This window comes from Microcebus murinus, chromosome 11 (genome assembly GCF_040939455.1).
Source record: "Microcebus murinus isolate Inina chromosome 11, M.murinus_Inina_mat1.0, whole genome shotgun sequence".
NCBI lineage: Eukaryota > Metazoa > Chordata > Mammalia > Primates > Cheirogaleidae > Microcebus > Microcebus murinus.
In genome coordinates, this window is record NC_134114.1 from 62,182,004 (window position 1) to 62,254,092 (window position 72,089).

General features: G+C 33.0%; 1 pseudogene; it reads left to right on the forward strand.

Annotated features, from left to right (window-relative positions):
- Positions 1-41,263: 41,263 nt before the first annotated feature.
- On the forward strand, positions 41,264-42,433 carry LOC105882201 (E3 ubiquitin-protein ligase ZNRF1 pseudogene; annotated as a pseudogene).
- The last annotated feature ends 29,656 nt before the right edge of the window (positions 42,434-72,089 follow it).

The window sequence follows — 72,089 nt, forward strand, 5'->3', positions numbered from 1 at the left end:
AACTATGTCACAAAAATTAATTATAAACCTAATGAGTATTTGCATTTTGATAGAAGATAATGTCCTAATAAAACAGAACAGTATAAAATATTAAAATTCCAGACACTAAGGCATATTATTATGGTATATATTTTTGAGCAAGAGGCTTTTAATCTGGTTGATTTTGTAGAAGCAAACATTGCTTAATTGTGCTTAACTAAGTATCTGCAAAAATAGAGGGGCTTTAAAAAAAATGCTTAAAAGGTATTGAGGCCATTTATAGATTTACTATGCATTTACAGCTCCACAATGCTTGTACAGACCGCCTAAATAATGATTTAACTTCAGTGATAGACGTGATCATTTGCATACAATTATTTCTTCTAAAACCCCTAGTATTTAGTTCACTTGGCACTAACTGCCAGGACTAATTTTTACTATCAGAATTCCTTTCTGTACAGATGTCCTAGAAAGTAAAATGCAGGGTGTTTTTTTGTTTGTTTGTTTTACTTATGTACAATTTTTCTGAAGTAGGCATTAACCCGTTTTCCCTCTTCTTTTTATTTTTATCAAGTGGCAGCTGGTATAGGACAAAGAAGGCAAAACTACACTTTATGTGCCACCATTATATTCCCTCTGAAATATATGAAATCATAATAATCCAGTCTAGCATTTTTACTCTGTGGATATAATCTCAGACTTCTTCCCAACCCAATCATTTAAGGACCATCTAAAATTCAATTGGAAATGACATAAAAGTTGAAACGCTCTCATTCCAAATGCCTGGTAATATTAGGCAAGATATTTAACACTTAGATTCTTGATTTCCTGATAAATATAATAGGAAAATAGTGTAATGTTTAAATAGTTGTGGTGGGTAGAAAAATCTCTTAATTCCTCCTGCTTTTAGAGAATTTATAGCAATTTTCTGAGAACAGACAAGGATTGACAAAAAAATTGCGATTGTCATAAAATCTTAAAAAAATTTTCATTTAAAATGACACAATCATTTCAGAGTTGTTTTTTTTTTTCAACATATACCCTCATCTATGAAGACACAGTGATGATAGCTAAAGTATAAGAGAGAAAATCAACTAAAGAGAACTAGGTAAGTAAAAATCCAAGCTCCACAGATTACAAAAAGGAAACAAACATGCAAAGAAAAGTTTTGAATATGGGTGAAACAGTTGATGCTAGCTTCAGGTGCTGAATTCAATAGTGACAGACACAAATATGTCTCCTTCAGCCTAACCAGTTAAGGGGGCTGGCCACTCTGCCTGCATCCAGGGGTTAGGCTGCACCTCCTTTTTTTTTTGAAGAAGTAAACTAAAAATGTGTTATCATTATCCTTCATTTGCCTATGACTTTATGGGATACTTAGAGTCAAAGATATGGGCAGACAAAGACCAAGAATTTTGGTTTTGGCTTCATTTTTAAATATATATTTTATTTTACTTTTTTAGTTCTTTCAATATCTGGTCAAGTAACTGACTCAACAAGATCACCAGTGTCACAGTAGGGCTCCACTCTACTGTTATAAAATTTGGTTATAATCTAGATACATAGGCTGACTAAAGCACTAAGCCAGAAAAATTAAGCACACAAAAAGATATATATTCAAATAGTAAAAATAAATTAAAAATTATAAAATAAAAACATGAAAAACATAAATCTAAAAAGGGAAGCAGATAAAAGCAAAACTAGAAATTCTGGAAATTAAAACAATGTAGTGTTCTGCATTTTCCAAAGATAACTGGGACAGTAGCCTCTATCTCACATATTCTCTTACAATCAAGAGTGGGGGTGTATTTTCCCCAACTCTTGAATCTCAGATGTGCCCATGACTGCCTTTATCAATAGAATACATTAGAAGAGACTTATGCCAGTTACTTCTGGGAAGCTTCTGCATCCTGCTTCCTGGAATTCTGAGGAACTAAGAAGTCCAGGTTGTAACATATATAAGGGAGTGGATCAAGATGGCCCAATAGAAACCCCCAGTGGTCATCCTTCTGCACAAACACTAAATTCAACAACTATCCATGCGAGCCAGCACCTTCAGAAGAACCAAAAATCAGATGAATGATCATACTACCTGTTTTTAATATTATAGCAAGGAAAGAGCCACTAAAGAGGGCAGAAAAGACAATCTTGCATTGCCTACAGCACCCCACTCTTCAGTTCCCTGGCAGTGCCGCACCAACGTGCCAAGTAAAGAAAGAATCTGTGTGCCTGGGGAAAGGAGAGTAAAGTGACTGTGGGACTTTGCATTGAAACTCGGGGCCATGCTGGCACAGGGGAACACAGCACAGGGCAGAATTCTACTGGTGTCCACGGAGAAGAGCATTTACATCAGCCTGGATGGAGGGAAATCCTCCATCCCCAAATTCAAGTTCCAGCTGGCCCCACCACCAGCTAACCAAAAGTAACCTGGGGCCTGGACTAAGTTTGTGGGCAGGCAGGCCACCAAGATTGCAGTCCTTGGACAATTACTGCAGCCATGCTGGCTCAGAGCCAGTGGACTTGGGTGCACATGACCCAGTGGAGACAACAGCAGTAGGGGCCAAGCCAGTGCCTGTGTTATCTTCTATTCCCAACTTCAGGCAGTGCAGCTCAAGGAATCCTCTTCCACTTGGGAAAAGGAAAGGGAAAATTTCAGAGGACTTTGTTTTGCAAGTTGGGTACCAGCTCACCTTTAGTAAAATGAAATCCCAAGTAGATTCCTAAAGCTCCTAAGTCCAGATCATAGTTCCTGGATGGCATTTCTGGACTCACCCTGGGCCAGAAGGAATCACTCTGCCCTGGAGGGAAGGACCTATTCTTGGCAAGAATCACCACCTGCTGAACAAAGTGACCATGAGCTTTGAATAGACATCATAAATCTGCTCATGTTTAATTGTATAACACAGAATAGTGGTCACTATTTAGTCATACTATCAGTATACTTTTCTATAATTTTTTAGTAAGTTTCCCTGTAACATTTTATGGTGATTTTGTCAGACCCTCAGGGCAAGATTGCACAAACAAGGCAACAAAGTTCCTGGCTGTGGCAGAGGTTTTCCAATTTCTGATAAACAATTCGGTCAACGCACAGTTCACTGAAGAAAGAGAAGATATTGTTTCATAAAAGTTTTGGTGCCTCACATTGGTATGATTTCCAGATGTATTAATTACATATCACAATGTGTCTCTTGACAATGAATGCATTAAACTGAATAGAAAAGTTACAGCCAGCTGGTTTTCTGTCAGGTTAAATAAGTTACGTTCCTTGTATTTCCAGCTATTTACTTTTATTGCTATCAAGCTTCAATACCTCCACGATTAGGAAGGATAGTCGATATTATACTGCATGGTAAACCTCAGGGATTTATGCAAATTACACTGTTCTATTAATTTATTTTTGATGACTAATACATTAATTTTAATAGGAATATCTTCTTAATATGCTTATTGTTTAGAAATAATTGATGTCACACAATGGTGAAAAACTGTTTTAGTTACAAAAATCACATTTTATGCTTTTTTTTAGTATTGCTTTTCATTTCATTTGATTTCCATTTGCTATTATTTGTCACTGAGGCATGAAGATTTCCTATTTTCCTCAAAATGTTACTATCTTTACATTATCCACATGGTAATTATCCTGCCCAATTGTTTTTTATTTTTTTAATTGGAAGATTTCATTAAAATAGAAAGATTTCTTATCTTCCTCAAAATGTTACCATCTTTACATTATCCACATGGTAATTATCCTACCCAATATATTTTTTATTTTTCTTTAATTGGAAAATTTCATTAAAATACAGTAATATTTACATCTAATTCCCTGTTACTTAATTCAATTATCTTTATGAAGAGTACTTAAGTAGAGGATACCTTGATTAACTTTAAAATAATGTCAGACAGAAATCCAAAAATGAGTAGGCCATGGATCCTCCTCTTAAAAAACTTCTTAAAGCTTGATATTAAACTAAACTGAAAATAACATAGTATCATTTTTTCCCGTTGCAATGAGATGAGTATTATAGCATAGAGCCAAGAAGTAGCGGGCACACATTAGTAAGTCCGCATCAATCATTTTGCTCTCTAAGACAGCTGGAGTAGAAAAAAAGGAAATTGCCGGCACTTGCTTGCATTTTAATGTTCCTGTGCAAAACTACTGAAGGTTTTGGAATCAATTTATAGGTACAGAAGAGTAAAAAGTCATAGTTTCTACAATTTGACAAATAGTTTGTACAATTGAGAAATATTGTTTAGTTAGTGCCACTGTGATATTATTATTTCACCAATGTACTATAATATGAAGATATTAATTTACTGATGGAGAAATAAGCAGCAGATTGGTCCATTAAGATTTTTTATCTTTTATTTTTTTCTTGCTTTCTCTTTTGAAATTTTCCTATTCAAAAGATAAATTATCTTTTCTGTCTTATGATATCTATAGAATTGAATATTATATAAAAGGTCATCTTAAATCTTGATGTTTTATTATTGTTTTATAAATATTTCCAGAGTGCCATTCTTATTTTCAAATAATGCCTAATACATAAACTGTTTTAAAGGTTGTGACTTGAACATCATTCATTATTATTGCTCTAACATTATTATTAATATATTTTCTGGATATTGTATTTATTAAGATTCAAGATGTAAATTATTAGCTAGACCCCAAGAGAGTTGTTCTTCACTGCCATAGATTCAGCTGCCTATTCATTAAGAATAATATTCATGTCTATGAGATTGAAAACATTTCTTTTTAAATTTTAAAAAGGAAGCTTGATGCTACTTCAGTAAGAATATCTTATCCCTTTAATAAAGGAAAATTTAATTTGCATATATAATACAAATCTAGTTCATTAAACTACATGAAATTCTTTAACAAGCCAACAATTATGTATGATCAAAGAGGTTTCTGGTTAATACAAGATTAAATGTCAAATGCTTTTCACATAAAATAAAGCAATTAAAATAAGTTCAATGTTACTGAAATTTACCACCATACCTAAAAACATACGTGACTTGATTTCTTAATGTTGGATAATTTGTATTCAATTGATTTATCTTGTAAAATAAAACAAACTATTACTTTTATAATTTGGGGTACATGAGCAATTGAATAGACTTTAAGGGGAAAAGTTATTTGAAAAATTGTGATAAAGTTTCATTATAAGCATTGATTACAACATGTAGATTTTATAGAAACATAGGTGAAGGAGAATAACACAATGACACTAAAAAATACAAAGTGGAAATTTCCCAGATTACTTAGCATCAGTAGAAAGCATTCATGTTTAGACTATAGCATGTTGGGTATATCATGAGTGTTGCATGGGAGGAACTTCACTGTCCTTTTGTTCTTCTTTTATTAAGAGAATAAATGTGACACAGACCTTATTAGCGGGTACAAATAGTGTGTTTGGGGGTGCCAAAAGTCTGAACTTAGAAATCATCAAGTGTTCTGTGTAAAGGCAGCTGTGTCCAGCATCTGAAATCTTAGAAGTTCTAGGGGAATTTGGACTACCTTCTGCTGTGAATACAACAGTTTGAGTTCTCTTGGAAACATGAGTTTGAGTGAAGACTTTACCAGGGATTTCACACAAAAACTTTACTCCCAATAGCTCATTGTTAGGCAAAACAGAAGTAGCAATTTAGGACATTTCGCTTATCCCTGCAAAGATGAAGAGCAACATATAAAGATTACAGCAAATAAAAATTTTACTTTAATAACAAGTTATAAGTGCAAATCTGAGCAATTGCATTTGTTGGTTTAATATGTGATTCACTTTAAATTGCCTGTTGAATTAAATTATGGATCATTTTCTTGCTTTTATATAAAATATGTCCTGTAAATCAGTGGTCCCCAATCTTTTTGATATCAGGGATTGGTTTCATGGAAGACAATTTTTCAACAGACCGGGAGAGTGTTGGGGATAGTTCCTGGATGATTCAAGTGCATTACATTTATGGTGCAGTCGAACCTCTCTCCTAATGATAATCTGTATTTGCAGCTGCTCCCCAGTGCTAGCATCACCACCTCAGCTGCACCTCAGATGCATTAGATTCGCATTAGATTCTCATGCCTGATGAGAATCACATCAGGCATTAGATTCTCATAAGAAGTTTATAACGGTAGATCCCTCACATGCACAATTTACAGTAGAGTTCAAGCTCCTATGAGAATCTAATGCCACCAAGGATCTGACAGGAGGCGGAGCTTATGCAGTGATGCAAGCGATGGAAAGTGGCTGTAAATACGGATGAAGCTTCGCTCTTTTGCCTGCAGATCACCTTCTGCTATGCGGCTCAGCTTGTAACAGGACAGTACCTGGTCCATGGCCTGGGGCTTATAAATGTACAGTATCACAATTTAAATGTGTTGCTCTAAATATTTTAATTTTTATATGCAATCAGTTTTGATATTTTTTTAAATGTTTCAGAATGAGTTTTCTTTCCTAATAATTTCAGCAAAGTAAACTCTGTATAATGATTCAGCATGAAATTGAAAAGGTAAATGGAAACACAACAAAAAATAGTTTCCTAGTATGTTTCCTTGTATGAGTTTGATGATCAATTAGTCCATCTTTAATTCTTTTAGCAGCAAAAGGCATATTTTAATTTTCCCCATGTTCCAAAGCTGTACTTTCAGTTCTTTTGTATTATTGTCACAAATATTTTTAACCGTAAAGCCTTTCATTTATATAGATAGATTTTTAATTTGCTGAATGGTCTCTTATTAGCTGTGTTTTGAAAGTGAAAAAAAATGCTGTTTTTTTGGCCTGTTTTGTAAAAAATACATCTTACAAAATTTATCCTTGCTGTTTTCCAGATTTCTTTTAATCTAGTTGACAGTTTCTCTAAATGCTTTGTTCCAACTTTTATGATCAGAGCTACAACTTCTAGAAGGTTTTGACTAAAAAAGAAAATATGAATGAATACTGAAACATACTTATGTAAGACTTACTGAGAAATTTGGTTTTTTGTATTATTTGTTTCAAGTATATTGTTTAGACTTTCATTGTTACTATATAAGGTTCTATGAATTATTATGATACATGAGGAGAAAGGAATAAAATATTGATTTCAAAGCATAGCAAACATTTGGAAATTCTATCCCAATATGTACTGTTAGCTAGCTCGTTGGCAGTAAGTAAATTAATATTTAAGGCCAAATTTTCAAAGTCCACTCAAAGGAAGTTCATCTTTTCCAACCACGCTACCTTTTTATTATAAGCATAACTAAGATGTACACATATAATTCTGCATAGGAGTTCCACGTGCTCCAAAACTATCAAGTCTGTCTACATAGAAACCAAAAAATGTTAACCACAATTGGATTAGGTTTAATTTTTCATGTGATGCACTTCAAAGGCAATTTAATTGCAAACATAAAAATAGTAGCCACTCTCACATGCTATAAATTGTTTTCACTTACAGAGTATGAACAGGAAAAATAAGATATTACTTTTTTCACAGGTATATTGATTCTCAAGGAAGTATTTTCAAACTTTGGAATGTCTATATCTATCTACCTACTTCTATATCTATACATCTCTCTATTTATCATATTTATCATTTATCTATCTTCCCTTTGTTCTTTACCTATCCACCCTTCTGAATCAGAGTGGTATAAATGTTCTTAAATTTATCACCATAGCTTTTTTTTTTTCTTTCTTTCTTTTTTTTTTCTCACAAATGCTTGAAAGAAAAATGATTAGCTACCCAGAGTTTGGGTATATTGGGAAAAGGGCTGCTATTTTTATATTTGTATCATATAGGATATAATGAGAGGACTACAATCAGGAAATGGGAATAGAGAGAAAGAGGAAAGAGCTAATGTTTATCAGTGAAGACACTTAAAATTGCCTCTTTGTTCATGGAGGACCCAGTGAGAAGGCTGACATTTGTGAATTCACATGGAGTAAAATAGCATGGATATACGTAAGATCAGATCTTAAGAGTGTCAAAATAAAACAAACAATTTTAGATATATTGAACAGGCTTGCAATTTTTTCACTTGGTCATTCAATGCAGATTTTTGCCTAGGTTTCTAGGCAAAGGAATCCCAGGTAGTAGCTTTTTATACTTATTTTATATTAATTTATCTTGGCATCCTTCCTTCTATCCAAAAAATAATCTAAAATAAAAAATTATTAAAGAAGAAAATAGATATCACTGTATCACTCTCTACACCATAGTTTGACCAACTATATCCCCCAGGCTACATTCAGCCCTCTATCTGTTTTAGCAAATAAAGTTTTATGGGAACACAGCAATTACCCATTTGTTTACTATTTTTCTTGCTGCTTTCCAGCCACAGAGACCATCTGTCCTACAAAGTCTAAAATATTTACTATCTGGCTCGTTACAGAAAGTAAATTGCTGACCTCTGGCTTACATGACAAAACTTATGTTTCGTAAGATTGACTTTGAAAATTGGTAAATTAATTAAGAAGAATTTTATAATGAATCAAATAATTTCATCTATTTTTATTTTTAATAGAACTTTTATCATTTTAATGCCACAGCTTCTGAAATGCTAAAGACCCCTCAAATGAGATCAACTAATGGTTATCAAAGATTTACCAAGTAAAAATAGGCTTTTTTAGGCTATATATAGTATTTTTCAAGTTTTACCAGTTTAGACAGGAAAAGAACATAAAATAAAATTCCACATTTTTTTCTATCCTTCATAATCCTGTAATTCTTTAGCCATATAATTTCACGGTGATCATTTAATTAATAAAGTAAATATTTTGTGCTTCATTCATATTTATAAAAAATTAAATTCTTTTTTTACAAATTGATTTTTTGGTCAGAAGTCTGTTTATCTTAGGCATTCATTTTATTTTTTGAGATATACTTCTCTTGGACTTATTTTTTTTATTATAATGGCTCCAAAAGATTATAAAAGTTTTGCTTTTATCAATGTTATTTCTTCCTTCTGTACTTTTTTAGTTAATGAAATTTAAGGTTTATTTCTTTATTTTTTCTTTTACATTATTGAATTGGTTTTAATTATTCTTGAAAATAGGCTTCTTTGATGGATTGCATATTGATGTTTAGGTTCTAATTAATCTTTGCAGTTTGTAGTTCTTCTTTGAATACATTAAATTATTTGATAGTGTATTTGAAATTATTATGATGACAGTTAAACTTTTGCTATTTCTCTTCCCTAATAGTGAGTTTTATTTGAAGATTTTATGAGTACCTACATACATTATTCTTACATATTATTATTATATATCCTATTTTTAAATGTTTATGATTTCTCATTACTTATCTCTGATTCCCCTGTAATTACTAGGTTGGTACTTCTGTCTTTATTATCATCTAATTTTTGCAGATCTAAAATTTTTATATTTGTGATTGTCTATGCTAATTCAAAATGTTATATATGTCTCTTGAATTTTACTGAAAACAGAATTAGATATTTTCTAAATAATATCATGATTTTTACATCTATTCTTCAATTTTCAAGATGACTATCTACTAAAATGTAGTATATTTTTGAAGCCTATTTTCACAGTCCTCAAATTTTACAGATGAAAAGTTGTTATGTAGGTTCTATGCTCACATTGTGCAGAGAAAAATATCTAAGTTTACATCAAAGAAAAAAAGCACAAATCAAGCCCCTAGTACTTGATTTGGAATTCCTACAGCCTAAGGGGAAGCAGGCAGGAACCAATCAGCGCAAAACTGAGGTATATTTGGACTGCAGTGGATAGAAATGAATTGTTACAAGGAAACACGCTCCATTCACTCTTTAGAGTGCCCAGAACTTCAGTGACAAAATCAACTGTTCTTGACTTTACCATACACATTATGAAGGTGAAAATCTTTAAGTTTAAAGTAAGAATACAAATTTTCCTGGTTCATAATGTAAAATATAATGTAAATGTATAATGTAAAATATAATGTAAAAAGGATTGAGGTTGAGATATTTCCTGATATCTCTCAAAGCTTCCAGCCCTAGTTGGGTTGTGGCGGTGGTATCTGTAAAGAATGTAATTTTAGTTTGCCTTGCTTCTCTCTTTTGTCTACTCATGGAGAGCAGACATCTAGGTGTGATTCCTAAGTCTTATTTTAGTTTTTCAAAAAAATTACTTTAATTGGATATTGAAAAATTCCTCAAAATGCTTTCACTATGAAAAACTACTATTTCCATTGTTGAGGTAGCTCTTTATTTATTCACATTCCACTGTGGTTTCAATGAAATTCTGTAGTGCAAAGCCTCACTATTTAGTCACACTTCCATGACTTGTGGTTCCATTTTGAGAAATTGGTCAGAGAAAATTTTTCCTAGACACAAATTAATTGTCATAGATTAAACTCTACATATTTAATAGCAAAATAATCCCTGATGAATGCATGCTACTTTACTCATAAAATCAACACACTAAAGAAAGTCTATCCATCACCCCTGAATAATGAAACAAAAGTAATGATATTGTAAGTTATTTTATTTTCCCCATGGAAAGATTATTTTTCTCTACTATCAATCACTTGCTTGACAGATCATTGCTCTATTTAATGAATATTTACAAATTTTAACATATTTATGCATAAATACAGTATTTGTTGGGTGTTCCTATTTTTTTAAATTGCATCAAATATTACCACAGTTGTTTTTTAAAGAAATATATTGCTTCAAACTTTTACCAAAGTGTACAATAGATAAGACATAAGATTAGTTAAAATTAACATGATTTCAACACAACTTACATACAGCAGCACAACAAGCTTTGGGCACACGTTAAATTCTCTGATTCTCATTCTACATAGTTAGTTGTAGGAATTAACTAAACCAATATATTACAGGTACCTATTATAATTCTTGGTATTTCACTAAATATAACTTTCTTCTCTCTTTACCTCTTTTGTGTTGAAATTTTTTCTATATAAGGTAACTAAGCCCTGGAAACTAAAGATGTTATTTAATACTTTGGAGAAATATACTATTAATTATGTACTTCATTGTTCATATTTTGTAATTTTTTCATTTCTATTAAGATTTCTTTGGAAAAAAGTTTGTATCCAATGCATTTCTATTAAAATATATCTGTTTATCTTGAATTTCAGTATATTTTTATTTGCTTTGAAAAAGAATATTTTTATTTTTTATAATAATGTTATTTTTAATGTAAGAAAACCAAAAGACAGTTTATAATCATTTAATAGATGTTTAACCACCCCTGAGCCTGTCAATTTTGTGGTCCACTTCTGAGCAATAATCACTGTCTGCTCTCCTCAGTCCAGCTCTCAACTCTTCCGCCTGGATGGCCTGACAAGCTTTGCCTCTAGTCGGAGATCTTGAAGACTGTGGAATTATGTATCTACAATGTGATTTCAAATTGCCATGCTTGATATCCACAACAGCATGTGCAATTATTCATAAAATGTCAATGATATAGTTAAAAATTTCATAATAGAAGATAACTAATTTCCAGCTATAGCAAAGAATTTTCAAACTCTCTGATTTTCTAGGGTCATTTAGAAAAGTAAAAGTATCAATTATGCTGAACCTTAATTATTTTCTATTTCTTTTCCAAAGCCATCAACTAGTCTTTTGTTTGTCAGTTTATTTTTTCTTTGTAAAGTTTCTTTTGTGTGTGTGTGTGTATGTGGGAGGATTAGAAGGTCAATGTGTAGTAAGATTCACTGGCGACAGATAATATTAATGAAAAGTAGAAGGATATTATATTACTGAACATTTTTTAAAGTTGCCTTCTTTGTTTTAGAATATCAGAACTGAGATTTCCCTTTAGTGAAAGAGAAGTTTTCAAGGCTCTGAATTATTTTTCATTTTCATAAAAGGTCACTTTATTAACATTGTTATTAATGAGCATTAATTTAATCATTTTAAAGTTTACATGCAGTAAATTCTACATAAAATGTTAATAGTAATGTCTTTGGAGCATACTTCAAATATACTTTACAAAGCACTTATTCTGAGGTCTAATGATGCTACTTATTAGTTGGGACAAATTAGAAGTCAGCTTGTCAGTGTTCGTGGATATTCTCTGCCACATAAGGACACAAGAGGAATAATTTAGTCAAGTGTGACATTGGCATTATTAAAAGTGTCAAGTTGTGTCACAGAGGAATTGCTGAAGCAGTATTCTCCAGAAAATCCAAGAAATATCTAAAACAAAATTTAGGAGGAGAAAAAAATGTTCCATTGAAATTGACAGCAATAAATACTAAAATTAAGGCCTCAGGAGAGCCAGAGAAGAAAGTAGACAAAGAAAAATTAAAGGAAGATTAAATGAATAAAGGACAAAATCAGATGAAATAAGAAGCAAATGTATAACTACAGATAAATTCATTGGTTTATATGTTCTGGAAAATTGCATCTATAAAGAAGGATGAGGGGAAATCAGTTAACATATTTTTAAGAAGAAAGCCAATACATATCAAATGAAAGTAGGTTATCCAGATACCATACTCAGTTGCACCATGTTTTTCAAAGTCCCAATAAAAATGGTTCATGGTGAATTACTGTACTCAACAAGAACTACAAAATAGCAACAACATTAAAATAACAAGTTAATTGTGACCAGGTCTGTTACACACGTATATACAGAAGAAAAAAATAGCATTTATCTGATTTCTATGGTAGCTATAAAAGTAGAATGGAATTATGGCCTTAAAAGTAAACAACTTCTTGCTCTGAAATTTCTAAAAGTATAGGACTGCTCATTTCAAACTTATTCAGCAATGACTCATCATGAATAAAATGTTGAGAAATATGATGGAGGACACAATAAACAATACAAATGTAATGCTTTCTTGAGTCCATATTGAAATATGCAATCTGAGTTGACTCCTTGCTCAATCTAGCTATAAAGTCAGAGTTATAGCGTACATTTAGATAACAAGACACATTTTCTCTTTCTTTTCAAAATACCACTTACATGTGAACAGAAAATGCAATTTCTTTTCTACAGCTTATTTGTCCTTCATTTTGAACACACAACCACTAGTTGTTGGGGAGATGGGAGCAACAACCAAAAACTAAATTTCTGAAACTAAAGATGAATTATTGTATTATATTCTATTACATAATGCAATGTATGTATAATATGTGTTACATATACATTTATTACTCTCAGCCCCAAATCTACTTTTCATTGACTTCTCTGTACAACTGATGCTGGACTCTGAAATAGTTCTTTGCCAGCTGGCATGATGTTAAGCTTTGACATTAAAGGGCACTACAAGGTCTCTAGGGCAGGAAGGGGCTTCTCTTCCTTGTTTTAGTATGTTCCTCCTTCCAGGCTTCTGCAGTATGCAAGACCATTCCAGAACCTGGCTGTTGCAGCATGGGTGGCTGCTTCTCCATGAATAGCCTCTTGTAGTACATACAATTTCTAATACATATGCACCTTCTCCAGCACATGGCTTCTAGGGCATGAGCACATTTCTAGCAAGTTCTGCCTAATGGCACCTCAGCAGCTTTTCCACATGCAGTAAACCACAGCTTCAATCTCTCTGATGACAGTTAGATCTCAGCCCTTAAGGAGAGATCCTCTACCTTGGGTATTCTATCTCAGCCCTATGGAGCATGACAACACTTTATACCTTCTATCCCTAATATTACTTAGCATTCTCTAGACTTCTACTTAGCCAGTATTACATTCTATTCTATTACTTATTATATTTAATACTTCATATTACATTTTCCTGTTCAAATTATCCAGTATTTTCTTCTCCTGACTGAACCACAACTGATTTTGAAAAAGTACCAAGAGTGGTCCAAGGAAATAGACCCTCAGTGATGAGATTTGGGGATTGGTTTGTTTGTGCCATTGAGAATAGCTTTTCTTCGCTTGAAAACTCAGTGATAACTTCACCTGGGGCAGATTACTCTACAGGGGATGCTCATTCTCCATAAAAACCACTTTCCATTCTTTTACCATAAGCTCATAACTGTGGTCAAATCTCAACATTCACTGGAGATAGAGGTACACACTATGATCAAGAGAGAAAAACCTTACATGGGAAAAATAATCACAAGGCTTTGCTAAACATGTATCAACAGAAAGCTGGGGAACCTGTGTGAGAGTGGACTCTAAGGATCATACGGGAGAGGATATAACATTAAATTAGGGGGCCGGGCGCGGTGGCTCACGCCTGTAATCGTAGCTCTTGGGAGGCCGAGGCGGGCGGATTGCTCAAGGTCAGGAGTTCAAAACCAGCCTGAGCAAGAGCGAGACCCCGTCTCTACTATAAATAGAAAGAAATTAATTGGCCAACTGATATATATATAAAAAAAAAATTAGCCGGGCATGGTGGCGCATGCCTGTAGTCCCAGCTACTCGGGAGGCTGAGGCAGAAGGATCGCTGGAGCCCAGGAGTTTGAGGTTGCTGTGAGCTAGGCTGACGCCACGGCACTCACTCTAGCCTGGACAACAAAAGCGAGACTCTGTCTCAAAAAAAAAAAAACAAAACAACATTAAATTAGGTTTTATTCATTTTTATTGGTGCATGTAATTTAGCTCTTGCAGCGGGAGATGACTGGAACAGCTAGAATATCTCTGAAATTAGCAAATTAAATGAAACTTGACTTAGTGGTGGCCTATATTTAATGAGACTGAGATGCCAGAATTCCATGGTATGATATGGAAGAAGGAATCCAAAGGTTTGGGGATATAGAAAAATTATTGGATTTATCATATGTGACTTGCACACCTAGTCCACAGCTCAATTCCATATAGCCCAGGTATGACTATAATAAATTGAGATGGATTTCCTGATTTCAAAGGACATGATGAGATCTTGAAGTATCAGAGGTCAAATGGTAACACAACATCAAAGACAATTTTGGCAAATCTACTGTAAAGAGGAACAGGGATGTACTGAACCCAGTAACATCCTAAATTGTCGTAAGAGAAGTGGGTACCTTAGATGGACTAGATTTTTAAAAAGTGTGCTAAGAGCCAAAATAGAAAGTATACTGATGCTTTTATAGTTATGTGTGTGTGTGTGTGTGTGTGTGTGTGTGTGTATGTGTGTGTGTTCCACAAGTATTGGGGAAAAAGAAATAACATGCTTGGAGACATAGGGAGCTCAAACATTTCAGCAGCTAATAATAAAAAACAGCTAACGATAGTTTGCACACATATTTAGAAGGACTGAAAAGCTTAGATAGCATTCAGCACATGTATTGTAACCTAGCACTAATTCCATGTCTTTGTGATAGTCTCCTATATCTGTTATCTTCTTTCCCTATATATTATTCAAATCCCAGTGAGATAATTCAGACAGATTTTTTTCCATTCATATATAGAAGAGTATATCACTGGAGCTTATGATATAATACCTTAATTTAGCTTTTAATATAGAGTTTGATGATTTATTATCCCTAAAATATAAGGAAACTCATTTTAATACAGAAGGTATAAGATTAAGTTTAATAAACATATTTTGGAAGAACAAAATATACAAAAGAAAAATCTGATACATAGATGTAATTTTCATTATTCCAAATAGCCTCAGGCCAGTTCTCTTAATTTTTTTCCTTTTTTTTTTTTTCTTTTTCAGCATATTATGGAATGTACAAATGTTAAGGTTACATATATTGCCTCTTGGTCCCCCTCCCCCTTCGAGTAAGAGCTTCAAGCATGAAAACAATGAAAAGCTATAGTAAAAATATTAACACTTTCCTCTAGCAATAGATAGCTTTACTGTGATTGTGTGAAGCGCCTCAGAAAATCCAATTCTCCTTGTCTCAATGCATATATAGAGGTTAAAGGAGCACAGTCTTGTTTGGTACATAACCGTGGTTCTCTCTATTCTTATCATTTTCCTTTTTATCATGATGAAAAATTGTTTTCATTGTTTCACACCTGACTACAACAATATCATACATTTTATGATTATTGTAGCTTTGGGACATTGGCTATAATAATATAAGAAAGAAAAATCTAAGGCACGATAAAGTCTTTAAAAAGAATTTATGTAAGTAAAAAGCAATTCATAAATTGGGGAACACAAGACCAAAAGAGGTTTAGAGGTTCAGTGTCTCAATGACAAAATGTCAGAGGCAAGTATTTATTAGGAAAATTCAGAAGCCAACTAAAGAAATTATTTGACTAATTTGCAATTATTAATACAAAATTGTTGTTTTTTTAGGTACCTTGTTGGAAAGTCTCTAGTAAGATAATCATATGTTAGTTGGCTGCTTATGTTTGGCTGGAATTAAGTTTTAGGTCTAACATAAGTGTTTATCAGAAATGACCCAAATTAAGTTTCACCTATGCTTGCGATTTAAGCAAGATTAAGGCTATTTGTAAGGCCTTTGGTTTTGTTTGCTCAGGAATTTTTCAGGCCTGGTCTCCATCTTATTTTATTCTTTAACATTTATTAACTTTAAACTTTGGTAAGAAGAAACACTGGGTATCCACCATTTGCCCCCATCCCTTTTTCTCCCCATACTCTACTAAAGGAATACTATTTAGTGGAATTGACTCACCGTGAACATAATCTCAAACATAATCTCTCTCTCTCTCTCTCTCTCTCTCTCTCTCTCTCTCTCTCTCTCTCTCTCTCTCTCTTTCTCTCTCTCTCTCCATTTGAGTCTAGAAGAGATGTATCTTCTTCTCTGGGTTACTCCAGAATGTGATCCTTGGACTGTATACTATTCTTCTGTGTCAGATTTCCCTATTCCACACCCCATCTTTCATTTATTAATGAATAGAGCATCCATTAGCTTCTAACTCCCTACCCCTATATTCTTGAAACTTTCTTTAACACCCTACTTTATCCCTTCTACTCATCCCTTCCTTACACTCTCTCTTCTGTCAATCATTGATGTCCATTTCGATAATAAATTGGTCATTGCGTATTTGGGAAAGTCATATTCTTGTTCTCTTTGGCATATTTGATTGCCCACTCATTATGCAGTTATGCTGCTTGCCCAAGGCAGACTCTTACAGTGGAATAAAGGGAGCTCCTTCAGACGTTTTTAATTTACTCTTTTCAGGGGAAATTCATGAAAGAAATATTTCAGTAGATACATTTCCTTCAGCAAATCCAGCTATGGGAAATTAGAAAGTTGAGAATTAATATTTAAAAATTACTTTAGGAAGAGGTTTCTGACAGTGATGAACATATACCCTGCACTCTCCTACCCCCAGTAATTATCAACCTATGAATACCAACTAAATATCTGGGGTTATTTTACTCTCATTCTTAAGTACATTAGAAGTATATGACTAATTAATCAATCAAAAACAAGGCTATAGGAAATATCAACTTTTGCTATCTTTAGTTCATGAGTGTTATGAACAATATGGAAATACCTACTGTTAAGTATATCAATATGCTTCATAATCTTATATGGGAAGCATACAACTAATTAAATGCCTTTTTCTAGCTTTGTTCAAGAAGAAATATGATAGATTCAGAATATCATCCTCATAGGATAAAATTATAGCTTTTAGATAGATCCAAAAGGTTGGAACACCCAAACATTAACATCCAGCATGGTGCAATGCTATTGTTGACTGGTGGTCTGGACCCTGGCTAGTACTTTTGAGCCAAGCAAAATGCATTCAGTAAGTCCTAAAATTATAGCACCAAATTAAACATTACCAGCCAAAAGGTTTTCTGGTATTTCTGCAGGGAAGAAATTCTTTCTTCCCTCAGAACAGGTCAGAGACAACAAAGCAAGTACTATTTTACTTTATTTTTCTTGAGGAATATATTCTCAAGTTGACTCAACTCCCATAATCAACTGTAGACAGAGTGAGAAACACACAGGGAAAAGTCTTTCTTATATTTAGGCTTTTCCTTTTCTTGCCTCCAATTTTTTATTAAGACTTCCCCTTTGAAACCCCAACCCTAGTAAGTTCAAGTCATGCAATGTTTAATGTCATTGTACAACTTAATTCACTGTATCTTATCATAATTTTATTCCAAGTTTTCAGGTCATACATAATGGAGAAACCACACAAGAAAGTCTTCTTTTCTCATAAACAGCCTAGGTTAGATTTTCTATTTCATTTTCTTTCTTTGTGGATATTGTGTGTGACCTCTCTTGTACTTCTATTCTATTAAAGACCCCCTTATATTTTACATTATATATCTTATACATAATTTCCTGTACTCACCCTTTCCTATTTATATATAACCACATATATTTGTACTTTATAGACAGAATCAATCGCATACAAACCTGTGAAACCAGTAATTAACTTATGGTTTTTAAAATGTTTCCATAGGTTGTCAAATTTTATCATAAATCTTCAATTATTTTGAGAATAAACTGCCAACCATTGACATTCTTTAGCCATGATAAGCGATCTTTATGCTTCCCTTCTTTGATTTTTCAGTTGGACTGACTGAAGGTGAGTTATAAAATTTTATTTCTCATCCTGTTTGACTTTTATGACCTACCATTCTTTCATTTTCTTTACCTGTATCTCTATATTAACTATATTTTAAAAGAAGCTCCAACTAAGTGACAAGCACACTGTTCTTGATATTCCACTTACCAAACTGTCTAAAAACATTGGTGAACTTTTGAGCTTTGATAAAATCATTGCTACTTCTTATTCCATAAAATCACAGAATTACCTCTGAAGGTACAAGGAGGGACAGATTTATTGTATAAATGTTTTACAACCAGAAATTTTCTTTTAAAATAATATTTTTTATTTTATTTTTTTCTTTTGTTCTATATAGAAAAATTGTCCATAAAGATTGACTCTTATTCAGCAAAAATAATTTTATTTAAACTTCTTTCTTAGAAACAAATCACAGTGATTCTCTTATCCTCACTTGTTGACTAGTTGCCAGAAATATTTACCAAGGTTATACTATTTAGTTAATCTTTTCATTTTAATCTACTCTTTATGTTTTCATCTGCTTTGTCATGCTCTAGAAGTTTCTTCACTGATTATTTAATCAACTTAAACTCTTCTTTGTACTTTTCTGGAACTGTACAATTTGACTTCTCTGTCATTTTAATATCACTATTTCAAAGCCAAACCTTTTATACTTAATCAGCTTCCTGATTATCCATTACCTCCCATGCTAACTCATCTTTCCTAATGTTTATGCTATTCCCCCACTCAAATAAACACTTAACTTTTCAAAAGCATAACTTTGCAAATTGACCCTGATACCATGATAAATCAGATATCTTTATCTTCATGACTCTGTTTTTACTCATAAATAAAATAGTTAAATAACAATACTTACCTTTTTAATTTTGAAGAGATAGAAGTGATAACACAGACAAATGTCATGTTGTAGCAAAAGTACCTGGTCCACCATGACTGCTCAATACTAGCGAGTTATTATATTTTCATCCTAATTCCAAATTACAGTTTATCTTTGCAAAGAAAATTTTATGTCACTTATTTTATTACTTTGGGAGTATTTTCTGCCCTTCAAGTAGACTGTGAGAGTTAGTCTTAAAAAGAAAAAAAAATCTAAGTTGTTGTAAAGACTTAAGATGCTGGACGCAGTAGTTATTGTTTCTGTTCGGTTCTTTCTTTGAACATTTTTATGATAAGACACTACCTTCTTAGATGGGCCTTTTCACCTTCAAATAGTTCTATTGGTTTGAAATATTTACTTTCTTATTTTAGGACAAATCTGTCTTTCTGCAATATTTACTCAGTAGTTTACCTGCTGTTTATTAGGATTACAGAAGGAAAGAAACATAAAAGATGGTTTAAGTCCTCTTGTGTCTTTTAAACTGTGAGATAAATATCCAGATCACAAAAATGTTGTTCAACTCTCTATAAATGCTAATTAATAATCTTGTCAATCTATCTTCATAGAATTTGTGGAAAGTTAAATCTATGTGGTGTTTTTCGCATTTATGTCATTTGAGTTCATTGTTACTACATACAATGATTTGTACCAGAGAAAGGAACTATTTTTTTTGTTGTTTAAATCCCAGTATTATCATTTATGAATTTATGGTTTGTAAGAAATGAATTATAAGAACTTCTTTGGGCTTCTGTGTTTTGATAGCTGATCCTCTAGGTATACACTAAACCAAGATTGTGTGTGTGTGTTTTGAATTACAATGGGAATAATGATAATAATGACCACAGCAATAATAAAAAATAATAAGAGGTATAAAAATAAAAAAGGGAAGGAGAACATAAAGTATAAAATAATAGATAATGGCTAACATTTATAAAAGATCTATTATGTGCCAGGAACAGTATTTGGTACTATTTTGATTTTAATAAATTTTCACAATAACATCTAGATAAAAATAATTGACACTCTGTCTAAAAGAATAGGTTATAAGATTTAAAGAATTTAAATGGGTCATTAATTGTCATGTGTCTAGCAACAGGATTAAGAATTGAAACTGACTTGGGGATAAAAAGAATGACTATATATCTTAAGTCCCTTGCTAGTGAACTTAAAACTTTATTTTGCACATAATTGTCACCTGGTAACTAAGACAATATCATTATGTCTCCTTACCTTATGATTTGCTAAATATCAATGATTTAATGATAGTCCTCGATTCTATCAAATAATTTTAATGTACATATACAACATATGTATAATAGAATATACACATACAGTATATTCAAATGTATGATTGGGGTAGTTTTTCTGTCAAACACATAATTTAAATATCTAATATATTCACATTTATGATTTTTTTTCTGAAATTGTTGGCAAATGAACTTTATCATCTATAGGAACTTTCTATTTAATGAAATTATTTCAAATTTAGCACCAACTGAAATATAAATAATGACCAATTATAGATTTTGTGTGTATGTGTATGTTTCTTTTCCCCTGTGGGACAAATAACTTTCCAAAAATAGATGATATCTTCTGTGTAATTTGAATGTAGTTTCACCTCTAACACTGTTGTCTAATTAAAGAACCAGAGCTCCTTAGGAAATGGAAGATTCTAGGTCTGGGACAAGGAAGATAGAAGATGAACCTGGAACATCTTGTAGTGCCAGTATGTAAATGCTCAAAAACAAATAAACAAAAAAATATCCCATAGTAATAAGATTATGCAAAGAGACACAGTAGCTAACTGAGAGAGTTCCCAACAGGCCAAGTGAAACAATTTGAGCAACTAAATAAATAAAGCAGTAATGAATTAAAACCCTAAGTATAAAATAAAAATCCAGGAGTGAAGCCTGACAAAAATAAATGGATGATTAAGTAAAAGTGAAAGGAAGAAACACACTTAAAGTGCAGAAAAATCTCAAAAACTTTATGTAAATATTCTGCCCTCAAGGAGTGTGGCCTGCACATACTTCCTTTTATTTTATTTTTATTTATTTTATTTATTTTTTATTTTAGTGTATTATAGGGGTACAAGTGTTAAGGTTATATATATTGCCCATGCCTCCCCAACCCCAGTCAGAGCCTCAAGTGTGACCATCCCCCAAATGTTGCACATCTCACTCATTGTGTTTGTATATACCCATCCCCTCCTCCTCCCTTCCACCTGCCTGACACCCGATAAATGTTATTCCTATATGTCCACTGAGGTATTGATCCATCCATTAATACCAATTTGCTGGTGAGTACATGTGGTGCTTGTTTTTCCATTCTTGAGATACTTCACTTAGTAGAATGGGTTCCAGCTCTATCCAGGAAAATACAAGAGGTGCTATATCACCCTTGTTTCTTAAAGCTGAGTAGTACTCTATGGTATACATACAGCACATTTTATTAATCTACTCATGTATTGATGGGCACTTCGGTTGTTTCAACAACTTTGCAATTGTGAATTGTGCTGCTATAAACATTCTAGTGCAGGTGTGTTTTTCATAAAGTGACTTTTGATCTTTTGGGTAGATGCCCAGTAGTGGAATTGCTGGATCAAATGGTAGATCTACTTGTATTGCTTTAAGGTATCTCCATACTGCTTTCCACAGAGGTTGAACTGTCAAGATAGCAAACAAACAACCCACAGAATGGGAAAAAATTTTCGCAAGCTACACATCTGATAAAGGGCTGATAACTAGAATCTATTTAGAACTCAGGAAAATCAGCAAGAAAAAATCAAACAACCCTATCAAAAAATGGGCAAAGGACATGAGCAGAAACTTCTCAAAAGAAGACAGAATAACGGCCAACAAACATATGAAAAAATGCCCAACATCTCTAATCATCAGGGAAATGCAAATTAAAACCACAATGAGATATCACTTAACTCCAGTGAGAATGGCCTTTATCAAAAAGTCCCCAAACAATAAATGTTGACGTGGATGTGGAGAGATAGGAACACTCCTACATTGCTGGTGGAACTGCAAACATACTTCCTTTTAAAGTATACAAAATAGAAAGGAGGGAAAAGAATAACTTTACAGCGACAAACCTGATTGCCTCAGTCAAGCATCAGCAGTGATTAAGTATGTTGATAGCATGCTCCCTTGAGATGACGTGATGAAAACGGCATATGCCTATGCTAGCCTCCTCTAGTGAACTCGCTATAATCAGGAGACAATCATCAGACAAATCCTAATTGAGGGGAATTCTGCAAATTAACCTGGAAAATACTCATCAGGACTGTCAAGGTCATTAAGAAAAGAAAAATCTGAGAAACTTTCAGAACCAATAGGAGGCTAAGGAGACTTGACAAGTCAACGTAATGTGGAATACTGGACAGGAGCCTAACATAGAAACAGGACATCAGACAAAAATTAAGGAAATCTGAGATAATTATAATCTTCATTTAATAATAATTATAATAAATGAATCATACTGATGAGAAGGTGTTAATAATACAGGAAACCAGTTTTGGGTATATAAGCTCTTTTATCTTTTCATAATTTTTCTATTAAAAAGTTCATAAAAAATAATAATGTCACAAGAAAATACACATAAAGTCATGTCCAATATAATTGCATAGTTAGGACCCTGTATATATATAATAATAATAAAGAATTATGGTTATTATATTTATTACATATTATATTTATATCAATTTATTTTTATTTTTAAAATGACTATTAATTTCCCAGGACATAGATGCTTATTATTTGAGCTCAAATACTTAGAAATGGAACTGTTAGCAATAAAAAATTGCTTTTTGCTTGCAGCAGTTTAAAAATTTATTGAGGCAGCAAAGGCACCATGAACCCAGAAATTTTGGAAACATCTTCCCTAATTAGAAAACATGAACCACAAAAAGTGTGTTTTGGGAAACCCCAATGCCCTTACAGGGCCTTGAGGGGTTACATTATATTTAAAATAATACTAATAATGGATGCTGAGCGAACTATATGGGGGAAGGGCACACTTGTAGTCCTGGCATGGGTAAGGCTAAGGCAACATATGTAACCAAAATGTTTGTATCCCCATAATATTCTGAAATTAAAAAAAATAATACTGATATTTTCAAATATTACTTTTACTTTTTTTTTTTATTATTTCAAAATATTATGAGGGTGTCATTGTTTTTGGTTCCAAGGACCACTTTTGTAATGCTTGAGTCAGGGAGACCATTATCCTAAGGGAAGTATCTTAAGAATGGAAAAACAAACTTTTACCTTTTAAAATTATGTTGAAAAGGTTGTTTATTTTTAAATAATGCCTAGGTATTATTTGCTTTTTTAAGTCTCATTCTTGGAAGTGTACAATACAGTGCTCCAAATGCCACATGACATGAGATACCGAAAAACACTTAGTGCAGAAGCAGATATCTGAATCTTGCTATCTAGAACATTAATATTAAGCTAGACACTAAAAGGATTTGAAACAATGTAAACCAATGCTACTCTTCTCACCAATTTGATTTGTTGTGAAAAAGTATAGCTTTTAAAATATATTTATGTTAATATGTAATGGATTTATTATTGTCTTAAATGAAGTAAATAGATATCTCTAAAATTTAGTCTCTTTAAATTTCTGATCTGATAAATATATATAGATACAACTTAAATAAATTAAAGATTTTGGGGATTTTTTAATAATTTTTAAGAACGTGAAGGGCTACTGAGAGTAAAATGTTTGCGGGTCCTGCTGTAGAGGATGGCAGAGTCACTAGATCAAAGGTGCCAGAGATTCTGGCTAACAACATGCAGCAGAGATGCACTTCTTGCTATTTAACATTACTGGAGCAAGTTTTGCCTTTAAAATTTGGATCTCAGCAGGGAACAATGACTGATACCTGCAGGCCTAGAACTTTGGGAGACCAAGGCTGGACAGGGGGAATACTTGAGGCCAGGAGTTCAAGTCCAGTCTGGGTAACATAGCTCACTTTTTCTCCACAAAAGAAGAAAAAGAAAGAAAGAGAGAAAGAGAGAGAGAGAGAGAGAGAGAGAGAGAGAGAGAGAGAGAGAGAGAGAGAGAGAGAGAGAGAGAGAGGAAGGAAGGAAGGAAGGAAGGAAGGAAGGAAGGAAGGAAGGAAGGAAGGAAGGAAGGAAGGAAGGAAGGAAGGAAGGAAGGAAAGATAGATAGATTAGCCAGGCATGGTGGAATGTACCTGTAGTTCCAGCTACTCAGGAGGCTGAGCCAGGAGGATCCCTTGAGCTCAGAAGTTTGAGGCTTCAATGAGCTGTAACTGCCACTGCATTCCAGTCTGGGCAACAGAGTGGGAGGCCCTGTCTTTTACAAAAAAGGATTCCCACATGTAGCGGAAGAATAATTGTTTTTCAATATTACAAAACTGTTTCTGAATTTCCATGTCCATTCTTTTATTACATTTAACTGAGTTTAGCATTTCTCCTGGCATTGAATGTGAACGATTTTTACAGCAAGTTAAAAAAAAAAAAAAAAGATAAAAAAAAAAAAGCTTACATTCTCAAAGCATATTACTTTAATTACTTTTCATCAGGTTCTAATAAACACATTCATTCTAATAAATGCATTCATTCATTCTAATAAATGTATTTATTTCTCTACAAACAACTATTAGTTTATAATCAGTCCTGCTATCCTACTATTTTGGTGTAACTATCTTCTGCAAAGTATAGTATTCAGGAGATCCTGTCTTGATCCACTTGTTTGGCTGCAATTTCTGTTGTCTCACTAGGTCATGTGTACCCACAAAAGAAAAAAGGCTAATACTAGTTACATTTATTAGTTTCTCTAAACCTGTGGTCCTGAACCCCTGGGCTGTGGACTGGTACCAGTTCATGGATTGTTAGGAACTGGGCCACACAGCAGGAGGTGAGCAGTGGGTCAGCAAGCAAAGTTCCATCTGTATTTATAGCCCTTCCCCATCACTCACATCACTACATAAGCTCTGCCTCCTGTCGGATCAGTGGCAGAATTAGATTCTCATAGGAGCATGGCCCTTACTGTAAACTGTGCATGTGAGGGATCTAGGTTGTACACTCCTTAGGAGATTCTAATGCCTGATGATCTGAGGTGGAGCTGAGGTGGTGATGCTAGCATTGGGAGTGGCTGCAAATACAGATCATCATTAGCAGAGAGGTTTGACTGCACAATAAATGTCATATGCTTGAATCATCCCCAAATCATCCCGCCCAGCTCCAGGTCCATGGAAAAATTGTCTTCCATGAAAGTGGTCCCTGGTGCCAAAAAGGTTTGGGACTGCTGCTCTAAATTATCCACTACACCTAATAGGTTGAAACAGATAAGTCAACTAATTTCAGTCTACTGTGGACCCTGATTAAAATAGGCATAAAAGATAGAGAAGAGGAATATTTTATATCAAACACTTGAACTTGAAAATATCTTTGCAAATGAGGGGATAAAGGCTAGTCACATTAAGGAAGTTACCATCATATGCTGTGATTTCTCTATTTTTTCATTATTTTATCCATGCATTTTATTAGTAGGAGTTTTTCTAGATGAAAAGTGGTTTCCAATAACTTTTCTACTATATTTTTCCTTGGCTTATAACTACTCCTTTTCAAATTTGGATATATTTATAAAGCATTGACCTGTATCATATTTATAAAGCATTGACCTGAACCCTACAGGTGGAATATTTTTATGAACATTTCTTGAGCAAACTTTTTGAGCAGAAATAAAAATATATCTACAAGGCCTTTTGTTTGCTCTTATTCACAGTTGAATTTCAGACCATGTAAGCAATTAAATAGTAATGAGACTAAAAAAAACATGAACTTGGAATTAGGTTCTGGAAATATTTTCATTGTATTTTTTACTTTTTGAAGTTATACAGAAAAATTATCAATATCAGTTAATCTTTAGGTTTGGTGAAATATGGGTTCTCTGGTAAGGTTTATTTTAATGGAACCTACTTTGGGTTATTACAATTTCATGCACTGATGCTTGAGTCAAACATTTTAGTGAGAATTTTTTCTTTTCTTTTGAGACAAAATGAATCTCACAGATTATGATTTTTATTATGTCTCAAAATTATTTTATAGATCGTATTCCCTAGCTAAGCCATATAGAAAAAAAGTGATATTAGTTATATTATGAACCATCCAGTCTTCCATTACCAGAAAAATAGAATCACCATGGTATGCACATAAGTAAAAGAAATATGAGTAAATATACAGAAAGAGGGAAGAGCAATCTCTTACTAGAGATTGGAGTTTATGAAAATATGTGGGTACATGTAACTAGGTATAATCATTTATCCATAATGAAAAATCAATGAAAAACTTTGGTATTGAATTATAGACCTTGAATTATATCACTTCTATCCTATTTTCAGTACAAAAGAATCACATCATATGTACATTTAACCTGCAAATTTGTAACAACATGGCTGAAAGAGAAGAGATTACAATAAAGGAAAAAGGTAGAGGTAGAAGTAAAGGTAGAGATCGAAAGGAAGAGAGATAGAAGAGTAACAGAGAGATAAAAAAAAGTAAGGGGTAGTAGAATAGTTTCTGGTTCAAACAAAACCTGACCTTCATTACTTACAGGGGAAAAAGCCATAAATAAAAGGCTTATTTTTTTTTTTTCCAGAAACTGAGGTCTCAGGTTTTGGAAATTAAAGTATGATTTGTGAGATTATCAAGGGTAATATTGGATACATGTAATTTTTCTACTGGCAGTATGACTTTAGAATCCAATCCATGACTAAGAGGGAAATCTATTTTACAGAAATTATAAAAAGGGAACAGTCAAAAGCAAGCTGTGTTTGAAAAATAAAAAAGCCAGTGGAGAAAGTGTCTTATGCCCAATTCCCTATGAAATCTGTCATGGTAGATTAAAGTCCCTCCTACTTAAAGTAAAACTTTAGAAATATGGTAGAGATTTTTTTTCTGCTTCTATTTGCATTTATGGACCATTCCTTTATTACTATCAATTTTTCCAAATTGACAAACATTTTTTTCCCAAGAATCAGACAGTTCCTTCTTAAGTTCAAAAGGCTATAAGCTTCAGAAAGGATTTACCAAGAGCAGCATGAGATTCAACTCTAAATGTGATTAGAAATGATTCTTATATGTCGAGTTGACTGAATATAATCAGCTTATACCACTGAAAAATGTGTGTTCTCTTCTGTCATCCTTCTCATATCTGACAAGGTCAGTATTACCAAAGCTGCAGAGTCAAGATACCTTTTTTTTCTCTCTTTTTTGCTTGAACTACATACCAGACCACTAGGGAAAATAAAGCAAAATATTAGATTAACTTGGAAGAAGTAAATAAAACCATTTTAATATTAAAATTAAGAACTTTTCAAAAACTCAAAACTTTAAATGGGGTACATAAAAACAAAAGGAAAAATAATATCCAATAAGCAACATTTCATTTGCATAGGCATATATATTGCAGCAGCTTATACAGACCATGATGGCTTACCTTGTCTCTAAAAATTTTACATATTTCTCACTTTTAACTCTGTAATTATTGGCTTTCTCAATGATGTTATTAATACTTCTCTCTCATGTATGTGAATTCTGACTTATCTCTATAGTGTGCTGCTATATTTATACAAAATATAACACAAGGACAGAGTTATAGTAACATGTTTAAAAATAGACTATATAAAATATGCACAAATTCAATTAAAAAAATGACTCAATTCCCTTTTGTGCTTTTTATGTATTAAAGTTTTGATACATGGCCACAAAATACAGACCTGGCTTTATATAAATCATGTGGTTTTCCAGATATGAACATTTCAGTCTGAAATTCATCCACTGTAACTCATAAGTATGGTTACATACTTCTGGTTCAGAAGTAAGGCAATCATGAACACTTAATTATTTTTTCATTTCTGCATTACACTGGAGACTATGAAAAATTAGTGATGTACATTAGGAATCAGCAAAGTGAGAGATAAAGAGTGTAATAAGTATTAAGCTGCTGACTGAGTACCAAATGCAACAATTGAAATAAATTGCATATTAAGTTTCAAAAAGTGTTGGTGGAAAAAGAAGGAAAGAAAAATGAAACTAGACCTCTTTTAAGGTATAGACAGACAAATGGAAAACAACATTACCCCCACAGTGATAGAAGCAGTCGGTATGTTATATTCGCCATTAACCAAACTATCACTAAATCACTTACAATGGTTTAGTGATCCCAGATATTCTTGTCCTAAAGGAGTATGTTATTTAATACAGGCCATTTCCCCTCAGGATTCTATTAAAATAGAATATATGTAGATTTCATCTGTATAGATACATGCATGCTAATTGGTAAGTGCATAGAAGAATATAAGCATGCTTGTCAAAATTAGGTTCAATTTAAAATAAATAATTTTAAAAGAGATATATAAATGCTTGAGCTAATTGAAAATTCTAAACCTAATTGAGCCATCTCTCTATGAAACCTTATTTTCCTTGAGTACTGCACCTGTTATCGTAATTCTGGACCTTTGAAAATGTTTCTGCATAGAATAATCTTTCTCCTATTTTACCTGTTTGCTTCACCAACTCATCCTTCAGATAATAAATTCATTGTTACTTTGTCAAGCCATTCTTAGACTAGGTGAGGTCAAATTGCTACATCAATACTATAATTTCTTCTAATTATATCTTAGCTATATTTTAAAGTAATTACAATAACCCAGGTCTCTTCTTATTTGACATTCCCATGTCTATTCTTGTCATTAAGAGTCTAAGGAGAATTTCTGCACATTGAACATACATTGATACATTGAATATATATTGATACATTGTTTTATAAGCTTTATATCTTTGAGGAAAAGAGGGAAGCATTTTATAAGATTTTGTTTCCTAAACCACAATATTGTTATATATTTTCCAGCATCCTCCAAGAGATTATCCTCGGTTGTCTCCTTGACAACTCATGTAACAAAAAAATCTGAAGTAGAGTGCTCTGATCCTACTGGATCCAGCCTTTTTGTACATCTTTTGCTATTTCAAAATATATAATAGAATCACTAAGATCAGTAAGGTGCTTTGAAGATACGAGGTTAACATTAGTTTATGCAACTCTGAAACGTACACAAAAGCATAAAAAGTATTATAGTCATGGATTAAAAAATTATAAAAATTATAAGAAATCTGTTATGCAAATATATGTACATGCTGTGATTCATACCAGATAACAAAAGTAAAAACAAACTCAAGTTTTTCTTACCCTATAGGTACACTGAAATTCTGTTTTAAAATCAAGCCTCTAAGATTATTTTTATTTTTAATATTAATAGTAACATTAAAATATTTCTCAGACCTGGGCAATGAGACATCTCTGTCCTCAGCTATCTGCTTAAAAAGGCTCTGCCTCCCACAAGCACTGAAACATGAAGACAGTTTTTTTCTTTTTGTCTAAGCCAAAATGTTTTTTGTTAAACTTAACAATTGATTTGAGTATAAGTTAAACACAGGAAAGGAATGTGTGAGCTAAGCCAGGTCCTCCTGTTGAAAGAGTGTTGGCTAAGAGGGCATTAATGTAGCAGTGAGTGGGTGTGCCTGTGTGAATGTATTAGCCGCAGGGAAAGAAAGAAGCAAAGTCTTGGCCTTGGGAAATCTAGCACTTTTGTTTTAAACTGGCCACTCAAATTAGGTAAAATGTGTCACTAAATGCGTAGCTGGGTTTCTTGACTTCCTTTGACTCAGATGGTCTCAATTTGAAAGACCTTCCTAACTGCCTGGCAATCCAGAGCAGAGATTATTTGCAGAGACAGAGAAGCAGCCAGCTCAGCTCCCTGAGGATATGACCAGGTCAGCTTCCCCTCTGGTTCAGGAGAAGTGAAATCAGTTCCAGCTATGCTATCTCCAATCCCAGCTGAACCACACTGCCCCTCAGGCTCCAAGCACCAGAATTGCCTTAAGGGGAAATGTGGCTTCCAGGGGAGCCCTGGGGTACTGAGATGCATAAGGTAATTTTGGGGCAGGATCCACCATGAGGAGGAAAAGGAGTGGAGTTATAGTTATATCTTGGTTTAAAACCTTTAAATATTTAGATGTATAGTATATAGGACTCCATATATGACCCTGTACTGTTAGGAACTAGCTTGGTAGCAAGCATCATACTTTGTTACTTCCTTAATTTCACTATAAGCAACTAGACAATGAAGATTCAATAATATAAAGCTTAGAACACAATAGATAATTGATAAGTATTTGAAAATGAATTAATACATAATGACATGATGAATTAAAGCCAATAAGCAAGCAAATCAGACACAAAAAGCTTGCTGTATGCTGGATTTTTTAAAATGGCTTTAAATTAGCATGTCTGAATAGATTGGAGTAGATCAAGACGGGGTTAATATGTGTGTGTCAGTGTGTTGTGCATATAGTATATGTATATTAGAGTTATATATATAAATATATAAATTAATTGGGGAGGTTATTATATAAATGCAGTCAGACATTTTATAAGGAATAAAGATTGATGTGTACAAAGAGTTTGGATTAACATTGGAACACTCTTGCAAAGATTGATGAATAAATGCATGATGTGTATATATAGAAGATATATAGATGACTAAGTTATGAATAACTCACTTTTCTTTATGCCTCTTTATACTTTTCTATAAATTAGGCACTGGAAAAATAAATTTTAAATTTAATTTTTAGGATCTTTTAAAATATGTCAAATATCTATTTGTTAATTATTAAATCTGGAATAAAATACTGGGTAGCATATAAACAAAAACTTGAAAACATATCCCTCTTTCAATACTGAGAATAACAAAGATTATGATGATATAATGTAAATTTTAAATTAATTTGACCCTCATCTCTATTCACTTGGTCAGCCAAATCAGGATAGTGTTATTAGAGGAAAAAGTGCTATTTAATATTTGGCATTCTTTTCAATACTCAAAGATAACTCAGAATCTTGACTAAATTATATTGCTTATTAAAATAACCAGTAGTAGGAGTTTCTGAATCTTTAAAATAATTCAATAAATTCAAATAAAAAACATACTTATGAAAATTATCCATTTTGGAAAATGTAGAAAGAAAAGCTTGAAATTTGTATTACACATTAAATATTTAAAGACCACAAAATAATGAAGATGTGTGATAAACCTAACAATATGTTGCTAAAATTTTGGCCCTTTCTTAAGAAATATGACATTTGCTAAGGTTGTCAATGATGCCATTTAAATTTTTTAAAATAAAATAAAATATGAACCAAATCTCAATGTAAAAATGTCATTAAAGATTATAGTAAGATGTTATTTTACAGGGTTTTGAATTTAAAATTACTGAACTATCTCAGTACCCTCAGATACAGCACCGAGCTTGAGCTCAGATGGAAAAATAATGGATTTAGAATTATGAAAACAAACTCTCGCTGATTTCCATTTAATTGCTAACTTGGTGGACATTCTTCAGTTACTGAATTTGCTTTCTGAATCATAACTTTTATAACTACCACTCACTTCTGAAAGAATAATCCATTGAATGAAAGTATTATTAGCTCTGTTAACTCATTCTGTTTTACAATCTCATTTCTCCAAATAAAGATTAAGAAAAAATGTGTGCTGAGGATCACTTGGCAAAGGATAGCATTGTCTTTGATATTTGTTGAAGAATCATCTATCTGATTATCCAAATCTCTGTTTCACAGCAACTACAACTGATAAAAATCCAGTTTTTCACAACAGATAGAAAACAATTATCTCTCTTACACATGAGAAATATTTAATTTGAAGTGTTTCTTGTGTTATTTGATGTTGCTAATTCTATAGCTGTCATAGTATTTCTCTAATCTATTTGTACCGACCACCATGAGAAATTTAGAAGTTTGATTACATAATTATTACATACTTAAAATTGTTTTTATTTCAAAATATTGAGGGGGCAAGATTATTTTGACGCATGGCTTGAATCAGGGCTCTAAATGTGCCCGTTACCCAAATAGTGTCCTTTTTATCCAGTCAGGTGTTCTTTCCCTCCCGTGCTTGATTTCTGATGACTTTTACTTCCTTCTGTGCATTTGTGTGCCCATTGGTTAGTTCCAATTCATTAGAGAGTACATATGGTGCTTGTTTTTCCATTCTTGAGATACTTCATACATTCTCATTTTTACACTTCTCTCCTACCTTTTCTGATGAACTCCTTGCACTGACACACTCCATTATTTTGGTGAAATTATTCATTAAGCACATAATATGACAAAGATACATAACAAATACTTGAGAACTACAACTATTAATAATGTTTAATATCTGTCATCAAAGAGTATGGTTTAACAGAAGAATCAAGAAAGCTGAGTATGCTGGACCACCAAAGAGTTAACTTTTGATTCAGTGTAAATTTTATAAGTGTTGAAAGATTTTGCAGAAAAATTAGTCAGGTTGGCTTTAATGCTTGAAGGTCCTTGAACAAGGAAAAACCATAATCAGAAATGTACTTTAAGGAGTGTAATTCACATTTAAGTGAATTGTGGCTTTGTGGGGAGTGAGGAGAGAGGAGTGGAAAATAGAGAGAATGAGAATGAAGAACAAATCATTAAAGAAGTATATTCAATTGACTATAAAAATAACCATTTTTACATATAAAACTTATATGATCAATTTTTGTGTCTTTCTTTTATTATTCCACTTTTACGAGACTATAATCTTTTCCAAGGGAAGATGTCCTTTTCATATTTGCATTTCCAATACCAAGAGAAAATCTGGCTAAGAGTAAATACCTATAAAATGCTGTAAACTGGACTGAGGGAGGAGATTAAAAATAATGTCCTCTAAATGTTTAATGTAAATGAATAAAAAGGGGCAAATAATATAAATAGTCCTACCTAGATAACAAAAGGTAGAGCAAGATATGATCATTTGAAATCACATAGTGCTTGTTCAGATCCTGATTATATTTTGTAACTATATTATTTAATAGAGATTTTTATACTGTAGCAAGTTTTATAATTTTTGATGTTAAGAAATTTGTCCATATATACAAGTTGTTGAATTTATTGACATAAAGTTGTTCAATATAGCTCTTTAAAATCCTTACATGGGAAATAGATCCTATAGCAAGGCTGCATTTTTATTCCTAACATTGGCAATTCTAGGGGTTTATTTTAACCAATAATGTTTAGGTTAATCAATTTTACTCATCTTTTCAAAGAAGTATAATTTAACTCAGTTGGTCCTTTCTAATGGTTTTCTATTCTTTCATTGTTTTATCAAAATATTTGGGCATTTCTAATTATATACTTTTTAATCATTCAATATTTTATGGTCAAATAACATACCCTGTATGATTTCAGATATTTGCAATTTACCAATACTTTTTTACAAATTAGATTGTGATCCAATTTTCTATACATGTCATGTATACTTCAAAATAACATGGACTCTGCATTTGTTTTATATAGTAAAAATTATCATTTTGGTACAATTGGTTAAAAGAGCTATTTCAATCCTCCAAGAGCTTATGCCTTTTTGATGTTCATTCTTTTATCATCATAAAAATTTAATCTTTAGATCTAGTAATATTCTCTGTCTTGAAGTTTACTTTGCTGAATGCTAACAAAACACCATAATTTTTTTATGATTACTAGTTGCATCCTTCAAAATCCTTTTATTTTCAAATTGTGTCCTCATACACAGAACATTACTTACAATTAGCATACAACTGAAAAGTTATTTATTTATTTTTATCTGGCCTGAAAAACTTTTTCTGTTAAATTGAGTGCGTTTAGTACATTTACTTCAATAAATTAGTTAATATGGTTGGTTTAACTTTATTATCTTGATATTTGTTTCCTATTTTCTTGTTCCATCTTCTTTTGTTTCACCTTTTTTTTGCTTTCATTTGGATTATATCTTTATTATATATATTTATGTATTTATGTCCTTGAAAGGCATAAAATGTCACATCTAAATACTAAATACCTGCAATCAATCCTTCTAATATTCATGTTTATATTCCCAATTTGATAGTTACTCTTATCCTAAGAGACTCTGACAATTAACATTAATAGCATTTTCTTGTTTCAAATTTTCATGCTATTCCATATGACAAAATATTTTGACAACTGCAAAATAAAAAAATAAAATACACTATACCAGTAATCATAATTTTATTTATATTTATATTAATACCAAAATATCCAATTGCTTTATATATGCCAAGTAAAGCAATTTGCTTTTGTCATGCAGAAACTTAATGACAGTGTCAGGATACAAATCTAGTCAGTCTGATCCACATATATTTTAATTATATGGAGATATAAGTGGATTATTATTTTTTCTTTTAGATTTTTTAAATGAATTTATATTTTTAAACACCATCCTACATTTTAATTAGAAATTTGATGTGAATTTAGGCACTTAAATATATTCATTTTTATATAATTAAACTTTTCTTGAGTTTTTATATTAGCCACATTAAAAATTCATAACTATGTCTGCCAAATGGTTTCATAATAAATATTCTTGTTCTTATGAAAAATGTGATTCATTGCTTCTATGTACACTATTAAGTGACAAATCATGTCATCATTTAAAAATATATCATATTTTCTTAGGTACTTGACAGTATTTTTCCCAAGTACATTATACAATATCAGACGGTGGTGACAGAGTACTATTAAAACAGTATCAAATACCAAACATGAAGCAGTAATATGTCTGACTGCATATGCTATTGTATTTCTGCTCCAATTCATTACTATTACTGATAATAATAGAATTATATGTTTCTGATAGTATTCAATAACACTATGAGTACATTGAGAAATACCTGTGTTATCATAGACTGTAAATCATTTAGAAACCAAAATGTGAAGAAAGAAGAAAAATCAGTACTAAGTACGGAAAAATTATATCACTTTTTAAATTTATTTTAAAGATACAGACAAAAGTAGTCATATTTCCCCCCATTTATTCTTTCTATCCTTGTCTTGATGACCCTTCCTACTTCATATGTAGCATGTAAGGGAAGAGTATACCAGTCAAAGGGTTTTTATCTAACCTCGAAATGTTAACACTTTTAATGATGCTTCAGTAATGATATTACTATGTAGAAAATAGTAAAGGCAGGTTTAGACAGCATAAATCGAAGGATAGACAATTTTGTAATTCAGAAAATTAGTAACAATGCAAAACAACGAGAGGGAAGAATTAGTACCAAAGTAAATTATGGTTCAGTAAATGGGCAATTTGATTTAATCTTTTTATTTTTATTTTTCAAGCACTTTAAGATTAAATGGATGAAATTCATTTTAACACAAATAATTCATAATATAAAAGTGCCTAGAAAATAATATATGCTGAGTTCATAAATAAATTTTAATAATACTTCATGGATTTGAAGTTAGGAGTCTTATACTTTATTTCTATCATCACAGTTTTCCATAAATGGGCACATTTTCATTTCCACTTCACTGGCATATTATTTCCCTTATATCCCTCTTCCAAACACACATATATTTCCACTTCTCTTCAAACCTGTGGAACCAGTTTAAATATAAATTTGATCCTGATTGGAGCCACTAGCTTGCTTCAAACTCATGCTCATTATTCAGTATAAGATTATTCTGTTAGAAATGGGAAAACAATCTTCATAGAAATGGAAGATTTTACAAGTAATCAAAAATATACATTCACTATTTTAAAATAATAAAATATTTGCATTTGAAAAAAGGATATTTCCCTAGCCATAGTTCCTTCTACCTTTTATTTGTGTAAGTATTTGTCATTTCTTTAGGTCGTAGCTGATTCTTGTAGTGTACTTTTATATCAAAGGGCTTCCCCTAAACTCACTTGCTGGTCTTCAACCTCTTTTTCTCCACCACATCCCCAGAGATACTTTATGCTACTAAAATTTGCATTTTAACACCAAGTCTTTATTATCACTTTGGGCACTATCTGTAGGTTGTAATAGGTTATAAATGTTCTCCAGAGCATAACATTAATGGCAAGAGAAGTTGATAGAGCACATCACATAATACCAAGTATGTTCAACGCAGGATGGTGGATGAGTTCTTGTTGGCAGTGTGGGCTACAGATGTGTTCAAAGGCTTACTGGCTGACAATATCTAGTAATGTGTTCCGCTAATTTTCCCTGGCTGGGATTTCAAATCAGCTGTCACACAGCATGGGAATACTATGTACTAACAGGATACTCTAACAACATATATTTTGGAAACAATATTTTAAAGAAAATAGTCCTGTAACTAACTGGCTCTGGGTATCCATGTATGTGTCATACTATGTGTTGGATAATTTTGGTATATTTATACCTGGCCAAGAATTAATTGATATCTTCATGCTTTTGAGTTTAACCCAAAAATCTCTCTAGAAATAGTATATTACTATACCTAGATAGAAAATATAGCATAGTCAGTAAGAATATAGACTCAGTGTCAAACTTTATCGAGCCTGACTCCTTCACTCCTTAGCTGTGATAGCATGGGCAAGTACGGAACCTCTCTGTGTATTGTTTCCTTTTATGTAAACTCAAAATTTTCTCTTCTGAAAGCTAGGTGGAACGGGCACCCTTAATACTATGCATTTCACAAATAATTGTCAAATGCTTAAAACAGCACCTTGTGTATTCTAAGCACTAGTAACTGCTATTACAGAAGAATAAGTTTTGTACCATTATGTATTTTAAATAATGTAGTATAAAAGTGAGGAGGTGTTTGCTGTCATCTATGGCATGCACAAATCTGGAAAGCTCTTCAGTGACACATGGCGATGACTTGACACCAGTAAAATTCCTGTTTGTAATGGCATTTTTTTTTTCACAAGTTCATTAACAAACATGATGTATGGATTATTTTCACTTCAGTGCTTTTCACTAAAAATTTTTGTGTGGAATAGAATGGAAGAGCTAGGAGACACAAATCCCCAATTTGATCACCCACCTACTTAACAAGTCTAGCTCATTTATTATAAACACACATGGATGGAACTCAGAGCTACAAAAATGACAAAGAAGGATATTACACAATGCCACTTACTTGAAGCTTCTGGGCTAAATGGACCACAATTCTGATTCATGAGAGAAATTTCAAGAGAATAGCTTCTGAAGATGAAAAATATGTCAAAAGCTTCTCCACTTATGATATGTCACGCAGAGGATAAACACTCCATGGTGTATTAACTTTTTATGGCTGTAACATAGGTGTTTGTTAGTCAAACTGGGATTTAATGCCCATTAGAGGTGATAGATTAATGGTTCTGAAACATCATATCATCTGTATATTCATAGAGAAGGTAATGAAGTTAATGGCTTTCATCTATTCTATATAATGCATCTTGTGTACAAATATTCCTGAGCTCTTTCTGTACTACATTGCCTTTATTTTCTTGATTTTTAGAAGAACTATTTTGTTTTATTTTTCCTGGTTATTATTTCCAACAGCAGATTTCAAAAACATTTCCAAGCCATTACCATTTATCATAAATATTCCCCTTTCCTTTTGCCAAAATACATTTGACATGACTTGTGAAATATTTATTAAATAAAGCCTATCTATTAACCATATTAATGAACTTGCATTCTGTATTTCAACATGTATTTTTATCAAATCTAAGTTGCCATTACTTATGATTCATACAATTACTATATATATACATATATATATACATATATATATAGTTAAAAACAAAGGGAAAAAACACACCATCAATTAAAGTAAAGCAAACTGTAAAATATAATATACAGTCACATTTCTGATATATTAAATTGTGAAAATATTTGAATTGCAAAAAATAAAATATATTATTTGGTTCTTCAGGATCATGGTAAAATAATTGTCTTAGAATTACATTATTTTTGATAACAGCTAAAAAATTAATTTCAACTTGTTTGTGTAGATTCTAAAATTAGGCTAGAGTTAACGTTATTCTGCACAAAATAAACAAATGAATGTGAGTGGTGTCAGGAGTGGACTTGGAAATGGGGAAATAGTCATATTATCAAATAATTTTTAACCCACACAACTTTATAATACTAAATATTTTGAGAATACTTAGATTTATGAAGTCTGGACTAAAACTTGTAAGTCTCAAATGAAAAACCAAGACAGCAAATATATAATCACCATTATTATCTCTTTTGGACTGTAAATTATTTTAGGAAGTAATGGCATACAATGACCAGAAACTAACAAAACCTTGTCCTGAATCCTCTTAATATACCATTATCTCAAAAAAGGACTATATTTGAAATAATTTATCCTGAATCTCATATTTTTTCATGTGACTAACTGATTTCATATGCAATATTTGAGAATTCTGTGTGTATATCTATCATCTATCTGTCTATTTTTGTAAACAAGTATACGGGGTGAAAAAGAGGGAAACTTCCAAATACAATAAATATAATATTGGCACACACCTTTAATAGTAATGTGAATGTAAGGGGCCCAGTAGTTAAATGACAAATAATTGTAAGGGTGAAAGTAGAATAAGGTATCTCATGTCAGTTAGAGGTAGATGATGGGAGAGTCAGAGAAGCAAATGTGGAGGAATTTTTTGCCACTTTTTAGTACATTAAATGAAAAACTCTATTACCCTTCAAGAATAAAACTAAACCAAAATCTTTTCCTAAACCACTTAATCAAGTAGCTACCATGATTGTGCATTTCAGTTGCTATATCACTTTCTATTGGAAACTACCAGTTTAGGGACCCCCAACTCATGAAGAGCTATGAGATAGTTTGTAACAAAGCTGTTAAACTTTTACTACTAGTCTTTATTGGACCAAAGTGACTATTGGCATCATGGGATTGGCTCTGCCTAAAATAGGTATAATCAAGTCCTGCTGGTTCTGTAAGTTTTATACCAGGGGAATAAGGAAGAAAAACATAATAGCTGAGAGAAGAAGAATAAATCAGGTATATCTTAACAATATTTTTAAACTATGAGAAAAAGATAAAAGCATTGTGAGTCACCTCTGGTGCTAAAAGCTCAGCTTCTAGAGTCTGAATATACCTGCAAATTATGCCAACTTTTAAAGGTAATTACAGTGGGGGTTTTGAACCTCAAAGCCCAGTACTATACATTGTCCTGCAAACTGTGTATGAAAGTCAGCATCATTTTGTTTTTATAACACACACATTATGTTTTCATAAACTTTACTATATTTGTTGAGTTAGTAGTTGTCTGTTTTCAGTTCTTGGTGTGCTCTTGGCTGAAGAATGACCAGACACACCAAAAGCAAGACAAGTGAGAAACAACGTTTAATGAGGGTGGACAAGATAGTTTTATACTTGCAAGAGCAAGATACAGGTTCACAGAACAAGAGCAAGATACACTGGCCACAGAAGGCCGAGCACACCCCCCCCCCCACGTCATAACAAAACATAACAAAAGGGTTCTGGTAGTGGTCTAGGGTCTTGTTTTATAGTGTCTGGATCAGATCCGGCCTTCCTCATGGTTCAGAGGTCACCACTGAAGCACTTTGATGGACAGTTAACAACATGATAATTAGCCTTAGGTTACTCTAGGTCACTTTCCAGATCCTATTGCTACTGGGCTGCCTGGCCCATGGGCTGGGGAATTCCTTGCATTCTTTTGCAGATTGGCAGGGTACTCCTCCTTCTTCCCAGGTGTGGGAGTTGCTGGGGCAGGATCAAGGTGGGGGGGGCAGCACCAAGGCTGGGGCCCCCTTTGTCCTTCTTCCCCCCGTAGGGCAATTGCTTGAGGCAGCATGAAGGCAAGGCACCCACTTTTGTCCCTAGGAAAGTCAGAGGTCCCTTGCTATCTATCCAACAGATAATATAGATAAATATAGGTAATAAAACATAAGATATAAACCATGTGCTACAAGAACTTTATGCTTTCATTGGGACAGAAAAACTAAAAGCATGAAGTTTCAAAATTTTCTTAAAAATTTAAAAATACAAAATAATGTGACATATTTTGTTTAACATGTATTTATATATTTTGTAGGAGTTTAGAAAAATTAGGATCAACAGAGACTACAGCATTTAAGATAATGTTCATGAAATGAAAACATTTATGGGAAGAAACTAGACAAAGGTGAGATTTGAATGGTGGATGACTAGGCAACCTTAGAGGGAAAAGCATTCTAGGTAAGGCATGTGATGATTACTAAATGCTACAGTTTGTTAGACAATACAGAGACTCTCCTGACTAAGAGCACTAAAGATTAGGGCAAAATGAAGACAATGAGGTTATGGAATATTTTTTCTGAAAGCCAAGCAATGAAATTTTAAATTGGTAAATAATAGGAATTAAAAAGACTTTAAAATTTTATTTGTTCACTTATGTGTTATGATTTTACAAGAAACATTATTGCACGATGAAATCCATACTTTTAGGAAGGTTTACTGCTGAAAACTGGGTTTCTGTCTTATTATTAAGAGTCAGAGATATAAATGTAAAGAATTCTTTAGTGCTGAAATTGGATTTTAATCTTATTATCAAGATTATGTTTCCAATTAGCTGACTAATTTGTTGCCCTAGTAAATGAACCCTATTTGTTTTAAAAGACTTGACTGTACATTCACTCTGTCACTTCCCTTTTCCCTAGATTTTAAATATTTCCCCTGCCATTCTTATGGTGAGGCATCTACGTGATCTTAGATTTTGATGCTGTAAATTCGAGTGAAATCTTTGAGCTTTGATTGTGGAAATTAATCACCACTTTCACTTGGATCCCTTTGATAAAACTCTTTTCTCTTATATTTTTTTAATAGAGTTAATCTTTGTGTTAAGCTTTCCTTAGGAAATCAGATCTGAACCTTTCCAGCTTCAACACCTTTATAACATTTGCCCTTTCCCATCAACATAACTTGATCTGTCCCAACTTTGCCATCAGCCATGCTCACTTCTCACTATAAATCTGGTAATGGTTGATTTTTAAAGTAAAGATTAAATTATTTGTTAAATGCCAAATAATGGAGCTATCTGGGGGAGGAAAATAATTCCAGATAAAACCAAAAGATATGGCAAATTCCACTGTAAGGATAGAATTAAATTAAGCATAAACCCAGACCCAAATTGTGGTAATGTGATGATGACAGTATAAACATGTGTGTGATGATAATATTGTTTTCCTTCCCGAGGGTCTCCACCGATGACAGCACTGTGTCTCAGCTGGGAGGGGGCCCCACTGTGGGCATAGGGACTGGCGGCGGGGCCATGGGGCTGTGCAGCCGCTCAGTCAGCTCGGTGACAGGCATGGCATGGACCCCAGCACGGCTGGGGGGAGCCCTTTGGCCTCTACACCCCCACCTCCAGGGGGACTGGCTACTCCGAGAGGGCACCCTGCGGAGGAGGGTCCGCGGCCACCTCTACCCATGCCCATGGCAATGGTTACCAGGAGACGGGCAGCGGTCACCATAGAGACGGGATGCTGTACCTGGGCTCCCTAGTCTCGCTGGCGGATGCTCTACCTCTGCACATCGCACCCAGGTGGTGCAGCTCGCACAGTGGTTTCAAGTGCCCCATTTGGTCCAAGTCTGTGGCTTCTGATGAGATGGAAATGCACTTTATAACGTGTCTGAGCAAACCTCGCCTCTCCTACAACGATGACGGACGACGCGCTGACTAAAGACGCGGGCGAGCGTGTGATCTGCCTGGAGGAGCTGCTTCAGGGGGACACGGTAGCCAGGCCGCCCTGCCTGTGCATCTATCACAGAAGCTGCATGGTTTGAAGTGAACAGATCTTGTCCGCAACACCCTGCGGACGGACCCTGCTGGGCTTGCTTGCAGATTTTTCTCATAGGGACAGACAGCCCCTTGTCCCCCGAGAGGAGGCTCATCGGACACTGGGGCAGAGCTGAGCTGGGGACACCCGTGGGAACAGGGCACCCCTTCTGCACTGACTTCAGAAAATGGTTCTCCCTTCCTCCCTGAGGACACCAAATTGGATGAGAGCGAGTTTGAGAGAAGAAGGAATAAACTGCCATCCTTCCCCTCACCCTTCAGCCCAGGAGGAAAAGGGCATTTTCTTTTTCACCTTTGAAAGGCATTGTGGGTCTGTCTTTAAAGTGTTTACAAAAAAAAATAAGTTATGCAGAAAATTCCTTTATGACCTTTCCAGTCTATCTCTGTTCAACCTCCACCCCCCCAAAAGTAACCATACAATGTTCCAACTTTTTCCCCACCATAGATGTGTTCTATATCTTCTAGAATTTCATATAAATAGAACCATATAGTATGTATGTACCCTTTTGTATGAGTATTTTTGTACGCAGAATTTTTATTTTAAGATAGATTCAAGTCCTTATATGATTTAGTTGATTGATGCATATTATTGCTGAGTAGTATTCTATTAATATATAACAGCCTGTTTATCTATTCTCTTATTTATAAACACCTGAGTTATCTTGAGTGTTTATCTATAATGAATAAACCTGTCCAGAACCATTAGAGAGAGGTTATATTTGCTTCAAATGTCAATCATAATTGTAAAACTTAAAAGAAAAATCTATTGTATTTATCCATGTGTTTGCTCTGTTTGTTCATCATTCTTCCTTCCTGAATGCTGTTCCAAAAGTCATTAATTTTTCTCTTCCTTTCTGGTTGGAGAACTTCATTTAGTAGTGTTTTTAGGATAGATGTGCTAGTGACAAATTCTCTTAGTCTTCCTTCATCTGGGAATGTTTTCATTTTCAATTTATCAGAAAGGATGTTTTCACTGGATATAGAATTCTGGGCCCTTTTTTTTTTCAGCAAAAGGAAACCACTTCCTCTAGCCTCCATAATTTCTGATGAGAAATTCACTGTCATCCAAATTTCTTTCTCACTTTCTCTTGTTGCTTTTGAGATTATTTTCTTTGTTTTTAGCTTTTAGTTGTTTGACTATGTGTCAATTTATCCTGCTTATGTCTTTTGCCTAATTTGGGGATTTTTTAAGTTGGCTTCCACTGATATCACTCCATCAGGGGAAAGAGTACTTTTTATCACTAATGGCATAGAAGTATAATAAAAAATGTAAAATAATTTGATAAATATTTGACATGGTTGCTAGAGAGCCCATATATAAAACCATAATGTGAATAAGAAAAAATAAACAAATAATACAGTACAAAAACAAATGTTCTAAATTTGTGGTAATAGTTATTTAAGTAGAAGAATACAATTTTTAGTGATGGTGTCATATATGATTCAAAACATGCTGTATTTCAACTTATAAATAACATGACATTTTCTGGAAAAATAAATCACTTAAGGAGTTCAAATCTGACAGAGTGAAGTCAAAGCTTCTTTGAGTATATTAAATAAAGTTATTTCATGAAAAATGCATGGGAAAAAGCCTATGTTTAAATTAAAAGATTATTCCATATTATATGTGATTTTTAATATATGACCATAATACTATTGTATCTATATCTCCACAACTTTTATTTATTCAAATTTATCGAAAAGTTTTTGGAGTGGTATTTTCATTGGGAAAAAAAGTTGTCATTTTATAATTATGTACAATAACAAGAAATCCTGAATTTTGCTTTAAATATTTTTCTACACAGTGTATAGTCACATGCTGCTTATGACAGGTATATGTTCTGAGTAAGTGGTCTATTACCATTGTGTGAACATTATGGAGTGTACCTACACACATCTAGATGGCATAGCCTACTATACACCTGAGCTAGATGGTGCAGATTATTGCTCCTATGCCACAAACGTGTATAGCATGTTACTGCACAGAATACTGCAGGCCACTGTAGCACAATGATAAGTATTTATGCATCTAAACATCCATAAACCTAGAATAGGTACAGTGCAAATACAGCATAAAATATAAAAAATGGTATACTGTTTTAGGGCACTTAATATGCATGGAGCTTTCAAGACAAGTTGTTCTGGGTAGACTCTGTGAGTAAGTGAGTGAATGTGAAGGCTTAGGACATTACTGTAGACTTACAAACACTATAATTACACTACACTAAATTTATGGGGGAAATACATCTTTAATAATAAATTAAGCTAGCTTACTGTAACTTTTCTACTTTTTAAACTTTTAATTTTTTTTAAGTTTTTGGTTCTCTTATAATAAAACTTAAAACACAATCACATTGTACAGCTGTACAAAAATATTTTCCTTCTTTATATTATTATTCTATAACCTTTTTTCTATTTTTTGTTCATTTTTTCACTTGCAAACTTTTTTTTTTTTTTTTTTTAAATATCAGACACAACACACTTTAGCCTAGGACCATGCAGGATCAGGATAATGAAGACATCACTAGGCTACAGGAATTATTCAGCTCCATTACGTTCTTACAGGACCACTGCTGTATATGTGGTGCATCATCAACTGAAACAGTGCTATGCAGTACATGATTGTATTAATTTGTTAAATAGCTTTTGAAATTTGGTATTAAATATTAAAAGTTGTTAACTTTAAAAAAGAGCAATATGATATGATGATGGAATTGTTAAGCATCTTGTTCAAATATTTTTTAAAAATAAATTCTACTCATTTGAAAATTACTTTCAAGAGTTAATGTGTGGATATAGAGAAAAGGTAATTTTCACATATTCTTTCAATAGCACAATTTTCTCCCGAATCCTACATTCAATTCAGATATTTTTTAACACAGTTGTTTTCTGATAACTTTATTTTTTCCATGTGTCTACTATGGTTATGTCTGAAACAGTGCAGGGCAAATTCTTCAGGATTTTTATACATATGTGTAGATATATATTTCTCATGGCTATAACTAACATTAACTTCACAATATCCAAAACGTCAGCTTTCTATTTTAGGACTTCAGAAATCAATTCTTAATTTTGAACAATTTTAAGCAATGGCATATGACTGATAGGTGACAGTAGAAGCTATCATTTTTATGGGGAATACTTTGCATGAATTATCTCATTTATTTCTTACAATAACTTTAAGAAATTAACACTATTTTCATGTCACTTTTCTAGATGAGACAATTGATGTTAACAAAAGATGGAGTAACTTGCCCAATGACACACAACAATGCTAAAGGAAATCTTTTCTTCAATTTCAAATGAGGTTTAAGACAATATGTATTAGAAAGATATGAATTAAAGGGTTGCCATTTGATCATTTATTAGTATAACTAGTTTTTACTTCAATATCTTAGTTTTCATAAAGAAAGAGTACTCAGGTTTGGGTTCATGTGGACAGAGAGGAAACATATGTAAGGGAGGTAATGATCCTTAGTGATGTTGTATATACTGACTTTAAGGTCATTATCACATTTCATGAAGCAATATTTTTAATAATCAGATGTATGTGGTATAAAATCATATTGAATGGAATATACTAGCTATAAATTGCTCAATCCTCATAAAGGTAATTAATTCTTGCTAAAATTGAATTAGTTATTATCACTTCCATTTTAGAGATTAAGAAACTATAGTACAGGGCTTTTCAGTAAACTGATCAAGGCAATGCGAATAGATGGTTTTAAATTCTGAGGTACGGCTCCCTAACCCCAGAGTCTGTGCTTTCATTCATTGCATCCTACATACATTGTTATTTGCTTTAAAAAGATGGTAAAAAGTTCGGATTTTCCCTTATTTTCCCCTATTCTTTAGCTCCAAAAATGATAAATAGGAAACCTAAAAATGCCATTTTCCCCCACTGAATTCTGAAAGTCTAAATGATTCTGTAACAATAAAGTTTCAGGAACTGAAATCATTAAAGTAGGGGTTACAAAAATTATCAAAATTAAGTCTTACTTCCTTTAGAATTAGAGGTCAGAACCACACAGTCTACCACTCTGGGAATCTTTTGGTCAAGATTTACTTAAATGCAGGGTAGTATCTTAGAGCAGCTGTGAGTACAATGGGAGTATCATCTGTGCCTAATTTGACAGAAGTTTACATAGACTTTTAGCATTGAAGAAAAGAAAGTCATAGACAGGATTTGTCAGAATATATTTCTATTTGTATATTATAAATCCATTTCACATCATCTTTCAGTGCTCATAGCTAGCAAAATGTCATTTTGAATTTGGCTTTGATTTGAATGTGGATGCTGATATTCTGTATAAAAACTGGTGACAAGTGGTCACTTTATAGTAGTCAATATATTTGCTTCCAACAATTCCCTGGTGCTAGACATTAAAATAAATTTTAATTCTCAAACTATTAAACTGATTGTAGCCTTTTTATAACCCCTATTTTCTGATTAGAGGTTGAGATATGATTAATGAAGGTGGCAGTTTATTGCTTCTTTTAATAGCTGGAACTAATGATAATTTCATGTCCCCACTGCTGCTTTGACCAGTATAATGTATCAGAAATAGAAAAACTTTTAAAAGTCAGCTTTCTAAGAAATATTTTTGAGAGTATCTGAAATCTATTTTTCAAAAATATATATTATAAACACTCTTCTCTTTATGTGCATGATAGTCTGAATTATTTAATTGGTGGAAAAGGAAAATAATTTCATGTAGGCTTATAATTTTATTTTTCTCATTCACTAGTAGTATTGGTTTGGAATCCACTGGAAAAAAATGCTTCAGCTTATATTTTATATTATTCTTTCCACAGTGAGACATTTGTCCTCCTAAATATTATCATAATTATTTAAAATGGTTCTCTGCCAGCACTAGTTTTGTTCCTCTTCATTTCATAATCCTATAATTATCAAGTTTTAACCAACCGTATTGTTATGAATTTTCTGACTATGGATTGCTGTTATCACAGCATATAACGCTTTTGAAGAATACTTTTGTATATCATGTCAAGTTCTAAGATACTCTTTGGGATCTGGCATTAATTATTATTCAAGTCCCTTTTTGTTGGTATGATAGTGAGGGATCCAGAATCTGTCTCCAATGAAGACCTCAGACAGACAGTTTGATTGGACAATATATATGGCAGGGGGGCCATAGGTGACTTGTCAGGAAGCTGTCTATATACAGGTGGCACACTGCAATTTACTAGTTTATTTGGGTGGCTTCGGTATGCTAAAGGCAATTTATACAAATACCCCCTTGTTTTCCCTTTGCTCTTATGGTATACACCAATTGTTTCATCCCCTGTCATCAGCGTATCCAATGCATATTTGATGCTTGAGAGTCCATTCACTGTTGCTTCAGATCAGGTCCCAATTATTCGACTTTGCGAGGTGCTTTACTGAAGATAGAAATTAGTTTAAATTGAGAAATAATGTCAATGGTTAAAATGTGTATTATAAATTTTTCTTTTCTTAAACATTATTTTAACAGAAACCTCTAAAACATTACAAGAAATAATTTCCTAGTACGTAAATTCCAGTCACTGTAGGAAAGCCTTACAAAGAGATAAAGATTAGTAATAATAGTAAAAACATCTATTCATTTGTTAGTCTCTGCTAAGCATTTATTTGTATTGTACAATGACCTCTTGCCATTTCCCTAATCATAAAATATCACTTCTGGAAAAAAAAATAACCCCTAAAAATAAACTTCAAATATATTAGATATAGATTTCAATAGAGATTTAACTATGGTTCCTATTTATAGTTTCTGTTTGAGACTGCATCCTAAAAACCTTTTGTTTAAACTTCGAGTTTTACAAACTGGTCTATGAACTTAAACGAATTTAGGCATTATTATATTGAAAATGCAATTCTAAACTTATTGTACATTTTTTGTAGCATGCGTATGTTATGTTAAATAATCAGGTAGTTATAGAAGTTTACAACATAAGTTTTTTTAACAATGGCATGTTGACACCTCTTCACCATTGTGTCTTTAAGCTTGCATGTAACACTTGGAAATGGATTGGGTATGTTATTTATGCTGAAAAGAGAATGGACAAGGGAAACATCTATAAATACCAGCCAAGGGAAAGTAAGAAGAACGTGAAAACTCTCTGAGCAAGCCAACCATTGATCAGCAATAGACTTTTGAGTTTCCAAGCTTTGAATAGGTCAGAGAGGACTGCAGGCTTAGCGATAAAGGACAGCACACTTAGCTACACTTAGTGTGTAAGTGCAGTCTGCAATTTCTAAGATACACATTCCTACCTTTGAAGTTATAGCTTCAAAGGTAGGAATGTGGTTCTGAATTCAATAAGCACTTACCTCAAATAAAAGTATCAGGTTCAAATTGGTTTGTTTTAACATTTAATGGTGTGCCCATTTAAGAAATATTTACAGAACCCCTACTATGCAAAGGATACTTAAGGGAGAATTTAAAAAAATCAATTTCAGCCTATTTATTTTCCTGTACAGCAGGACTATAAACAAGATTATAAATAAGTTCAATTTAAGGTAGAATAGGATAAACACAAGAAAAAGAATTTTAAAAATGTCATTGGGATACAGGGAAATAAAAATATTTCAGAAGTGATGCTTTTGGGTTAAGCCTTCCAGTCAAACATTAATTGGTTGAAATTACAGGTATTTTAAGTCTACTACTTTGGACTGATCAAAGGGAAACCAATGTAAGAAACATAAAGGGAATCTGGGCAGGTATGATTAACGTGTCTGTTTCATCTCTGTTTCTGGAAAGGCCCATGGTGCCATATAGGAAGCAGGTAAAGTAGACACATGGCTCACAGAAGCAAGACTGCCCTAAGGTGCCTCAAGAAGTTCAGCAGAGCAAATACACCTGATAATGACATCATAGTGGATTGTATCAGTTTCACCTGGCACCGTAGTTATTAGTAGTAGTAGCTGCATATATTAGGCAAAATAATGGCACCCCAAAGGTGCCTATGTCCTAATCTTTAGAATTTATGAATATGTTACATTTCATAGCAAAAAGGAATTAAAGTTGCAAGTGCAATTAAGATTGCTAATTATCTGAATTTGAGATAGGGAAATCATCTTGGATTATCCAACTGGTCATACTCTAATCATGTTAAGTCCTTAAAAGTAGAAGAGAGAGCTAAAAGAGAGAGCCAGAGAAATATGATATTTAAAAGAACTCAATCTGCAATTGATGGTTTTGAAAACACAGGTTTTCAAAGCATAAGCCAAAGGGTACAGGAAGCCTCTGGAAGCTAGAAAACACAGGGAAATTAATTCTTACCTAAAGCCTTTAGGAAGAAATGAAGTCCTGCCAATATTTTACTCTTAACCATTGAAACCCATGTTGGACTTAAGACAATCGAAACTTTGAAATAATAAACTTGTGTTATTTTAAGCCATTAACTTTGTGGTAATTTATTAGTGCAGCAATTTAAAGCTGAAACACTCCACAGTTAATTTTGTAGGTGAGTATGAGCGTCTTCCAGTACGAGTGATCTAAGCATTATCAGCTATGTAGTCTTCATTTTAATAATAGAAGTTTTCCTTTTCCCCCTTCTTGATAATGATTGTATATTTAACATTTTTTGGAAACATTACATAATGACAAAAAAATCTAAATCAGTATGTATTTTATTCTTCTCTCCATCATATACCAAGCTTTGAAAGAGAGAGGCACTTATTTATTTGGTTGACAACAATGCTTAATGTGCAGATTGACTTGAAGTTTGACCCCTGTCACTAACCAAATGAAAATACCATGGTGATAGTCTACAAAATGTAAACAGATGCATTAATGATATAAAACTAAGGATTTTTAAAGACTGATATATCAGAAAAATATCACATTTACCATTGTGTAGATGCATGATATATAACAGCTTATATAGGCTTTTAAAGCAGTGGGTCCAAGGTAGAGAGATTGATTATAAGACCATTGTAGTTATTGAAGAATTGGTGGTGTACTAGATAGGGGAAACCTATTTTTAAACTTTTATTGCCTCAACTTCATTTATTGAACAATTATTCTTTGCCAGTCACTTTATATAGCTTCAGTATTCTGATATTAATTATAGCCTAACACACTAACATAGCTTCATTCATCACTGAATGTCCACATTAATCAGTTTCTTTGGGATCCACAGCTCCAATTCCTTAATTTTCTTAAAAAGAGACTACTGTGCTGTAGTCCCATAGTAAGAATTCTGCGATGTTGCATTTTGGATTCTATGGGAAGTAGATGCTGATTTTTAAGAAGATTTCTTGGGATCAGTACTGGGGTAGAAAGGAAAAGAAGGAAAAATGGATCCAAGAGAAGTTGAACTATGATACAGTACCAAAGGAGGCCTTCACTCACCTACCGGGAAGCTTTGGAGCTGGAAAAGGCTTCGGAGTTGTTTCATATTGAAGTAAAGAGATCTGGCTTCTTTACCTCTACATGGATCAATTTTTGGATGCAGGTTGCCCGCGGATGGACATGACCTTGAGAAAGACATAAGTCTTTAGCCAAGGAAGTCTCCAAGGAAGGTAGGAGCTAAGGGCCATCCTCTGGCAGCACTCCTAGCAGCTTGGAAAATAATGGTCTAATTATTTAAAGGGTAGCACATCATAGTATCTGTACTTACAGGGTAAAGCCAAAACAGAGTGGTATCAAAACATGACATTATTTAAACAATTAGCCTTGCTGGGTCTGTAAAATAAGAAGGCCAGATTTCACAATATCTGAACATCCCTTTCTGCTTTCATATTCTTTAATATTTTTGCATGATTTTTGAATTGTATTATATACAAAATATTAGCAAGATTGGAAACTCTATAACTTTATTCGAACTATGTTGTTTCGGTTTTGAAAAATTTGACTTCATCAATACAAGTAAACTTGTCAATAAAAGTAAACAAATTTGATTTTACTTTCCTCTGAACATTAAAATCACATTTCTCTAACTATAATTTAATCCGATAATCAACCAACATTTATTTAACAAAGTAAATTGTTTAATGCAAATTCCCCACAAATGATTTCAAAGATAGAATGCAGTACATTTTAAAACAATTTATTTAAGGTAGAACTTTCTCATATTTCTCAAAAAATTAACAGATTATATAAATACAATTGACACCATATCTCCTTGTATGCTCTAAATAAAACATATCTCTTTGGCTAAGTGGTGTATGAATAATCCTCAAGAAGTCCAGGAAAAATTAGAATATTCTCTGCATTTTTCTCTTCTTGCTTTCTTACTCATGTTTTACTGAAAGTGAACTTGCAGGCTTTTAATTATCCTACAGCTTGAATTCAACCGGTGATAAATAGTTATTTAATTTGCTGTCAGCTTTAACTAACCTCGACTGTGACAGAGCAATGCAGAATTATCTTAAGCAGCACTACTGAATCAGAGTAGCTACTGTCTGGAATAATGGTGCTTTTTTATTGTGCTAGAGATAACCTACACTTAAGCAAATATATGATATTTCAATATTTAACACAAATAAAGCTATGATATTTCAATACTGAATACTGTTAATTGGCCAGGAAGTTCATATTCATTAATTTATTAATTCAGTCAGTAAATAATTATTGAATTCTTTCCCTCATGGGAGGCTATTGCAATAACATGCTGGTGATTCTAAATCTTTGCTATTGTGAATAGTGTTGAAATAATTAAAAAATCACATGTAACCCATAAATATAAACAACTTATAGCTATCCATAATAACTAAAAATATTTTAAAAATTATAAAAGATGATGGTGATTTGTATTAATCTGGTGCCAGGAGGAAAGTTGTTAGATTCTGGGTTTATTTTTAAAGTAGAAGGGTAAGGATTTATAGATTAGTTATTGGTGGTATTACAGAAATAGAAACATTAAGGATGATATCAAGATTTTTGCTCTAAGCAACTTAAAATAATGTAATTGTCACTACCAAAGACGAGGAAGGTCATTAAATTAACTGGTTTGGGGAACATATCAAGAATTTAATTGATCTAAAATAGTTATTACAATACCACATAATATGGAATAATTCATTATTATTCATGCTAAAGAAATGTGAACATTAATTCTTTCAGGACATATACTTAATAGATGTCATTTAAATATATTCTAGTTGCATTTTTTAAGAATCATATGAGCAGAGAAATGTAGTTTTAAGATGGATGAATATATATTATTTACAATACTTAACCAATAAAAATGGAAAATGTTTCCAAACACAAAATTCTAATACTAAAAACCCAAAACATAACACTACTTTCTCTGACCATTTTGACATTAACTCTGTTTATAAAAATGTACCTTACTACTTCTGTATGAAATTTTAAAAATACAATAATAGAAGAGGAGAATCTAACCTTGGCTATCAAGAGAACTGTTTACATTTCTGATATTGTCATAGCCTTACACCTGAATTTTAGAATGTAGCTTATATTACTTTCGATGTGTTTTTCTTATTTCTTTGTTTACTGATAACAGTAAGAAAGAAAGAAACCTTTTTGCTTCTCTGATATCTCAGTATTTGTATAATATTCTTCAACTGTTTATGTTCTCATTTCTTGTTTATTTTCATTTTCTCTACATGTCTCATTATTTTTGATCCTGTAAGCTATTGTATTTTTATTACTCAACTTATGGGTTAATAATTCACCATGTACATTTGTCCTACTTTTCCTTAAGGAAAATACATCAAGAAAAAGATATGAAAACATTTTAAATTGGCAAAACTGAAAGATGCAATAATTACAGTATTTAGATTTACATAATTTAAAATGTATAATAATCAATTATAAGTTATTGGGAAAATTTATTAAAATTTTTCATACTAACAGGATTTTAATTATATTAGAGTTAGTGATTTTTTTTCAGGCTAACATTCTTTGAAATACATGAAATAGGAGTTAGAAATTCAAATGCTCTGAGGGTCATAGGGCAGATACAGACATCTGAGCATATGTATCTGCTGTGCTGGGTTTCTCGATTATCTGTGGATTTAATTATGTTTGTATATTGTGTGAGTGGGTGCTATCTTAATAGAAAATCTCTGCTGTACCAAGATTGGTAGGCAAATACAAGTGGAACTGTGACTGACCACACAAAAGTCAAGGATAGAGGCTGCTCCCAAATGTTTGACAAGAGTCAAATATCTTCTAGATGACCACAAAGAATCTCCTCATTTGGCTAAGATGATCTATGCATGCTGAAAATTCTTGGTAACATGCGACAAGTAATGTTGCAGCAGGAGAGTGATTACTATCAACCAACTATACATTTGCACATGAGGGGCCTGGATGAATGTAGGAGTAAAGACTTGATAAAGTAGCTTGCATCATAGGCAATCCATTAAGAGATGGTGAAGACAGAAAGAAATCTCACCCTTTTATTTAGCAAAGAGTTATAATTCATTACACACACATTTTCAAGATAAACAATAACTAGTCCTCAATAGAAATTGACAGCACCATTTGTCACACAGTATCTCTAACTTTACTTGGTAATTGGGGTGATGATGTATGTAGCTAATTAACTTTAACCAGTGGGAAAACACATTTCACATATCTTTATGACAGGAATCAGTTTTGGCAATTTGGAACAAAGCACCCAAGGAAATTAGGTTCCTACCTTCCACAGAAACTGGGAGGTAGGGGAGCTATCTTCCCGAATGCTTAGATTTCACAGAGATGTCTCCCAGACTCTTGGAAAAGACATTCCTAGGTCATAATGCTGACAAAATGGCAATCTAGTCTTTAGAAATATTTCTGTACAATTCAAAGAGAGGAGAAATATTTAGTATTATTCTAAAGTAAATGGGAACAGAAAAAGGAGGTGTGGGAGATATCTTATTTTTCAATAGGAACAATTAAGCATCTTATTTTTAATTTGTCCCTATAAGTAGAGTGAATACAATATAGATCAGAGGGAAAATTGGGAAGATACATTGGGAAGAACACAGAAATGTTCTAAGACCATTTTTGTTACTTGCAAGCATTTTCCTTAGAACAAACATTCAGTCTCTGTGGGATGCCCCTTATCACCTTTGAAGTGTGTGAGATGCACTGGATGCTATCTGAGGTTCCTTTAGACTTATTGCTCTATTTCAAAATAATAAAAATTTGTTGTGTTAATGAGGATGAGGAGTGTTGTTATTTTTCACGTCCACACTTGTTTGAACTTTATTGCTCTGCTCTTTCTAACACACAATCAATGACCTTCATTGAACAGCCGTAGAGTTCTGAATCACAAGGAAATGAAAATCACTGGGTCTCTAGTATGCACTTAACACGTATCTTCAAAAAGCTTGCCAAGCTGAGTGACCATGTTTTGAAAGGAAAGATAACTCATTTTTATATTATGAAATACTTTAAGAACAGATAACGAGCAAAGGAATCTTTTCTTATTAATATTTTTTATCTATAGGGACTAAGACTAGAGTAGTGGCCTTTCATTTACTGCCACTATCAGAATCATGGAGATTCACAAATGTTACATTCTTGGTCTATGGGCCTGTAGAATGTGTTATGATATTGTTTTTTCTTCTGTTTTTTCTATGGCAAAAGATAAGTGCTAAAATAATAAAATAGTTTCTCTCTCTCTCTTTTTAATCTGAGAAGAGTTTTCTTACACAGTTTACTTTGTAAAGAAAGCCTGGATAGCCAGTATAAGTGAAGACCTTTAATATTTCTGCTAAACAAATGCTTATAGGAGAAAAGAAAAGAATATTATTGTTTACAAGACAAATATCACTGAGGAAAAAACAAAAACTTGTTATTTGATTGCCTGGGCCCCTAGGTGATTGAATGTTTTTTCTTCTGAGCTTAATTCCCAAATGTATAGAGAGGTTCCTAAAGAAGTAATGGATATGAAACTATGTAAATAGTTAATCTGTATACTGTGAAGTGTTTCCCAGTGAGTTAGAATGTTTTGTGCATTGCTTGTGTGTCCCTGAGTGTTTGAATGCAACAGACTCTCAAGAATCAACTTCGAGGCAGAGACAGCTACTATATCCATTTAGAAATACTTTGAACAATCAAGAAAAATATTTTAAGTATGTGATCCCATTTTCATTTTTTTAATAGGAGTAAATGAGAAAAAACACAATGTTTTATTGGACTTCTAATGGAGCATAATGAAAAATTTAGCTTTTCTTCTCATTTTGCAGACCCAAGCTCTTCTGCTTTTGCATGAGATATATTGAATAAAATTGTATTAATATTATGACATTTTTCTATATAGGATACTCTTATTACATAGATTGCTATTTTTATCTGCCTTGCTTAACTCTCAGACCACAATTTGTGCCTCCCTTCCCTTATTCCACTTCAACCACCTGGGCTTCCAGGATCTTACTCCATAGGCTCCTATTTTAGGGAGACGCTTCCACCAAATAATGATCTGCAAGGAAAGCACCTTGAAGTTTTTGATCCCTTTGTTCGACTATCATATTCTTAATGGGAGTTGGTGACTAATTATTCAAATCCCTCCTCCACCACAAGAATCAATATTTTGCACTTTTATTGTGGTAAAAATATGCATATAAAAAGCATAAAATATGTCATTTTAAACATTTTTAAGAGTAAAATTCAAAGACATTCATTACTTTCACAATATTGCACAAATGCCATCACTAATTGATCAATGCTTATGTGCACATATGATAGTAATATTCATCCCATGTTGGGCAGGTGGGGAGGATGGGTATATTCACACCTCATGGGTGTGGTGCCCACTGTTTGGCAGATAGGCAGGCAGGCTTGTAGCTTTGACTTGGGTGGAGCAAAGGCAATATATGTAACTTAAGCATTTGTACCCCTGTAAAATTCTGTAATAAGAATAAATACACAGTATTCATGAAAAAAAATTCCAAAACTTTTTAATCAGCCCAGACAGAAACTCTATAAACATTAAGTTATAATTCCCCATTTCCTTCTATTTTCAGCCCTGGTAACCTCTCATCTACTTTCTGTCTCTATAAATTTGCCTACTTTAGATATTTCATATAAATATAATCATATAATATTTGTCTTTTTTGTCAAATGGGTGAGAAATGGTATCTTCTGGTTTTGTTTTGCATTTTCTTAATAACTAACTATGTTGAAGATCTTTTCATTTGCTTACTGTCCACATGTATGTATTCTTTGGATAAACACCTATTCAAGTCCTTAGCCCATTTTTAAAATTAGTCTATTCTTTGTTGTTCTTGTTAAATGGTAGGACTTCCTTATAAAATCTGGATATAAAACTCTTAGTAGATATATGATTTGCAAGTCAGTTATTGTGAATAAGTTATTAAGTATGAAATGTCTGATTTCCTTACGTACTAAGTTTGCCAGTTCCTATCTTTGACATTTCACTTTGACACTTCTTGTTTAGTTTTTATTGTGAAGGTGTGTCCTCATTCTTTCAAACATATGTTTTGGTTTGTGATTATCTTTCACATTTTTTTAAAAGCAATTTTTGTGAAACCATGAATAAGTCAAAAATCTGTGCTATTTTAAAATATGAGTTCCATCGTGGAAGTAAGGCAGCACAGACAGCTCAAAATATCAATGAAGTGTTTGGGAAGGATTTGGTTAACGAACTCACAGTACATAAATGGTCTGTGAAGTTCTGTTCTGGTGATTTTAATCTTGGAAATAAGCCATGTGGGCAACCTGAGACCAAGGTGGGTAATGAAGAGCTGAAAGCTGTAATGGAAGCGAATCCATCTCAACATACGTGTGAATTAGCAGCAAGGTTTAATGTTACTATCCCAACACTATTTGGACATTTGAAATAAATCAGCAAGGTAAAACACTGGATAGATGGGTTCTGCATAGATTAAATGAGTGTCAGAAGAGAAATTGTCTACAAGCTTGCCTTTTCTTGCTGTCACCACATAAAGGTGAACCATGTCTACATCATATTTTTACGAGTGATGAAAAATGGTTTCTTTATGACAATTGCAAGTGTTCCGCACAATGGTTGGATAAAAATGAAATGCTGAAACACAGTTCAACAAACAAAGCTAAATGGTTTCTGTTTGATGGTCCAGTGCTGGTATTATCCACTACAGCTTCATGAAACCTTGTCATTCAATTACAGCAGATGTGTACTGCAACCAATTGAACAAAATGATGAGGATGCTTGTGATTTAGCAGCTGAGATTGGTCAATAGAGACAGCCCAATCCTCTTGCAAGACAATGCTGGACCACATTTCCCACAAACAATGCTGCTCAAACTACAGAGGCTGGACTTGGAAACTCTCTGTCATCCACAGTATTCACCAGAGTTTGCACCAACTGACTACCACTTCTTCTGGGCTTTGGACCACTTCTTGCAAGGACAAATATTCAATTTTCAACAAGCTGTGGAAAACACCTTTGATGATTTCACCACCACTTGATCTCCAGGCTTCTTCCCTGCTGGCATAAACAAGATACCATTAAGATGGCAAGACTGTGTCAATAGTTCAGGTGCATACTTTGATTGATTGTACTACTTCCTGTTTGAGATATAATAAACTACACTTTTGATTCAAAATTGGACATTTCATATTTAATGACCTCTTAACTATGAAAACTAAAATGATTAAAGTTTTTCCCATTCTATGGATTATCATTCTTAATCATGTCCTTTCATAGTATATGAGTCAGATTCCTCACAAGAAACTGAATCAACATACATTTAAAAAGAGAGAGAGACAGAGAGAGAGAGAGAGAGAGAGAGAGAGAGAGAGAGAGAGATGTACTTTAAGGAATTGACTCCTGCAATTGTAGAGGTTGGCAAGTCCAAAATCTGCAAGGTTGGCTGGCAGGGTGGAGACTCAGGGAAGAGTTACAAGTCCAAACCAATTGCAATCTGTTGGCAAAATTCTCTCTTTCTCTGGAGAGGTTATTTTATTTTTTCCTATTAAAGCCTTCAATTGGTTGTATGAAGCTCACTTATATTATGGCTAGTAATCTGCTTTGTTCAAAGCCTACTTTAACCGTTAGTGTCATTTAAAAAAAAAAATCACAGAAATATCTAAAATACTATTTGACCAAATACCTGGGTATTGTCACCTAGCCAAGTTGAGACATAAAATTAACCATCAAAGATGCACACAAATTTTATGAGTGTTTTATTTCTTGTTTCTTAATGCCTTTGAGTCTGATGTATCTATTATTTTGTTAGTCATGCTTTTGATTCATATCTAAAAATTCATTGCCAAATCCAAGATCATAAATATTTATTCCTATATTTTATTCTAATAATTTCATAGTTGTAACTCTCATATTTAGATTGCTGATCTATTTTGAGTTAATTTTTGTTTGTAGTTGGAGGTAGAGGTTCAAATTCATTCTTTTGTCTGGGGAAATTCAGTTTTGCCAGCACTACTTATTAAAGAGATTAATCTTTTTTCATTGAGTTGACTTAGAACCTTTGTGAAAAATCAATTGAACATAAATATACAGGTTTTTTTCTGTACTTTTATTCTATTTTATGGGACTTTGTGTCTGCATAAAGCCAGAATCACATTGTTTTGATTATATCAGCACCATACTGTTTTAATTACTGTGGCAGCATAATAAGTTTTGAAATAGGGAATTGTGAGTCCTCCAATTTCTTTCTTCTTTCTTTTCAACAGTTTTTCTCCTCGCTTTGGTTAAATTTCTTCCTTTTATTTTATTTTTTATAGGCTGTTGTAAATGGAATTGATTTCCTTTTTTGATTTTTCATTGCTGGTATGTTAATTCTGGAATGATAAAGAATCATTTTTTAAATGTTGGAAATACCCAAGAGAAGAAAAATATGTCTGCTTTGGAAAATTCTATATTCCCTATTGTTGAGAAAAATCTGTGTGTGTTAGCTGCACTGTATGGAGTCTTTCTAAATTGGATGGGTATTGAATTTGATAGCTAACAAATTCCCAAGTGACTTTCCCAAATGAAAAACTATTTATTGTATATTTTTCTTGTCCTTCTGCCTCCTTTCTCTATTGCTTCTAAATTTAAAATTCTTGATGTTCCTAAAGGCTTGAAAAAGTCAGATCTAATCGATAGCTAATTTTATAAACATGTAAGACCTTCACCTTTTCATTTTAATTTTTTTTGTAATCTGGGTTCCAAATATGAGTCTGTGTCTGTGTGTGTAGTGTGTGTGGGTGTAAGAGAGAGAGAGAGAGAGAGAGAGATTAAGAAAGAGATTAAAGTTGAGATTTACATTCAGACTGAAATTGAAGGAGAGTAATAGAAAGTTTTAAAACAATTGCAGAGAGAGTGACTTTGTGTTATCGATTAAGGGAAATGAAATGAGGATGGTTTATTGCCAAAATACTGGAATTTATTCAAATATAGAAATTTACCTATTCCTGTTGCTCAAATATGATATAATGATTAGACAGAAACTGAAACAACACAGAATATTTTTTTTTCTTTTCTTTTTTTTTTTATTTCGGCATATTATGGGGGTACAGATTTTAAGGTTTCAATAAATGCCCATTTCCCCCCCTCCCCCCCAAAAGTCTGAGTCTCCATCATGACCATCCCCTAGATGGTGCACATCTCACTCATTATGTATGTATATACCCGCCCCCCTCCCCCCTCCCACCTGCCCAATACCCTATTACTGTAGTACCTATGTGTCCACTTAGGTGCTACTCAGTTAATACCAGTTTGCTGGAGAATATATCTGGTGCTTGTTTTTCCATTCTTGGGATACTTCACTTAGTAGTATGGGTTCCAGCTCTAACCAGGAAAATACAAGATGTGCTATATCACCATTGTTTCTTAGAGCTGAATAGTACTCCATGGTATACATATACCACATTTTATTAATCCATTCTTGGATTGATGGGCACTTGGGCTGTTTCCACAGCCTTGCGATTATGAATTGTGCTGCTATAAACATTCAAGTGCAGGTGTCTTTTTTGTAGAGTGTCATTGGATCTTTTGGGTAGATGCCCAGCAATGGGATTGCTGGATCAAATGGTAGATTCACTTGTATCGCTTTAAGGTATCTCCATATTGCTTTCCACAGAGGTTGAACTAGTTTGCAGTCCCACCAGCAGTGTAGGAGTGTTCCTCCCTCTCCGCAACCAAGCCAGCATTTATTGTTTGGAGATTTTTTGATAAAGGCCATTCTCACTGGGGTTAAGTGATATCTCATTGTGGTTTTGATTTGCATTTCCCTGATGATTAGAGATGTTGAGCATTTTTTCATATGTTTGTTGGCCATTCTTCTGTCTTCTTTAGAAAAATTTCTGTTCAAGTCCTTTGCCCACTTTTTAATGGGGTTATTTGATTTTTTCTTCCTAATTTTCGTGAGTTCTAAGTATATTCTAGTTATCAGTCCCTTATCGGATGCATAGGATGCAAACATTTTCTCCCATTCTGTAGGTTGTCTGTTTACTTTCATGACTATTTCTTTGGCTGTGCAGAAGCTCTGTAGTTTGATCATGTCCCATTTATTTATTTTTGTTGCTGCTGTGATTGCCTTTGGGGACTTCTTCATAAACTCTTTGCCCAGGCCAGTGTCTAGGAGAGTGTTTCCAACTTTTTCCTCTAGAGTTCTAATAGTTTCATACGTTAGGTTTAAGTCTGTTATCCAGAGTGAGTTGGTTTTTGTGAGAGATGAAAGGTGTGGGTCCTGTTTTAGCCTTCTACAGGTGGCTATCCAGTTTTCCCAGCACCATTTATTGAAGAGGGATTCTTTTCCCCAGCGTATGTTTTTGTCTGCTTTGTCAAAGATTAGATGGCTAACACAGAATATTTTATATGGTAATAACATAAAAAATGTTAATTGGCAAATATAAGAAGAAAATATAAGCCTTAATGATCTCCAAACTAAAGTTTATAAATAATTGAAAGCCTAAAAACAAACTAGAATTGTATGTAAATGTGTAGGGAATGATGTGTGTTATTTTTAGCTCCTCCCACTTCTCTTTGATATTTAAGCAGTTTTAAAGTCTCTGTAATAAGCCGTTCTTCTTTGAAAGATTAAACATTGTCTTGTTCATTTTTTCCTGGAACCTAACAGAATGTCCTCTGTATAATACATACTTAATATTTATTGGTTGAATGTCATATATCTCCTGTTTCCCCTTCAGGTCTACTCCCTGCTCTTACCTACCATGCTTTTTATCCCAGGAGGCTGACTTCTCTGCTTTATATCACTTAATAAATTTATACCTTTTGGCCTCTGAATTCCCAGAGAGTTTGACCAACAGACAGGAGATTAGAAGGTGAGGTCAGCATATTTATTCCACCACCTGTATCTTTGCAAAGTCACCAGGCTGACACTGTTCCTCACCCAAAAGGTTATAGTCATCTGAAGGCAGCCCTTTCCACAGATCATTTTCAGGTTTTGATTATTCTCTACAGTGCTTTGTACTCTCTTTTTTAGTATTGGTATATTCTGCCACATGTTTACTTAAGTCCTTTATAAACTGTTGCAGTATTGTTCTAATTTGATGTGCATTTCCCTTATGTTGGGGTTCTGATAGGTAATCTAATGGCCATTTGTATAGCTGAATGGTTTATGAAAGTTAATATCCTACAATTCAGCAGCACACAAAATACTAACTAAACGATCTTTATCTTGTTAACATAATTGCTTCACTTGATTTCCTCTTCCTTCCTGTTAATCTAGGTGATACATAGAACAAAAGGATAATAGAAAGCTCAGGGTGTGTCTTTTCCCTTTAGAACTTTAAGGAAGGTAATAAATAAAATAACCACAAAATTTTACACTTTCTTTCTCACAATCAATAAACCTTTTGAAGCAGAAAAAGTTTAAAAAGAAGAAATTTCTTTACAGGTCACTGCATTCAAAGTGTAACTCCCTCCAGAAAACTGCCTTTTTAAAGTATTCTCTTAAATACTCTTCAAATGGTTGTGAACTGTAATCTGTAATAGTGCTTTTATAGTTTATTACTCTTAGGTCTTAGGTAGATAGATAAAGGTGGATACATGGATAGATGACATATCTGCATATGTAGCTGTTCTACTCTTATCTGCCATCTAAAATTTATCTATCTAAAGTTTATTCTTATGTGAATGTCATTATCCCATACAGACTCACCTATATCTATACTTTGGAAATTGGCACTACATATAGAGATCTATCCCATTATTTTAGTAACTCTAAAGAGATCATATCAATTTGCAATTCCACCAAAAGATTATGACTGTTTACTTCTCCTCACTTGCCTTCCACACTATACACAATGACTCTTTTTATTTTTTATCATTAAAACAAATAGGTTTTTAGTATATTAATAAAACAATCATTATATTGCAATTATGGCTTCCTAGTATGTTACTCATATTCTGACTGTGAATATAGATTTTTCAAATACAAAGTTTAATTCATTCTCTCAATACATGAAGTAAAAGCATTTGACAAAATTCAGCACCCTTTTATGATAAGAACTCTTAAGAAAATAGGTATAGATGGAACATACTCCATATTATAAAAGCTATATATGACAAACCCACAGCCAACAGCATATTGAATGGGGAAAATTGAAAGCATTTCTGCTTAGAACTGCAACCAGGCAAGGTTGCTTACTATCACCGCTTCTGTTTACATAGTGCTTGAAGTATTGGCTAGAGAAATCAGGCAAAAAAGGGAAACGAAGGGTATACAAATAGAGAAAGAAGAGATGAAACTATTGCTCTTTGCTGATGATATAATCTTATATCTAGAAAACCCCAAAGAGTGCCAAGAGACTCCTGGAATTGATAAATAAATTCAGCTAAGTCTCAAGCTACAAAATCAATGTACACAAATCAGTAGCATTCCTATACACCAACAACAGTCAAGCAGAGGATCACATCAAAGGCTCAATATCATTCATAATACCAACAAAGGAAATAAAATACCTAGGAATATATATAACCAAGGAGGTGAAAGACCTCTATAGGGAGAACTATGAAACACTGAGGAATAAAATTGCAGAGGATGTAAACAAATGAAAAAACATAGCATGCTCATGGATTGGCAGTCAACATTGTTGAAATGTCTATACTACCCAAAGTAATCTACAGATTCAATGAAATTGCCATTAAAGTATTGACATCATTTTTTGTAGATCTAGAAAAAAATAATTCTATGCTTCTTATGAAACCAGAAAAGATTCTGAATAGCCAAAGCAACCATAAGCAAAAAGAGAAAATTGGGAAGGATCACTTTACCAGACTTAAAACTGTGCTAGAAGGCTACAGTAACTAAAATATCATGGTACTGGAACAGGAACATAGATATAGACCAATGAATCTGAACAGAGAACACAGGTATGAAACCATCATTATAATGCCATCTGATCTTTGACAAAGCAGACAAAAACATACACCGGGGAAAAGAACCCTTATTCAATAAATAGTTCTGGGAAAATTGGATAGCTACACATAGAAAACTGAAACAGGATCTATACCTCTAACCACTCACAAAAATTAATTTACAATAGATATCAGACTTAAACTTAAGTCATGAAACTATAAGAATTCTAGAAGAACAGGTTGGAAAAACTCTTATAGTTATTAGCCTAGGCAAAGACTTTATTAAGAAAACTCCCAAGGCAATCACAACAACAACAAAAATAAATAAATGGAACCTGATTAAATCAAAAAGTTTCTGCCCAGCTAAGGAGACAATCAATAGGGCAAATAGCCAACCTACATAATGGGAGAAAATATTTGCTTGCTACATACCTGAGGAAGGGCTAATAACCAGAATCTACAAAGTACTCAAGCAAATCATCAAGATAACATCAAACAACACTATTAAAAAAGTGGACAAACAAATGAGCAGAAGCTTTTCAAAAGAAGACTAATGGCCAATAAGCTTATTAAAAAGTGTTTAACATCTCTAATCATCAGGGAAATGCAAATAAAATCACAATGAGATATTATCTAACTCCAGTGAGAATAGCTTTAATCAAAAAGTCCCAAAACAACAGATGCTGGCATGCATAAAGAGAGACAGGAAGGCCGGGTGTGGTGGCTCACGCCTGTAATCCTAGCACTTTGGGAGGCCAAGGCGGGCGGATTGCTCAAGGTCAGGAGTTCGAAACCAGCCTAAGCGAGACCCCGTCTCTACCAAAAATAGAAATAAATTAATTGACCAACTAAAATATATATATACAAAAAATTAGCCGGGCATGGTGGCGCATGCCTGTAGTCCCAGCTACTCGGGAGGCTGAGGCAGTAGGATCGCTGAGCCCCGGAGATTGAGGTTGCTGTGAGCCAGGCTGACGCCACGGCACTCACTCTAGCCTGGGCAACAAAGTGAGACTCTGTCTCAAAAAAAAAAAAAAAAAGAGACAGGAACAGTTATACACTGTTGGTGGGACTGCAGACTAGTTTATCCTCTATGGAAAGTAGTAGGGAGACACCTCAAAGAACGGAAAGTAGACCTACCATTTGATCCAGCAATCCCACTATGGGTATATACCCAAGGAGGGAAAAAAAGACATTTTATAAAAAAGACACTTTCACTCACATGTTTATAGGAGCATAATTCACAATCTCAAAGATGCAGAAACAACCCAAGTGCCATCAATACATGAGTGGATTAATAAAATGTGGCATATGTATAGCATGGTGTATTACTCAGCCATAACAAAAAATGGTGAACTAATGTCTTTTGTAACAACTTGGATGGAACTGGAGACTATCCTTCTATATGAAGTATCAGAAGAATGGGAAAACTAAAACCACATGAACTCAATACTAAATAGGAACTAATAGATCAACATTCATGTCCACATATGGTATTAAAATTTAGCAGAAATCAAACAGGTGGGAGGGTGGAGGAAGGGATGGATAAATTCACACCTAACAGGTACAATGCACACCATCTGGCTGATGGACACACTTATAATTTGACTCAATCTGTACAAAAACAATTTATGTAACCAAAATCTTTGTTTGTATTTCTGTAATACAGTGAAATAAAATAAAAGAAAATGAAATAAAGTTTAATTTATTCATAATTTAATTCTTTCTGTTTTATTTTCTATATTACTTTACTTAATAAGTCCTAATATATAATAAAACTATTCAAGTATTTTTTCAATTTCTTCTGACAAACTTATACATTCATTTATATTTTTACTCTTTTGTATGTCTATTTTTATCTATAATGTATGCTGGTATTGAGAAATAGGAATCCAGTCTTTTATCCACCTACCCCACCTCCCCATGTTTTGTTTTGTTTTGTTTTTGCCAAGTATCCAAACTCTCTTTGTTGAATGACTCATCTTTTCTCTTGAATTTTTATGATATCATGAAATTCATGAGCATTTAATACTATTTTTGAATTTTTTTCTGTTATTTTAATTGAAATTTTTATGATTCAGAACCAAATTAATTACTATATTTTATAATACATTTTAATATACATTCATCTTGTTTTGTCATAATTTCATTGCTTTTATGTGAATACTTTTCAATCTGAATGCTACAGTCTGCTTGAATTTTTTTATAAAAAGAAACGCTTTGTTTTACTGGACTGGAAGTATCTTAACTTTGTGGGTCAATTTAGAATAACATAAATTTATATGTACTCTTTATTTGAGAACCAGCTAGCTTTCACTCATAAAAAGAGAAATAAAAACCCAAAAGTTAGTAGCTTAGCACACTACTCAAACATATAGGTTGGCAATGTAAGCTGAGTTTAGCTGTGTAGTGATTTTGAGCTCAGCTATGCTCACCAGGTGTTTTTAGTCACCTGCTAAGTTGGCCAATAGCCAGTTGGCCTAAGATAGTGTGATGGTTACATTTATGCGTCAATTTGACCAGACTATGGCGCTGAGTAGTTTGACCAAACACAGATCTATTCATTAATAATACTGTTGCTGTAAAGGTATTTTTTAGATGGGATTAACCATTGCAATGAATCAGGTGACTTTGATTAAAACAGATTAAACCTCCATAATGTGGGTAGCCTCATCTAATTTGTTCAAGGCCTGAATAGAGAAAAGACTCATGTCCCAGAAGAAGAGGGAATTCTGCCAGCAGACAATCTTTGGACTTGAACTGCAACATTGGCTATTCCCCGATTCTCCAGTCAGCCAGCCTACCCTGCAGATTTTGGACTTCCCAACCTCAGTAATAACATGAGCCAATGTGCCAATTCTTTAAAATAAATATCTCTGTTTCTGTCTCTTTCTCTCTCCCATATTTCCTCACCAAATGGATTAGAATGGATATACGTATGTACAACCAGACATACCTCCTGATTCTTTGGAGAACCTTAACATTATATTTATTCCTTTTATATATTTTTCTTCTATAAATATGGAAAATTAATGATTGATTTTATTTGGTTTATAGTTCTTTTTAGCCTGTGAACAGTAATTACAGCATGACTTCTACCAAAAGTGAAGAAATCAATAAGCTTATACTATTCTATAGGTTTTCAGTCCACACCCCTCTCAACTTGTGTTAGTTATACAATAATTTATGCCATGTTTCTATATGTACTATCACTTTACCAAGTATTTGTATGTGTACTTCACAAAGCCATTTATCTTTTACGTTTATGTGGAGTCACTACTTATCCATCATGTCTCTTCTGGGGAGACATCTTACATCTTCAGGGCTTTTTGCAGATTGTGATTTTTCTAGCAACCATGCACATTAGCACAGTGCTTCCTGTACACATAATATGTCTGCATATTTTTATACCTCCCTGACCAATATTGCTGTTCCAAGTAAGGAGCTATTTCTTTTACCACTTTCATCTTTGAGAAATTGTTATTCTATTTAAAATATGTAAGATCTGGGGGCCATGTATCTTTTTTCAGCATTTCTTCTTGTCCTAGATCAATTTTCTATGCAATTTTAAGGCATCTTTTATACATTGAAGTTGGAATTATCAGTATTTATCATACTTCTAGTTTTATTGAAGGCAGTATTTTCTAATTTCCAGCTAACTTTATAGGAGAAAGAAGTGGAAAAATAACTAGTCTAATATCTTTAGATGAGGAGGAAATATTAAATCATCTTTTGGGTCTTAACATTTGAAATACTTAACAGAAAGAGAATATGACATTTAAATAACAATAATAATTCTTCCATGATCATTGTGTAACTTTGAATGAGTTATATAATCCACAGATGAGAATATCAGCATGAATGATGATTGTGTAAGACAGTGTGGAAAGCTATAATAGTCTCCTACATAAATATATCAATAAAAAAACTTATAAAATAAGTTCAAAATTTGCAGAAATTTTGAAGAAAATTATGATTTAAGATTTGTGTTAGTGTTATCAATTTCATGATATTAAATGAATACTTTGCACCTCTACCTGGTATGTTTTCAAATGGCAAAATGCGATCCATGAAGTCTTAAAATTTAAGAGATTGCTGAACAATTAAATTGTAGTCTGTTTATTTATCTACTTGCTCTGAAACAAACTTATAGTTTCAATAATTTTTTCTATTCCTTGTAGTGAGACTATTATAAATTTTTTTTCTTGTTTGTTTACATATGCATAGCATTGTTTGGTCGAATTAAGCATATTACAAAAATTTTGGTAAGGATTTCCTTCTCTTATGATATGATTTAATTTTGTTTTAATAGAAAATAAAAGTCATTTTCTTTTGAATACATGGCTCAGAAGGAAAGAGTCTACATTTTGAAAGTAATGGTAAAAATTATATATAGATAATAAGAAAACATGACACATAAAACACATGTATAATTAGAAAACTTGGCTGGAAAACAGAAAAACCAGAATCCCTTACATAATATATGATCAGTAGGCTTCTGATAATTATTTGCCTTTAACAGTTGGTTACTTCCCTTAATTTAACTATTAACCATCAGATGCAAAAGTTTTCTGAGGCAGGGGACTCTTTAATTTTTTTATACATATTCTACATTGAAAGTATTTAACTGAATTAATTTTCTGAGTTCTAATGTCAGCATTGTCCAACAATTTTCTTCTTTTCAAAATACAACATTATTCTTTATTAATTCAGCAATAATTGGATATGTTAATAAAATGGAATAATAGATAATTGTAGGAGTTACTCCATCAGTATTTAAGTCAGAGTAAAATAATAGACTATTCATCAAAATAATATTTTAAAAAATTTCATGTCTCCAGTTACAAAGTATATTATTCTTTATTGTTTTTCTTTTCCTATCAGAAAGTGGAGATTGGTATAAATGCATATCTAATTGCAACCTTAGGGTATTGAATTTTTAAAAATGAATTTATTCTTATTTTTTTAGCAGATAAGTAGAGATGGAAAAGACAGTCAAAAAGATGTATACTATCACTTACAAGTATTCTAAAAGATCTTCCCAATTATTCATAATGTTATCCAAACTCCACGTGGTTGAGGTACACTGAGCACTAAAGAAAAAGTGTTGACATAAGACCAACATCAGCCATGAAAAAGGTACAGGAGTTTTTCTCATATGAAAGAATGCATGGAGAACTTAGACCAGTCCCATCATTACTCTGTATGATAAACTTTAACAGGCAATTACATATGATTGAAACCTTAGAGAGAAAATGATATGTCTCCATTTATGCTATAATCATATTTGGAAGGCAAAGATAGTGTTAGGAGTGCCATGTCAAGGATCAGAAAACACATGATAATGGTGTGGTCTGTCCTTTGGCAATTCTTTGACATTATCTAATATCTTTTCTAGGAACACTCTACTTGCATTATAGAAAACTGAGGAAAATGAATACAACTAGCTTGGTTAATAAATTTAAAACAAAGAAACAAATTATTATTATTATTATTATTACTGTTACTATTTTGGCACTGTTGTTTTTACAATATTTCTGTTGCATCTTCTCTCCCCACACTTGGTTACAATCCTACAAATATCCCTCAGTTTCTGTTGTCACTTTCAATTCTTAACAAAAAATTTCATCTTCAGGCAATAAAAGAATTTTATCCTGACAATGTTTAAACATTGATTTATTTTCCAGTTGAAAGTCTTTACCACCCAGCTCAGTCCTAATATTCAGGAAATCTTTAAGGAAGAAGGAATTTAGAACATGGTTCCCTTCTTCCATCTCTTCTGCCATTGCCTGCATACTCACTATCCTCTTTCCTTTTCTTTCAGGATCAAAGCTAAGAGAAAACCTTTCTCACTTTCTTGAAGAGTCCTAAGATTTATTGAGGTGGGTGAATTTATCTCTCACTTTCAATTTCAGCTTCCATAAAGTTTTGATCATGTTGTTTTACCTACTTGACTCCTCCACAACAGCACTTCACTTTCGAGACTATATTGTCACTTTTCTTTAAAATTTGAAACATCACACACCTAAAGTTGTTGCATATAATACATTTTAGGGAAAATATTCCATAGCAATGAACAAGGGCTGAGTGTGTTCTTCATGCCTGCTTAGCCTTATTTCAATGAAAGTAATCCAACTCCAGTTCTCAGAATATGTGGATTGTACTTCTGCATGAAAAACCATGAAAGTCCTCAACAGAATGGACCCTGATTTCAACTCTGTTGAAATTTCTTTTACACTCTTTTTCAAAGCAGGCAGAGAGGTGTAAAGGATGTCTTCCCTAAGACAATAGGAACACTTTAATTTCTACAAGCATAGAGACATCATGGTGTAGTTTTTAAGAGGACAAATTCAGGTGATGTACCCTTTACCTCTGACTAGCTGTGTGACTCAGAAAGGTTTCTGTACCTTCCTTTCTTCCATATCCTAAACTGAAAGTGGTGATAATGGTAGAACCTTTCTCATAGTGTTGCTAGGAAATTTAAATGCCTTATTTGGAAAGTGCTTCCAGCAGGATCTGGCTCAAAGTAAGCCTTACATATGAATTTATAAAAGACATGCATTGGATGACATCAGATCATATAGCTTAAATACAAGGGGAAATTGCCATCTTGAGCAGTTGGCTATCAGGAATATATAAATATAAATATTTTTGGTCACAGAAGTTTCTTTATAGCAGGACTGCATTCCCTATGTAGTTTCTGATTTAGAATAAACTTAAGGAAAGAGAAACAAACAAGAACATCTTTCCAAGTACTTATGAATATTACTCTGCATATCTTTTATTAGTAATTTTGAAAATTTCTTTTCTATTTCTCTCACTGACAGACTCTGGAAAGATTATAATCTAGTGTGGGAAGGCTCAATATCTGACAGAATTTAACAAAGCTAGGCAAGTACTTCTAGGAAAATATATAAAAGGAAACCAATTAAAATTGAATATTAGGCATTTAATGAGTTATTTTTCCACTGTGTGGCAGAAAATTTCTCTGTGGCCTGACTGTTGAAGCATTTCTCCTTCTCTAACAGTTTTCCATTTTCTCCTCAAAAATTGCATCCCTCAAATAACACATGCCTTTAATCTATCATCCATCACAATTTAGCATAATACAATAAGTTAATTGTATGCTTCCCTATTCAAAAGAATCTGTCAACCACTGCCCACCATCTTCAAATTTGGAAGTGAATCCACTGCTTCTTAAGTAGTAATTTATATTTTTATTATATTTACCAGAAGTACTAATTATGTCTAATGAATATAGGTATATTGTTTATATCAAAATAATGTATTAGATCAGAAATTCTAAGGACTTTGAGTGTATAGTATTGTCATAAACATAATGTATCTATTATTAACTGAACTCATCTTTTATTTTCTGCCTTAAAATTCTCCCTCTTGTATATGTCATTTATTTCAGGTAGTCATAATTTTACCAGTGACATACATAGGACCTAGATTCATGTTTGGGTCTTCCTTTTAGTCTCACAAAATCTATCATGATATCATACCAATATTTTAATTATTATATATCTTCCAATAATTAGTTCTTGTTCCCACTGACATCATTTCAATCCTGACTCTAATCACAAATGCACAAGAGATGACTGAAATAACCACACAATTTTTTCTTCTTCATCTTCTTAACATCTCTTAGACATATCTTCTATCATTCTTTTTTTTTTTTTTTTTTTTTGAGATAGAGTCTCACTTTGTTGTCCAGGCTAGAGTGAGTGCCGTGGCGTCAGCCTAGCTCACAGCAACCTCAATCTCCTGGGCTTGAGTGATCCTTCTGCCTCAGCCTCCCGAGTAGCTGGGACTACAGGCATGCGCCACCATGCCCGGCTAATTTATATATATATATATCAGTTGGCCAATTAATTTCTTTCTATTTATAGTAGAGACGGGGTCTCGCTCTTGCTCAGGCTGGTTTTGAACTCCTGACCTTGAGCAATCCGCCCGCCTCGGCCTCCCAAGAGCTAGGATTACAGGCGTGAGCCACAGTGCCCGGCCCTATCATTCTTTCATACTGATGTTTAGTATATCGCAAACCTCAACAATTTTTAGTGACTGCTGAGCAAAAAGTGCTCAACTTTTCTTCCATTTTCTCTTAGAGAACAGTTTTACATCAGTCTGGTCACTGGGCATATCTAACTTTGAGTCCACTTCTTTTTCCCCTTCCTGGAGTTTCCTTGATTTTTTGCCTAAAATTCCCTCCTCCATCCCACAAGTCATTCAATGAAAATGTCAGACACAATAACTTCTTCTTTTTTTCAACTCAGTGATACTAGTTTCAGTATCAAATACGTGAGAGTTTTTAAAAATCCTTGTTGTATTACCATTGCACTTCTTTAAGTGAGTTCAAATTGCCTAGTTCAGTGTACTTTATATTCTAGATGAAGTAGATAATTATTTTTTCTGAATATAGAAAATAAAAATGGAAAAATTCAGCATTTGATTGATAAATTTTTTGTGGAAGTTCTATTTTCACAATTTGACATTGACAGAAGTTGGAGTATATCTCAAACTGGCACGATGCTGCAAAATAAAAAGCAGTTCAAAAGTAAATCAGGAAGTAAGAAAATCAATCTTCTGAAAAGGCAAATTACTAAATTTCATACAATATTAAGTTGATTGCCAACTATATAGCACTGGATGACATGGAGTGATATATGTTTCTTGGTTTTAAGTTGCATCAAATATAAGGAGTAATATAGCGTAAAACTGAAAAATTAAGTTTTACATATCTTTAGAAAAGATAGTTAACCACATCACCTTTTTAAAAAGATAACTTAGAAAGCTGAAACTATCAAGGTTTTAAAAAGAAGGCATAGGAAAAGAAGATATAGCTCACAGTGATGGGTACCACAACTTTATTATATTTATGCATTTATCCCTAATTTAATTTTCCTGATTTTTTTCCACTGTCAATATAATTTTCATTCTTTGTTTT